This window comes from Apium graveolens, chromosome 8 (genome assembly GCF_009905375.1).
Source record: "Apium graveolens cultivar Ventura chromosome 8, ASM990537v1, whole genome shotgun sequence".
NCBI lineage: Eukaryota > Viridiplantae > Streptophyta > Magnoliopsida > Apiales > Apiaceae > Apium > Apium graveolens.
This window is the reverse complement of record NC_133654.1, coordinates 123,637,339-123,709,427: the sequence shown is the minus strand read 5'-3', so window position 1 is coordinate 123,709,427 and position 72,089 is coordinate 123,637,339. Positions and strand designations below refer to the sequence as shown.

The 72,089-nt window shown below is 37.9% G+C and overlaps 3 protein-coding genes across 3 annotated transcripts; 2 read left to right on the top strand and 1 right to left on the bottom strand.

The window, feature by feature from the left end:
- Positions 1-25,324: 25,324 nt before the first annotated feature.
- LOC141679960 (uncharacterized) lies at positions 25,325-25,708 on the top strand. Its single transcript, XM_074486313.1, has one exon. The coding sequence runs from the start codon at positions 25,325-25,327 to the stop codon at positions 25,706-25,708; it is 384 nt and encodes a 127-aa protein (XP_074342414.1).
- A 20,822-nt stretch (positions 25,709-46,530) lies between these two features.
- Positions 46,531-49,934, bottom strand: LOC141678468 (uncharacterized). The gene is made up of 3 exons (XM_074484796.1): positions 47,856-49,934; positions 47,271-47,764; positions 46,531-47,197 (listed from the first exon to the last, which is right to left on the bottom strand). The coding sequence occupies exons 1-3, from the start codon at positions 48,907-48,909 to the stop codon at positions 46,598-46,600; spliced, it is 2,148 nt and encodes a 715-aa protein (XP_074340897.1). The 5' UTR covers positions 48,910-49,934; the 3' UTR covers positions 46,531-46,597.
- A 997-nt stretch (positions 49,935-50,931) lies between these two features.
- LOC141678304 (abscisic acid receptor PYR1) lies at positions 50,932-51,625 on the top strand. Its single transcript, XM_074484584.1, has one exon. The coding sequence runs from the start codon at positions 50,935-50,937 to the stop codon at positions 51,532-51,534; it is 600 nt and encodes a 199-aa protein (XP_074340685.1). The 5' UTR covers positions 50,932-50,934; the 3' UTR covers positions 51,535-51,625.
- Positions 51,626-72,089: the final 20,464 nt, after the last annotated feature.

Below are 72,089 nucleotides of genomic sequence, written 5' to 3'. Positions count from 1 at the left end.
AAAAAAGCAGTTTTGACATCCATTTGCCAAATCTCATAGTCAAAGTAAGCAACTATTGCTAACAAAATCCTGATGGACTTGACAATAGTAACCGGTGAAAAAGTCTCAACATAGTCTATACCATGAATTTGTTTGAAACTTTTTGCCACTAGTCGCGTCTTATAGGTCTGTACTTTACCATCCATGTCAGTTTTCTTCTTGAAAACTCACTTGCACCCTATAGGTTTTACCCCTTCGAGTGGATCAACTAAAGTCAATACTTTATTTTGATACATGGATTCCATCTCGGATTTCATGGCCTCTAGCCATCTCTCGGAGTCTAAACTATTCATAGCATCTTGGTAGGTGAGCGACTTATCATTGTCCGTAAGCATCACATCACCATCTTGAGTTAAAAGAAATTCATAATTTCTCCAGGGCTCATGGTGAATTCTACTAGATCTACGAATAACCTGTGTTTCTTGGACATGATTACTTTCAACATTTTGATGTACATCCTGATCTTATTCCAACTCTGGTTCAATATTATCATGTGGTTCTCGATCTTCATTGAGATGTATTATCCTCCCACTGATTTTCTTAGAAAGTAGTTCTCCCTCAAGAAATACAGCGGCCCGAGCAACAAACACTTTGTTCTTGAAAGGATTATAAAACTATACCCTAGTCTCACTTGGATATCCCATAAAATAACATCTATCTAATTTTGGTCCAAGCTTGTCAGAGGCTAAACTTTTTACAAACGCTTCACGTCCCCAAATTTTCATAAATGACATGCTATGACATTCATCACTCTACATCTCATACGGAGTATTTTGAACCGCTTTAGTCAGAACTTGGTTAAGTGTATATGCAGCTGTTTCTAGAGCATAACCCTAGAAACTGAATGGAAGATCCGCTTGACTCATCATCGATCGCACTATGTCCAACAAGGTACAATTTTTTCTCTCAGGATCTCTATTCCATTGAGGTGTTCCAGAAGGAGTAAGTTATGATACACTATCACACTCCTTCAAGAAACTCTTGAAATTGAGGTTTAAGTATTCTCCTCCATGATCTGACCGTAAAACTTTTATACTTTTCCCTTGTTATCTTTTCAACTTCGGCCTTATATTCTTTGAACATTTCAAAAGAATCGGATTTGTTCTTCATAAGAACCACATATCCATATCTACTGAAATCATCAGTAAATTTTATGAAGTAGTAAAAGCCCCCTTTCCATCATACGCATTCAATCACATACATTATTATGTATAAGTCATAATTGTTCAGTGGCCCTTTCACCTGATCAGGTAAAAGAAGCTTTAGTCATTTTGCCAATGAGACAAAGTTTGCATCTTCCGTATGATTCAAAATCAAACTTATCCAAGTATTCATCTATATGTAACTCAGAAATGCGTTTCTCATTAATATGGCTTAACGATAATGCTAGAGTAATGTTTGATTTGAGTCAACTTAGAACATATAAATTGTTAACTAATTGTGCAATATTATAAGTCTTGTCATTGAAATAGAATAAATAAATATTGTTTATTTAATTAAAATGAAAACCTTTCTTGTCCTGACAAGAAATTGACTTAATGTATCCGCTAAAGGCAGGCACGTAATAACAATTTATCAAGTTCTCAATCTCGCCTTATGGGCTAAATTAGGTATCGAGTTCCTTCAACTAGAGCAACAACTTTTGCTCCAATTCTAACCGGATACCTGAAGCTTGACCATTTCTAGTCTTCTTCTTTAGATCTTCCAAACAAGCTTGACAATTTAACTTCCAATCATCCAGTTATTTCCACAGAAATGACAGTCATCTTTTTAGCAACACCACTATTAGGCTTCAAAAGCCCTTTGGGATTGGACTTTGGTTTAGCACCGAATAAGATCAAATATTCACCTTGCCTGTCCACTTTCCTTTCCCATTTGCATTCCATGTGTACATTATCAATATGGACGTAATTCATGCCTTTACCGTGTTATTTTCAGCAGTTCTAAACATGCTTAACAACTCAGTGAGTGTTCTGTCTATCTCATTCCTTTTGTTCTTAACAAACTAAGAATATAAGTTGTTCAAAGATGTTTGATAAAATCAATCTGAGTCTCTAGACTATTCTTAAAACCCAAAATATCAAGGTACATATACCTACCATCTTTAGAACATGTGGTATAACCGGATATCATTCTCCCATTAATGTGCCTTATTATTGTCAAATCTTTCTGACGAGCCTATCCTTCAAACATCCTTTGAAGGTGCTCAATCATATCATAAGCATCATTATGCTCTTGTTGCTTCTAAAGCTTAGTACTCATAATTACAAGCATGATACATGAACCATTAGTTGCATAATCAATTTGCTTCTGGTAAGTATTTTGTTCAGCACAAGTTTCATTCTCAGTTAGAAGAAATAGGGGGGGTTTGAGTGACATCCTTGAACCTGAGGACAATCCTCAAGTTCTCATGTCAATTGAGGAAATTATTTCATGTCAGCTTGTCCTTCTCAAGGATTATTACATAGAGAAGTTATTTGTGTTATTTGTCATTTAATATCTACAATATTAAAGTGCATAAAATGACTTAGTCTACAGATGATCACTAAATTATGTTCAAGTGATTATTCATATATATATATATATATATATACATAATATATATTTCCCACTATTTTTATCAAATCAATAGCCCTAGCTATTAATTCAGAAAGAATATCTTCTATATCCTTTCTAGTGAGCCAAGATCCATATTTCACCATGTGTTAGGTCAGCTTTGGCTTTTCTCCTAAAACATGATTATTTAGGTAGACAATATTTGTCAATTATATCAACTATATAACTCTTGGATAGCTTGGTGGAACAATATTTGTTCATATTTATCTAATAAATCTCGCCAAACTCTATGCCTCTAAGTTCACAATCCTATTGTGATAACTTAGTTAAGTCAAACCCAATAGTCAAAAAGTATCAATATACTTCAATACATCTCCCACGATAGATAGGAGTACTTCACTTTGGCGAACCCACTCCTGGTCGATCTAGGGGTTAACGCATTGGACTCATTGGAAGGCATCTGATCAACTTAATATTAATTTAGGGTTTTGTTAATTTTAAAACGATCATGATCCCATCGTAAAGAGATTCCCAATTATGTAATAACCCCAATTTTTGAGAAATTTTGAAACCCTTATGAATAGTGTTTTTGCTGAACGAGAAAACTTTTCATGCCACGCTATGTAGGGGTTCTGTTATTGATCTTATGGGATATTATTAGTACTCTATGTGGTATATAAGTGTATGTAAAGATCGTCAGAATCCAATTCCGAACACTTTGATTTTTCCCGGAAATCCACAAGATACGGAGAGAATTGAGTATAAGGTAACAGGATAAAAAGGATTTAAATTAAAGGATTATAGGAGAGGATCATAGAAGGAATACAATATATTGAGAAAGGTTAAGGGAACCTAAATAATAAGATCCCGGGTATGATCCCTCAAACGATAAACGAAAACGAAAGTTAAGCGAACCGTATAACAGATCAGCGGTCATTAGGCAAACGATTAGGAAGTTAATCAAAGGGATTAGTGGGAATGATGTCATCCAACCAATAGAAAGAGAACAAGGAAGGGAGGATGACATCATGAGGATGACATAGGTATGACAAGAAAGGAAGGAGATGTGGTGACTTTTTAACCACACAAAACCAAGGGCAACTAGGTAATTCACTAAAGCAAACAACAAAAATCAACCAACCAAAAGCAAATCAAGCCAAAACACAAAAATCTCTCTTCTTCTTCCTCATGCTCTCGGGTTTTTTCTTAAGAAATGGGAAGTCCAAGCTCCTCCACTTACTATTTAGCAAGGTAATTATCTAAGCTTCCCCATGGATAGTTACATACTTCCTATAAGTTTAAGCTTCTAATTCCAAGCCAATCTTTTTCTATAAATCATGAAAGAAGATGGTGAATAGTGTTTTCAAGAACTAAAATTTGTGTTCTTGAAGTTTTGTTTAGATTAAGCTTGGATAAGGGCTTTAAAGGTGATTCCAAGCCATTCTCTTGATTCTCCACTCTCCAAGGAAGGTATAAACTACAAACCCTAGCTTTAGTTTTGAGTAATTAGGATTGAATGTGTTTGATATAGCATATGTGAAGCATGATGCTTGATTGGTTGAGGTTTGGTTGAGTTTGTAGAGATTAGTTGGTTTTATTGCATTGTTGGAGTTGTAAATCTTGGTAATTAGTTAAAGAACCTAAGTAAAGCCTTTAGTTCATGTGAGTAATAAGTATAAATGGTTAATGTGGATTTGTTGGGGCTGTTATGATGTGGTTTGGAGGGATATTTGTTGTATGATTGATTTGTGGTTGATTTGTGGTTGGTATTGAATGGTTTAAAGTTTGGGAAATCGCGTAAACATAGCCGTCGTAACGTCCGATTTCCTGTAGACTGTTTTTGTGCATAACATTAGGAACCGAGAACCCCCTGCTAGATTATGACCACTGCCATGTTTAGATAGCTCATGTTACGAGCTTCGTTTTGATATGTAGTTCGTTCGATTCCGATGCACGGTTTAGGAGAAACGACCGTTTCAAGTAACGGCGTTTCACGAACGAAACTTTTCCCCTCGCCTTACTTTGAAACATAGATTAAAGACCAAAAAGGGTTAATTAATGTATGAAACATTTATGGTAAGTGTGTTAGGCAGTTGGTAAGACACTCGCGAAGGAATCGCTTTAAAAACTTGTAAAGGTTAAATTATTAAAAATGGTGGAGCCGAGGGTACCCGAGTGGCTTAAGCGAATCAGTGAGCGCAAAACAAGCGTTAGAGTCTAAGTTAGTTAAAGTATAGATTTACAAGTGACTTTGGTTTAATTCCAACTTACTTGTTGTTTATAGGTTACCAGACTCGTCCCGAGCCATTCGTAACCCCAGTCGCTCAGGCAAGTTTTCTACCCGTTATACTGTTGTTGTGATGTAAATATATGTATATGTATTATCTTGTGATATTGCATGATTGTTATTAGCAAACTTTGCGATATATTGGAGCATGCTAATATGGTATATATGCATGTCTGTTTCGTAATCTGGTTATCTATCTGTTGATTTCAATGCTTATAGTTGCATAATACCTATGCTAGAAATAAGCAAGTAGTTGCGTATACCCTTAGTATAGGGGATAAAAGGTGAACATATTTCTAAACCGGGAGTCGATGTTCCCGAGTATATATATATATATATATTTATTTATATATATATATATATGGATATAGTTTTTAAAACTATTAATCGAATAAGGTTTATTCGATAACTTTAACTTTATTTTATTATTGAATATTATTTGAATATTCATTTGAGGATGTATGACTCCTTTATTTTATTTAATGAATATTATTTATAATATTCATTCGAGGTATTATGACTCAGCTTATTTTATTTATTGAATATTATTTGAATATTCATTTGAGGATCTATGACTCCGATTATTTGCTGAGATATATTCTTTATTTTATTAAAGAATAAGGTGTCGATAATCAAACTTATTTTTGATTATTCAAATAAAGATATTACTTTCGTATAAGTATATCCTTGATTATTTGCTATTCATTTCAAGTATAAGTTTTACTACTTCTACTTCAATTATTTTATAAAGATTATTTTTTATGGGAATATTATTTAAATAATAATATTCAGACATTTTCTAAATATTCTGGGGACTGATTTACTTCATTAAATCAGTTTTACTCCAAACACTCTTTAAAGTGTTTTCGAGTCTTTAAAATGATTTTCAAAAGTTAGAGCGGATCCCAAAACTATTTTTATATTTAAGATCTTCCTTTTAAAAAGGGGATTTAAATACTCGCTCAAAACCTGGGGGATCCGGCTCGGTGGTGTGTTTTATATTCGCAACAAGGTTGCTGTCTTGGTAAAAGAGTTTTTGATTACTTACCCAATATTCGGGAAGTAAAATTCTTGGAACAAGTTAATCCATTAACAGGCATCGCCTGGGAAATATCGGTGAGTTTTCCTTTCCAACTAGGTACGACTTCTTGGTGGAGCCGTATCAACAAGTTTCTACTTGGGGAAAGGGGGAAATGAGCTTTACGTTTCAGAGTCATGGATTTCATCTGAACTAGGAGTGGCGTAAGTGGTCGAGTAGCGCCGGCCCAGCCTTATTATATTGGCCCAAATGGCCTGGAAGTTCCGCTAAGGCGGTCCATTCCTTAGGAGTTCAGTGTTCGGTTGACAAGTAAATCCGACAGGTTCTCCTCTACATGTAGAAAATGGTGGGGTTGTACTACTACGACTGATCATCGTAAGTGGTCTTCCTGGCGCGGCAAACTCCCGTAATGAGTTCATCATCCAATTGGATAATTTCTGCAACACTACCTAGAGCACTTCGATAGAAAGGCTACGGTTGGGCGATTGTTGAGTGTTGGCAGGGTCAAGTTTTCAAAATGATGTTTACATCAAATGAAGTATCTCATAACTTCATTTTATTTTGATGATATTTAATCTATTCAAGTATTATCTTGTAGTCTCATCTATTTGATGAACTTTTGAACTAATTATAACTTGAACGGTGGTAGTTCAAGTAGTATTTGGAAAAGATATAAGTATATTGGAGTATCTGGTAACTTCATCTTTTAAACTTATATCTAGTAAATGATTATCTTATGCATGATAAAGATTTTCAGAATAATGTTGAGACAAGGTTAGATATATGAGATCACCTTGCAACGATATTTTTATACAGTTATACACTGGAACTCTGTGTGTATTATGCATGGAAGAGGACTTCCAATATTTTGAAAAGTATATATGAATATATATATATACACTGAATATTTTGCGACTTCATCGCATTAAGATATCAACTTGGTTCATTTCTTTTGACCAAGACTTTCATGAGTACTATGAGAAGACTCATATATTGTTAATCATTATACATATTATTTTGGTGGGCTTGCTGCTCACCCTTGCTTTATTTCTTCATCACACAACAACAGTTAGGAAAGATGGCCAGACTCCAGCAGACCCAGCGCAAGCGCGCGGGAAGCGTCCTGCGTCTTCCCGTTGATGTTGTAGCTGCTATAGCTGCAGAGGTAGATCTATTGTAGATCAGATCATCTACTTTTGAGAATCAATTATGTATAATTATAACTTGTGGCAGATAATGGCAATTAACTGTAAATTTATTAAGTAATCATTTTGGGTTGTAATAACTTTTAAATTGTGGATTCAAAGACTTGTACTTATTTAAATTTCATCTCTGAGACTATAACGGGTTGTGGTGTGTGTTAGTGTGGGGTCACAGCATAAGGTTATTTATTAATTAAGTGAAGTGATATTGTGGAAAGAAAGACCGTGACGACCCGGATCCCCGACCCCGGATCTGGGGGTGTTACAGAAATGGTATCAGAGCTAAGCGTTATAAACCTCAGAGATGATGGGACGTTAAGATAATAAGTTAACTAAGATAATAAGAACTCTTGCCAAGTTCATAGTCGGGCTACCTAACGTAGAACTGACAGTTAAAACCCTTATGGGAACCCTTATAAATATCGTGATAGGAGCGTAGTTCGTTATCGTATATGGTAGCGGGACTCCGAACCCTGAAGTTGAGGAACATCAACGCGATGATGTTTTATTAGTTATTGGAGATCAGATTGTGGATCCGATAGAGTGTCCTAATGCAGGACCGGATGATGTTGATATTAAGAATGTTGTCCTAGTAGGGATAGTTGTTGAGAAGGACCCCATGGAGGATCCTGATAGGATTGGATAAAGGACCACTGATGAATTGATGATCATGGTTTGGTCGACTACCAGAGGTAGGATTGGCCGGTCACTACCGGAGGTTCGTTCAAGTTGTAAAGATAGTAGCCCCTTTAACGCGGCTTACTCGTAAGACTGAGAAGTTCGAATGGACAGAGAAATGCGAGAACAGCTTTCAAGAACTGAAGCAGAGGTTGGTGATGGCCCCTATGCTGGCATTGCCGGATGGAAAAAGGAGATTTTATGATTTGTAAGTGACGCTTCGCATAAGGAATTAGGGTGCTTCTTAGCACAGCAAGATAATCGCGTCTGCGTCAAGACAATTAAGGTAATATGAAATTTGATATCACCGCCCATGAGCTTAGGCTCGTGGCAATAGTTTTACCCTAAAAGATTGGAGGCACTACTTGTATGGAGAGAAGTGCGAGAATTACCTAAGCCATAAGTGCTCTAGTACATTCTTACGTAGAAAGAGCTCAACATACGCCAGAGGAGGCGGTTAGAGCTAATCAAGAATTATGATTGGCAAATTCTTTATCATTCGGGGAAAGCCAATGTGGTGGCTGATGCCCTTAGTAAAAAGGAGAGACTCAAGATGATAATGTCTTTGGGAGAGTTTATAAGAGATTTTGGAAATAGTAGTGAAGGTAACCGGAGCCGGTACCGAAAAGCTGTTTGAGATTGCAATACAACCCGAATTATTGGAAAAGATCATATTGTGCCAGAAAAAGTTATGAATAAAGGCAGAGAGCCAACAATTAGATAAAAGATTAATATCGAGAAAGATGATAAGGGAATAATGAGGTATTCCTATAGAATTTGGGTTCCGAAAGTTCAAGAGCGTAAGGATGAGAACTTAGATGAGAGCCATGGTTTGAGGAATAAGATTTAGAGCAAACCCTGAACGTGATAATCAGGGAGGTCGCCATCAAGATAGAAGGAACCCATGACATAATGGAGTGGAAAATGAGGATTTTAAATTAAAAGATGACCCCAATTATGGGGAGTAGGATGAAACATTTCATACTAAGGAAACAGAAAGTCGAGTAAGGAAAGGGGACCCGAGACGGTACTCCTATACGGCAATTCATGGACCTGTATAAAAAGAACTTAGACTATTATCCCCAACCACCACCCTGAGGAGACAGTGCGGTGAGAAATTCTTTCATGACCTTTAAGTCGCTAAGCTCTCAGAGTTCCAAGGAACAAGCTGACCCAGTCGAGGCAAGAGCCTGGCTAAAGGAAATAGATGAATCATTTGAGATTCTAAATGATTGACGAACCACAAAAGACTGTTTTGTCACTTACCCTCCTAAGAGAGAGACCACCCGCTGGTGAAAGGCCAAGGAAGGCACGGAGCAAGAGATTATAATAAACTGATTTAAGTTCAGTCAATTGTTTTCAGGAAAGTACTTCCCAAGGTTATGGAGATAGTGTAAAAGCTTAAGAGCCAGAACAAAGGCAGACGAGTATGATGAATTATGAATCTAAGTTGTAAAAGTTATCAAGATTCGTTCTGAAGACACGAATCCAGAATGACGGGATGTTTGAAATCAATGCTTATGTTGTGTTGGTTCATGAAATAACGATAAGAGAAAGGAATATAAAGGCAAGAGAGTTGAGGAATGATAAGGGAGTTGGGTATGAGGAAACCCTAAAGACTCGTAGAAATAGAAATAGAAAAGTATGTAATCGTCCGGATGAGAGTGATTGACCATGAGTTAAATTGATGGTTGAAGGTATAAGAGATACATATATTTTATCCCCTGTAAGTTGGGAAGATTCGAGGAAACCTTGAGATAATTCGAAGGATAAATAATGAGACGCGGATAGACTGAGGAGACAAGGAAGTAAGAAATTAGGAAAATTGGATGAAGGAAGTGACCTTCAAGAATGTGAAGTGTAAGACCGGTGGCTCGATACCCAGAAAGGGAGACGCCAGGTATGAGAGATATCCCAACATTGAGATGACTGTTGAGATAAACAGCAAAAGTAAATAAGGAATTATTAAAAAGAAGTTCACGTTGAACATGACCAATATCTTCCAGAACATCCATGTTATCATTACCAAATCAGGAAAGAAAAGCAGATGACCATTGTTATCTTTTGGAGGCCATATGGATTGACCTCAATTTGAATAAGGATGCTATTATGAAGTTAGGTATAGACTATCGAGGTGGGAATGATGAATAAGATAATCTATCAAGGATATATGACTTGATTTATCCATGGAAGGATGCAGGTACCTTTTAAAGGTGGAATTAAGGATAGAACATTGGTAACTTAAAATGAATCCTAGGGGAATGCATACAGGTTGGCATTTCACCCTTAATAGGGATAGTATGAGTTTTGACAGTATGAATTGGAAAATATTAAGGTAATGATGACCTTTAAGGATCAGTGGAGAAATTTTTCAGAAGTATATAGACAATGGTTCTAGTAATAGTGAATGGTATTTTGATATGCCCTGTATCTAGGGAATACAGGAGGAACGATTTAAGGATAACCTTAGAGGTTTTGCAATGAGAAAGGTAATATTCAAAATTCTCAAGAATGGAAATGTTGATAAAGGAAATATGACGTAATTATAATGATGCCAAGTGAGGCACGTGTTAAACCACGAGAAGGTATGGATCGAACCAATAATGGTCGAAATTGTTCAGGGCAATTAGGACTTAAGATAAAAGATGTTCTAATTATGATTGAGATTCAGTCATGACAGTGATTAACCTCTAAAGACTGAGGCAATAACTTATGGAAAAATGGTGATTTTTTTTTTACTCATCAGATTTTAAGGAAAACATCTTCACATAAGCTGTGATTGAAATAAGGTGGAAAAATTTATTTGGAGGTGGTTAAAATGACATTGACTGTAAGGAAATTTTACTATCAGGAAAGGCCAAAGAGGTGGCCGACACTTTAAAGGTAAGAGGATAATTATAGGCGCTTGTGCCAAAGGAATACAATGATGATGGTTAAAGCTATGCAGATTGTATTATGGTTTGGAAGATTGACATTCCTTCTGATGACTGTGCAATACCCAACCGTAATAGTAGTTGGCAAAGGTTTAATTCATGTAATCGCCATGAACGGGCTATCTATCTTAGGAGGTACTATCTTGAGAATAAGCCAGGACCATGTTTCCAAAAAGGACTAGACGAACCTTTGAGTTAAGTCTTCTATCTAAGGCATATGATTAAAAATGGTATTAACCTGCTATCATTGCTTTGATTGAAACTCTTCTGCAATTTTATCTGCTTCATGTCATGAAAGTACGTCAGAGTTTGGAGTGTTCTTCATGAATTGTGATTGGTGGTTATGTTAACTCCTTAGAAGGATTTGATACGACATGTATAGACTCCGTATGGTTAGATATTAAGATTTTATGGAAAAATGAATGACGACAGTAGGTCAGTGGTGGACCATAGTAAGGCAGCAATGATTGTGCGAGTATTGAGCTGATTATAACCGTGAGAGTTGTATTGGAATGGGTGTTGAGATTGAGTACCACTAATCGGGTCGTGGTAGTGTATAAGTTATCATTGATAGACTAATTAAGTAGAGTATCTACCTAGTGAATAATTATTCTTTCTTATCAATAGAGAGTCGTATTATTATACGAGGAAGGTTGCGGTGCAAGCATAGAATTCTAGTAACGATGAGGTATAGAATGAGATCCCAGATTCGATTTTCGATGTCGAGGGAGTTTCAAAGGTGATTATGTATAAGCTCGAGGAAGAGCATGGGTCCATAGAATGATGGACGGGATAGCAAAAATATTTAGGCACGTGAAATGCGATGCTATAATACTTGATGTTGATATAAATACGTATATGTTTTGTTCTCCTATGACAAACCTCTATAGTTCAGAGGTAGGTTCCAAGCCAGATATTTTGTGACAGTATATTTTTTTTCATATATACAATTCTCTTCAGTTCGTTCTTTTCTCTTCTTTTCATTTCATGTAAGCTGAGAAGAACAACCCTTCCAGAAGGGGTGGTATTGCCGAATGACTATCTATCTTTGTGATAGAAGCCTAGTAGGATACCACATGTTGTTTAATTGCTTGTCAAGTACTAAAGGCTGGCCACCTTCTGTACTAACTATGCGATATAACAAGTGTTCATGATCATAGTGATCTCTCAACAAATTCCTTTACTTCTATATGATTAATCAAACTTTGGAAAATAGAAATAACTGAAAAAGGAGTAATAAAGTGGTGGTAGTATGCGGAATGGAAACACATTCGTGATACTAAGGTTGACGTGGTTATTAAAAGGTTATAGAACGCTAACGAGCAAAAGTATAACCCGTATAATATTAGGAACGGAAGGTAGTAGCGATTACGAACTGGAAAAGAATGGGTATTGAGAAGCAAAAGTTCTAATGATAAAAGCTATAATGAGAGTCTGTGCAATAGACTTGAAAGAATTTGGAATGATCACTTAATTCAGATTGAGTTATCTTACGACAATAGATCATATGTCATTATCGAGATGTCGCCTTATGAGATCCTTGAGGGAAGATAATGTCGATCTCCCTTATGTTAGGATGAAGTTGTAGAGCGCAAGATGCTCAGACCCGCAGTAGTCCAAAGGACCAAGGATATGATAGATCTAATCAGAGGACGGCTGGTAGTAGCCCAAGATGGACATGATAAGTATGTTGATTTGACACGAAAGGATAAAGAGTATGAAATAGGGGACCTAGTAATGTTATAGGTATCCCTTGGAAAGGATTGATGAGGTTCGGAAAGAAAGGAAAGCTAAGTCTACAATTTGTTGGACCCTTGGATATATTAAGACGTTTGGGAAGTTAGCATATGAGCTAGCCTAACCCCGAACATGTAGCAGGTCGTAACGTGTTTCACGTATCAATGTTAAGGAAGTGTAATTCAGATGCCAGATAAATAGAGGCATATGAGCACATAGATATGCAACCCGACGTAACCTATATGGAGCAACCAGGAAGGGTTATAGAGTGGAAAGGAACAAGTGCTTAGGAGAAGGATTATCAAACTAGGCAGAGTTTGGTGGTAGAACCACAATGTAGAAAATTGACTCGAGAGTTAGAAAGTGTAATGCTAAGAAAGTATCCCCATTTGTTTTCTATCTGATTCCGGGACGGAATCCTTTTAAGGAGGGGAGACTGTAATAACCCCAATTTTTGAGAAATTTTGAAACCCTTATGAATAGAGTTTTTGCTGAACGAGAAAACTTTTCATGCCACGCTATGTAGGGGTTCTGTTATTGATCTTATGGGATATTATTAGTACTCTATGTGGTATATAAGTGTATGTAAAGATCGTCAGAATCCAATTCCGAACACTTTGATTTTTCCCGGAAATCCACAAGATACGGAGAGAATTGAGTATAAGGTAACAGGATAAAAAGGATTTAAATTAAAGGATTATAGGAGAGGATCATAGAAGGAATACAATATATTGAGAAAGGTTAAGGGAACCTAAATAATAAGATCCCGGGTATGATCCCTCAAACGATAAATGAAAACGAAAGTTAAGCGAACCGTATAACAGATCAGCGGTCATTAGGCAAACGATTAGGAAGTTAATCAAAGGGATTAGTGGGAATGATGTCATCCAACCAATAGAAAGAGAACAAGGAAGGGAGGATGACATCATGAGGATGACATAGGTATGACAAGAAAGGAAGGAGATGTGGTGACTTTTTAACCACACAAAACCAAGGGCAACTAGGTAATTCACTAAAGCAAACAACAAAAATCAACCAACCAAAAGCAAATCAAGCCAAAACACAAAAATCTCTCTTCTTCTTCCTCATGCTCTCGGGTTTTTTCTTAAGAAATGGGAAGTCCAAGCTCCTCCACTTACTATTTAGCAAGGTAATTATCTAAGCTTCCCCATGGATAGTTACATACTTCCTATAAGTTTAAGCTTCTAATTCCAAGCCAATCTTTTTCTATAAATCATGAAAGAAGATGGTGAATAGTGTTTTCAAGAACTAAAATTTGTGTTCTTGAAGTTTTGTTTAGATTAAGCTTGGATAAGGGCTTTAAAGGTGATTCCAAGCCATTCTCTTGATTCTCCACTCTCCAAGGAAGGTATAAACTACAAACCCTAGCTTTAGTTTTGAGTAATTAGGATTGAATGTGTTTGATATAGCATATGTGAAGCATGATGCTTGATTGGTTGAGGTTTGGTTGAGTTTGTAGAGATTAGTTGGTTTTATTGCATTGTTGGAGTTGTAAATCTTGGTAATTAGTTAAAGAACCTAAGTAAAGCCTTTAGTTCATGTGAGGAATAAGTATAAATGGTTAATGTGGATTTGTTGGGGCTGTTATGATGTGGTTTGGAGGGATATTTGTTGTATGATTGATTTGTGGTTGATTTGTGGTTGGTATTGAATGGTTTAAAGTTTGGGAAATCGCGTAAACATAGCCGTCGTAACATCCGATTTCCTGTAGACTGTTTTTGTGCATAACATTAGGACCCGAGAACCCCCTGCTAGATTATGACCACTGCCATGTTTAGATAGCTCATGTTACGAGCTTCGTTTTGATATGTAGTTCGTTCGATTCCGATGCACGGTTTAGGAGAAACGACCGTTTCAAGTAACGGCGTTTCACGAACGAAACTTTTCCCCTCGCCTTACTTTGAAACATAGATTAAAGACCAAAAAGGGTTAATTAATGTATGAAACATTTATGGTAAGTGTGTTAGGCAGTTGGTAAGACACTCGCGAAGGAATCGCTTTAAAAACTTGTAAAGGTTAAATTATTAAAAATGGTGGAGCCGAGGGTACCCGAGTGGCTTAAGCGAATCAGTGAGCGCAAAACAAGCGTTAGAGTCTAAGTTAGTTAAAGTATAGATTTACAAGTGACTTTGGTTTAATTCCAACTTACTTGTTGTTTATAGGTTACCAGACTCGTCCCGAGCCATTCGTAACCCCAGTCGCTCAGGCAAGTTTTCTACCCGTTATACTGTTGTTGTGATGTAAATATATGTATATGTATTATCTTGTGATATTGCATGATTGTTATTAGCAAACTTTGCGATATATTGGAGCATGCTAATATGGTATATATGCATGTCTGTTTCGTAATCTGGTTATCTATCTGTTGATTTCAATGCTTATAGTTGCATAATACCTATGCTAGAAATAAGCAAGTAGTTGCGTATACCCTTAGTATAGGGGATAAAAGGTGAACATATTTCTAAACCGGGAGTCGATGTTCCCGAGTATATATATATATATATATATTTATTTATATATATATATATGGATATAGTTTTTAAAACTATTAATCGAATAAGGTTTATTCGATAACTTTAACTTTATTTTATTATTGAATATTATTTGAATATTCATTTGAGGATGTATGACTCCTTTATTTTATTTAATGAATATTATTTATAATATTCATTCGAGGTATTATGACTCAGCTTATTTTATTTATTGAATATTATTTGAATATTCATTTGAGGATCTATGACTCCGATTATTTGCTGAGATATATTCTTTATTTTATTAAAGAATAAGGTGTCGATAATCAAACTTATTTTTGATTATTCAAATAAAGATATTACTTTCGTATAAGTATATCCTTGATTATTTGCTATTCATTTCAAGTATAAGTTTTACTACTTCTACTTCAATTATTTTATAAAGATTATTTTTTTATGGGAATATTATTTAAATAATAATATTCAGACATTTTCTAAATATTCTGGGGACTGATTTACTTCATTAAATCAGTTTTACTCCAAACACTCTTTAAAGTGTTTTCGAGTCTTTAAAATGATTTTCAAAAGTTAGAGCGGATCCCAAAACTATATTATATTTAAGATCTTCCTTTTAAAAAGGGGATTTAAATACTCGCTCAAAACCTGGGGGATCCGGCTCGGTGGTGTGTTTTATATTCGCAACAAGGTTGCTGTCTTGGTAAAAGAGTTTTTGATTACTTACCCAATATTCGGGAAGTAAAATTCTTGGAACAAGTTAATCCATTAACAGGCATCGCCTGGGAAATATGGTTAGTTTTCCTTTCCAACTAGGTACGACTTCTTGGTGGAGCCGTATCAACAAGTTTCTACTTGGGGAAAGGGGGAAACGAGCTTTACATTTCAGAGTCATGGATTTCATCTGAACTAGGAGTGGCGTAAGTGGTCGAGTAGCGCCGGCCCAGCCTTATTATATTGGCCCAAATGGCCTGGAAGTTCCGCTAAGGCGGTCCATTCCTTAGGAGTTCAGTGTTCGGTTGACAAGTAAATCCGACAGGTTCTCCTCTACATGTAGAAAATGGTGGGGTTGTACTACTACGACTGATCATCGTAAGTGGTCTTCCTGGCGCGGCAAACTCCCGTAATGAGTTCATCATCCAATTGGATAATTTCTGTAACACTACCTAGAGCACTTCGATAGAAAGGCTACGGTTGGGCGATTGTTGAGTGTTGGCAGGGTCAAGTTTTCAAAATGATGTTTACATCAAATGAAGTATCTCATAACTTCATTTTATTTTGATGATATTTTAAAGGTTGAATCTATTCAAGTATTATCTTGTAGTCTCATCTATTTGATGAACTTTTGAACTAATTATAACTTGAACGGTGGTAGTTCAAGTAGTATTTGGAAAAGATATAAGTATATTGGAGTATCTGGTAACTTCATCTTTTAAACTTATATCTAGTAAATGATTATCTTATGCATGATAAAGATTTTCAGAATAATGTTGAGACAAGGTTAGATATATGAGATCACCTTGCAACGATATTTTTATACAGTTATACACTGGAACTCTGTGTGTATTATGCATGGAAGAGGACTTCCAATATTTTGAAAAGTATATATGAATATATATATATACACTGAATATTTTGCGACTTCATCGCATTAAGATATCAACTTGGTTCATTTCTTTTGACCAAGACTTTCATGAGTACTATGAGAAGACTCATATATTGTTAATCATTATACATATTATTTTGGTGGGCTTGCTGCTCACCCTTGCTTTATTTCTTCATCACACAACAACAGTTAGGAAAGATGGCCAGACTCCAGCAGACCCAGCGCAAGCGCGCAGGAAGCGTCCTGCGTCTTCCCGTTGATGTTGTAGCTGCTATAGCTGCAGAGGTAGATCTATTGTAGATCAGATCATCTACTTTCGAGAATCAATTATGTATAATTATAACTTGTGGCAGATAATGGCAATTAACTGTAAATTTATTAAGTAATCATTTTGGGTTGTAATAACTTTTAAATTATGGATTCAAAGACTTGTACTTATTTAAATTTCATCTCTGAGACTATAACGGGTTGTGGTGTGTGTTAGTGTGGGGTCACAGCATAAGGTTATTTATTAATTAAGTGAAGTGATATTGTGGAAAGAAAGACCGTGACGACCCGGATCCCCGACCCCGGATCTGGGGGTGTTACAAATTATTTCTTGAATAAAATACTTCAAATCAATATTCGTCAATGGTTTGATTTCCAGGTAGTGAGGGAGTCACAACGGTCTCGCTTAAAACCCACAACCTTACAAGTTCAATGAACTCGCTTTTGACAAAATCGCCCCATGTTAGAAATAAAGAAAATTTATATTTTATTCCGTGTTTCATAAACACGAGAATCTCATAATCGTTTGTTCTTTTTAAAATCTTGAGTCGTTACAGATTTTATCTTGTTTAGCAAGCATGGCATGGGTGTCGTATCTAATACATACATCCTTAATCTAATTAAGCATGCATCTTTATAAACTACTCTACATATACATACATTATATGCGCATATATATGGAAAGTGCAATAAATAAACGTGGTTGGTTATGGCTTCATCCTATGTGATCTTCATCAAGCTAATAACAAAGATCTAGGTCAATCTAAGGTGAAAAATAAATACAAACTAATTATTACATATATTCTTTATTGTATTGCTTCCTTGGATGGCCTCCATGTGAGATTACCCTTCCTTGATCTTTAAATCTTCATGTCTTCATGTCTTCATATACATTACACGAATGAAAAATAAAAACTAATCTAATGTACTTACAAGAAGAACTCGAGTTACATTCGAAATTTAATAATTACAAGATTAGACGACATGCAAGCCGTATTTGAAAAACCAAAACCATTTTACCTAAGGTCATAAGCCATAACCATCCACCATGCTCAATTAACACAAAATAACATGTTAAAACACATAATCTAATCTTAACATATCATGCCCATCATGATCTAATCATAAAAACCAAATATTGAAAAAAATCAGAAAATTCGAAATTAAATCTAATAACATTAAATCGCAGATTACAGGGTCTAAACGACGTCAAACGCCTTACAGATCAGTCGTCGATAGCTTCTGCTATCAGTTTTATTCAGACGCTTGATTCCATATGAAATAGCATATTCTTTCACCAAAATCGGATACCAGACCCAGATTTCAGCAAATCCGCTGCATCCGATTCAGAATCGTATCAAATACGATTCATATAATAAGAACAAACACAAAACATGTATATATCAGTATATATACAGATTATATAATCATCATATAATTATACAACTCTCATGAATATCATATATTCAAAATATATATATATATAGGGGGCTACTCCAATAGAAACCAATTTAGAATAGAAACTAGAAACCAAATTTTTTCTTAAAAAAACTAATTCAAAATATAACACATATGGTACGCAAATCGATCGTTGAGAGATGTAGAAAAATATAGTGAAATCGGATTTTAAAAAAAACATACGGTTTGACGGGAAAAATCAAATTAAAAACGGAGGGGAAAAGCTGAAATTGGGTGTGGGAGGGTGCAGGGTAGTTGAGTGGTGTGATTTAGGGGGACCATTAGATTGGGTAGATCTAATGGCTTAGATTGGTTCCTAGTTTCTATTTTAATTTTAGTTTGTATTTGATCATTCCCCTATATATATATACGCATATATAAACATAACAACATGTAACACATACAAAATCGCATACATAACAGTAATGGAATATTGTATACATGTTATCATCATAAAACCAGTAAACACATAAACAAATTAAATACTTTTCGCAAGTAGCTCTGATGCCATTGTTGGATTTCGAGCACATAAACGCAATGGAAACAGTAATTAAAAATGTGAAAAATTAGAATTTTCGAAACCCACTCCAGGATCTATGCGAAAAATAGATATTTAATTCGTAGATCAGATTGTTTACCTTAAGAAGCTTTACAAATTGGTTGACTAACGTAGATCCAAAGCTTGTTCAATCATCACGCATCTCGCTCTCGCGATCTACGCTCTATCGGCATCCACACGAATTCTTGAACTCAAGGATTGAATGTGTACTAGCACAAAGTCGTTTTTTTTTTGCTCTCTCCATCTTCTCTCCTGGTGGCTAGGGTTTTAGTAAAAGTCTTTTTAGACACAAAAAATCAGCCACACAAGAGATATTATATAGAGAGTAGAAAAACGAATTATAACTCGTAACTAATTAGGAGTTATTATTAATTCGAAATTCCTATTTGTATTATAATTAAGTCTCACTTAATTATTTAACAAATAAAATTCATAATTAATATTAGTAAATTCGAATATCATTATTTATCTAATTAATTAAGTCAAACTTAATTAATATTATAAATAATTCAAATTACTTTAATTTAATTTTAAATCCAATTTAAATTAAATAATTCTTTAAGAATTTTTTGTGTGTGACCCTATAGGTTCTTATTACGTTGGCAACAGATTTTAAATCTGATTTAAAATCGTAAACAACGAGCGGCATCTAGTAATACATCATTGCTACCCAAGTAATAATAATTAAATCGGTGATCGATTAAACCTTTCGTGAATAATGTACAATGTAATATAATCCCTTTAACCAAATATTATAGATTAAACTAGAGGCATGTAATGTGTCATCCTCATCATAGTTTAATCCAAGTTTCCTTGATCAATGAGTAGACTATCATATCAAATCAATATTTGAGCGTGGCCACGCATTTCATAGTCTAGCTCACACAAGAGGCCAATAATATCACTCCTAAAATAGGAGGGTTAAATCCAATCTAGATCATTTATATTTCTCATACGATTCATAATATACCCAATGTCCACTTTTATCATTATCCGGTCAAGGATAACTTTTAATGGAATCAATGTATATTAATTCTCGTATAGAAATATAATGACTTCAGGTCTAAGGACCATTACATCATTATCACTGTGAGAATTACTTATGACACAACAGACATGTAGAATCTCACATTGGGTCTGTCCAGCACCATGTACATATACATCTGCCTGTGTTTTTGACTTTAGTATCATCATACCTATGATCAATAAGATTTGATCATCAGGAAACAAACACACCAGTCTTAATGCATTATTATTGTCCCTTAATAATAATACTCGACTAGGGACCTTAGGAATATTGATACTATTCTCAAAATCTCATTTCTAAGTCACGTACTTAGAGATATAGAATTGCATATCATATTCCAAGGACATTTATTAATCTAACATTTATATCGCAGTAAATTAAGAATTAATAAATTATAAAAGGAATAATTGATAGAACATAAAAATTAATAATCATAATGTCTTAAACTAAAACATCATAGTGTTATCTCTAGGGCGCAAACACTAACATTCTATACATCAATCTAGCAGACATCATGGCTTACGAAATCCTACAGAATCTACTAGAGTAAAACAATGTTGTCTGCAGAAATGTGCTACAATACTTATTGTTTCATAAGCTACACTCTCGATGGATATTCAGTTATCATCCGTCGGGACTGTAAAGATCATCCGTCGGGACTATAATAAAACATCCGTCGAGAGCTACAAAAACACTAAGTTAAATCTACTAAGGTGTTTTGTTTAACTTATCATCAAGTCCACAACATATTCCTAACATACTTTGAGCAGATTACGCAGATATACTACTACAATGATTTGACAAAGTCCAGGTTCTTCGCATCAACTCTCAAGGGGGGGCCAATAGATGGTTCAGCAGGATCCCCTCCTGAAGCATCCATAGCTGGAAGGAGTTCCGCGCAACCTTCCTTAGAAGGTTTCGAGCAAACAAGACACATGATTTGCATATGCGTCACCTGGAAACCATCCGGTAGTATGACAATGAGTCCCTCTCAGCTTATATGCGGCGGTTCTAAGAAGCAATCAACAAGATCTCGAATTTGGACGAGCACGAGGCTCTGAGCATCTTCAGGAGAAACTTAGACTCAGAGCACAATGAAAAATACATAGTAGAACTGATCAACAAGGAGCATCAGAGTATGGCAGCAACCTACTCCATGGCTGCCAGATTCGTAAAGGAAACTGATGTGCTCCAAGCTATGACGATGACCCAGAATGGGGGATCTAGGAACAAGAATTCTGATGACCGACCGAAAGGAGGTTACCATCAGGACAAAAAATTCAAGAAAAGCTAGCAAAACCAAGAGAGACAAACTACTCCAATCTTCCAAAGGCTCGGTCCTAAGTCGGAGTCCAAAAGTGATCCAAGACCGACCAAGCAGTCCCGCGAGCCAAAGCAGGAACCGGACTGGACTCCTCTCAACATGTCCCGGGAAGAAATCTTGAAGGAGATAAAAGACAAGCCATTTTATTACCCCCGAAACCAATGCAGACTCCTCCGGAGAGCAAGCCTTACAATAGGCAGTGTGACTATCATGAGACACAAGGCCACAAGACTGAGAACTGCTTATCACTTAAGTACTTCATCGATGAGCAAGTAAAGAAAGGAAACCTGAACAAGTACTTGGTCTGGGACAACAACCACAGAGGAGAGGGTAGAAGAAAGGAAAAATATAGTTAATGTGGTCATATGAGGCTCCCACTCCCCATAATGAAGCCCGGACTTTGGAGAAGAAGTGCTCTCAATCCAATTACTCCCAGATATGGTGATATCCTTCAGAAGTAAGGACTATAAAGGAGTCAACCCCAACCAAAATGCAGCCTTAGTTGTCACCTTGGATATTTTTGACAATGAAGTAAGGAGAATGCTGATAGACAACGGCTCCTCAGTAAATATTCTCTTCAATCATACAGTGGATCAAATTTAGTTAGGAAGTGTCTTCTCAAATGATTGTCGGGAAGACCCACTATATGGGTTCGAACAAAATCTAGTCCCAATCTAAGGGACCCTGTACCTACCTGGTCATTTTTGGAACTGCTCCCCACTAAGTAACTCATGTCATCAAGTTTTATGTCATCAATACTATTTCGTCCTACAACGGAATAATTGGCAGGTCAGCTTTAACTATGATACAATCGATAACTTCAATCTCCCATCTCAAGATCAAGTTACCAACACCGACCGGAGTCGGAGAAATAAAAGAAGAATATGGAGTTGCTGAAACATGCTACAGTCAGGGCTTAGTCATGGAAGAAACTCACCAGGATAACAAAAAAAAGGTCACATTCCTTCGCAAATAGCAAAACATCAAGAAGCACCACCCCCGCTCAAGGGAAGAAACAACAAAAGAAGTGTAATTCATTGAATCAAGTCCGGATCCAGAAGCAACCAAACTAGGTCCGGAAGAACTAATAAGCAACCAAGTCATGGTAGTCGCCATGGCAAATCCGGTCCTAGACCAAGCCAGTCCTACTACGCAAGCAATAAAAGACAAAGAATCAGCATAAGTTAGCACCTACTTGAAAAAGAACTCCAAAGCCCGAATTCATCAAATGGTCTCAACCAAAGACCAAGTAAAAATCGAGGCCGCAGTTGATACGGCGGAAATTCAGACTAATGAAAATAGTCCTACAAAAAAGGTAAAAGTTGGGTCAGGACTCGAAGAGTTCTTTAGAGAAGAACTGGTGTCCTTGCTCCGGGAGTACAAAGATTTGTTTGCCTGGAGTTCAAGAGACATGCCTGGACTGCATGAGTTCATATCAATGCATAGTTTGGACGTTAACCTCAACAGGAAGTCATCAAGCAGAAGAGAATGAACTTTGCCCTGGAGAGGCAAAAATCAATAGATGAAAAAGTAGAGAAGTTGCTCAAAGTAGGGATTATCAAAGAAATCAAATACCCGGATTGGTTAGCAAATGTTGTCATGGTGAAGAAGTCAAGTGGTAAATGGAGAATGCGTGTGGATTGCACAAATTTGAATGATGCATGCCCAAAAGACCCATACCTATTGCCAAATATCGATTAGCTGATAGATGCCACATCCAGACACATCATGCTAAGTTTCCTGGACTTCTTCTTCGGGTACAACCATATCAAGATGAACCCGAAAGACATACCTAAGACAATATTTATAACTCACAGAGCAGTCTGCGCTTATGTGATGTTGCCATTCGGACTGACAAACACAGGATCCACTTACCAAAGAGCCATGAACAAGATATTCAAGTCCCAAATCAGGAGGAACTTGGAGTCCTATGTCGATGACATGATTGCTAAATCAACAACCATCCCAGGACACATAGAAGATCTGAGAGAATGTTTTAACAACCTGAGGAAGCATGAACTCAAACTGAATCCGGAGAAATGCACCTTCAGAGTTAGAGCGGGCCAGTTCTTGGGGTTCATGATCAGAAACCGAGGAATTGAAGCTAATCCGGAGAAAATAAAAGCAATCCAGGAGATGAGAGCTCCCAGGACCCAGAAAGACGTGCAGAAGCTAGCAGGATCACTAGCAGCACTTAGAAGATTTGTTTCAAAGCTAGCTGAGAGGTGCTTACCATTCTTTGATCTACTCAAAGGAGCAAATAACAAGAAAGAAGTCAATTGGACCTCGGAGTGCCAAAGAGCATACGAAGAAATAAAGGAGTACCTCTCACAGCCACGAGTCCTAACTAAGGTTCAACCATGAGAGCCTCTCTACCTATACTTATCAGTGGGAGCACTAGCAGTCGGGGCTGCCTTAATCTGAAAAGGGAATGGAAGACAACAACCGGTTTACTATGTGAGCCAAGTACTCAAGGATGCGGAGACCAGATAGCCAAGTTTAGAAAAGTTTGCCTTCGCCCTGGTCACGACATCAAGGAAGCTTAGACACTACCTTAAAGGAAGAGAAATCAAAGTAGTCATAAATCATCCCCTAAGAAAAATAATTAACAAGCCATATGTCTCGGGAAGGCTAGTCAATTGGGTTGTGGAGTTAAGCCAGTTCAATTTAAGCTTTATTCCCAGGACTGCCATTAAAGCTCAAGCACTTGTTGATTTCATAATTGAATGCAACTTCCCGGAGGGAAAACCAATGCCAATTAGCATAGACCCAGAGAGAAATCAAACTACGAGCCCGGAAGCCTGGACCTTGAAAGGAGATGGATCATCAACAAGCGAAAGGTCGGAGCCGGACTAATCCTAAAAAGTCCTGAGGGATTCATGATACAGACTGCTATATCCTTCGGCTTCCCGACAACAAATAACTAGGCACAGTATGAGGCATTGGTTGTAGGACTGAAGCTTTCCAGGACTCTCAGAGTATAGGACTTAAACATCTACAGTGACTCCCAGATAGTGGTCAAGCAAATACGCGGAGAATACATAGCAAAGGACCCTATCCTAGCAAAGTATCAAGCACTGGTTGAAAGCTCCCTAGCATTAATTCCAAAGCATCAAGTCCTGCAGATATGTCGAGAAGAAAATGAAGAAGCGGATACTCTGTCCAAACTGGTCCGGAACTCATCAGATCTAGACTTCTCATTTAACTTTGAAGAATTGTAAAAACCATCCATTGGAGTTAAAGAAGTCTTGGAAATCAAAAACAAGAAGAACTGGATGACTTCTTTCATCAACTACTTGGAAAAAGGAGAGCTCCTAGAAGATAAAGTAAAGGTTCAACGATTGAAAGCCAAAGTAGCCAAGTTCTTTCTTGAAGAAGGACTACTATACCGCAGGACCTTCTCATCCCCAATTTTGAAATGTGTTGGCCCAGAAGAAGCTAATTATTGTTTAATAGAAGTCCATGAAGGGATATGCAGATATCACATGTCCGCAAGGGCCCTAGCTCACAAGATCATAAGGCAAGGCTACTACTGGCCAACTATTCACCATGATGCAATAGAGATCGTGAAAAAATGCAAGGAATGCCAACTCTTCAAAAATGTGTCCCGGATAAGCCCATTCCTACCTTCCTCAGTCTTGTCGCCAAAACCTTTTGCTGTTTGGGGTATTGATATCATGGGGCCCTTTCCCCGGGCTAAAGGAGATCTCATGTCCTTGTTAGTTTCAATTGATTACATGACCAAATTGGTTGAAGCAAAAGCAATGAGGACCATAAACCAATATGACTGCATGAAGTTTACGGACAACATTTGATAAGGTTCGGGATCCCAAGAGTCCTAGTATCAGATAATGGGCCACAATTCGTCGGATCAGAATTCGAGTCCTACCTCCAAGAACGCGGGATTAAGCACAAAAAGTCATCAGTAGCATATCCCCAAGGAAATGGTCAAGTAGAAGTCATAAACAGAATCCTGCTCCAAGGTATTGAGAAGAGACTTAAAGAAAGCAAGAGAAAATGGCCAGAAGAACTGCCAAGTATATTATGGTCCAACAAGACAAGCACAGGAGAAACTCCATTCAAACTAGCTTATGGCACATAAGCAATGCTACCTATTGAGGTGGGATCTCCTTCTCACGGAGCAATAAACTTTGATGAAACAGCTAATGAAGAAGGTCTCAGAACAAATATGGAGCTAATTGATGAAGTCCGGGACCAAGATGTAGCAAGGATGGAGAAATATAAGGAAAAGAAAAGAGAGCACTTCAGTAAGAAATCCAGAGTAAAAAAATTTCAAGTTGGAGACCTGGTTCTTCGAGACACAGAAGCCTCGGATCCTACAAACACTGAAAAGCTAATGCCAAAATGGAAAGGACCATATAAGGTCAAGGAAGTCCTAAGGGCAGGAACCTACAAACTCATGAACATGGATGACTCTGAAGTTCCTAATACCTGGCATGGACTCCGGCTAAGAAAATACTACCAGTAGCAAGGATAAAAAGTAGCCTCAGCAACCAAAAACTTGTAGCCTATGGCAAGCAAACTCTTCATTACTCTACATTTTGTATTAAGCAAATTTCAAATTAATGAAAACTGTTTTTTGTTCTAGTTACCAATCTTATAAAAGCAACCTTAGTCCTGGTCAATATTGAATCTGGACTAGCCACCTATTTTACTTAAAATTATTTTTCTAAGTAAAAGCAACCTTAGTCCCGGTCAATATTGAATACGTACTAGCAACCTATTTTACTTAGAATCATTTTTCTAAGTAAAAGCAACCTTAGTCCTGGTCAATATCGAATCCGGACTAGCCACCTATTTTACTTAAAATTATTTTTCTAAGTAAAAGCCACCTTAGTCCCGATCAATATTGAATCCGAACTAGCAACCTATTTTACTTAGAATCAATTCCTAAGTAAAAGCAACATTAGTCCTGGTCAATATCGAATCCGGACTACCCACCTATTTCACTTAGAATTATTTTTCTAAGTAAAAGCAACCTTAGTCCAGGTCAATATCGAATCCATACTAGCAACCTATTTTACTTGGAATTATTTTTCTAAGTAAAAGTAACCTCAGTCCTGGTCAATATTGAATCCGGACTAGCCATATTTACTTAGAATAATTTTTCTATGATAAAAGCATCCACTAGTCCGAACCAATTATGAACCTGGACTGAAGCAAACATATTTACTTAGAATAATTTTTCTAAGGCAAAAACATCCCCTAGTCCGAACCAATTATAAATCTGGAGTAGAGCAAACACATTTACTTAAAATTATTTTTCTAAGGCAAAAATAGACTATCAAGGCAAACATAAAAGCAAACAAAAAAAATATTAGCTAACCGGACCAAACCGGCCCTAACAAAAGACAACAATAGTATTATGGTTACAAATAAAGCAGAAATCCAAACAACGAAACAAGTTCAGAATACAAGGAAAAAGTTAAGCATCCGGAGCAGTTGGAGGGAGGAAACTGGGGCAAGGGCCATCGTAGGGCTCTGGTTCCCCAAGTCCGGCTTCAATATCTTGTTTAGCCTTGATAAACTCCTGGACGAAGTTATCCTAATCAGCTTCTGGACCAGTCTTGATGTGACTCTCTGCAACTGTCCAACAACGAGCATTGGAAATGGCCCGGTCATACTCCGCAGACTTCTTAAAAGCTTCAATAAACTCAGACTCCGGCCTTACAGCTAAAATCTGCCTCCGGAGCTCAGCAAGTTCAGACTTAAGGTGAGCAACTTCCTTTTCAGCATTTTCAGCCTGGACTGTCACATCATTAAGATGATTGTTCAATCCGGAAAAAGACGTGTCCTTCACAGAAATCTGCTCCTTCAAGTCAGCAAGCTCTTTATTCTTCTCAGCAATAGTGTCCTGGGCATGCTTCGGCCATATAACCACCAAGCTATAGTAAAAGGAGAGATGTAACTCGGAAAAATTCTAAGGCAAAAATAGAGAAAAGGGAAGAAGTAAGAAAATACAAAATACCTGGCCCCATAGTCGGGTACACTCTTTCATAGTGGCATCAAATCTGGATTCATTCATATATGTCCACTCAGCTTGAGATGGGATTTTGGCCATAAAGCAGGCAACCCACTCATCCAGACCCGGACCACCACCACCCATACTCTCCTCTTCCAAACCCTTCCCCTTGTCCTTCCCGGGCTCAGCACCAAAAACCTGATACTTCTCTATCCGGGGAGGCTTTGCTGCAGAATTTCGGAGCCTCTTCCTCCTCCGGACAACATCAACTTCAGGCACATCCCCTAAAGGTTCAATCTCTTCGAGATTCTCAAAATCATCACCAGCTTCAACGTCAACATCCTTCTCCGGACCCCTATCCTGCTCCATTGACTCCGATCTCGATACAGCATTGCTCTAAGAACCTTCCTCCAGGGGAGGATTGGATCCGGACCCAGCAACTAATGCCTTCTTTTTTAGCTTGAAGGCAGTTTCTAGACCTTTCAAAGCATCACTGTAAGCCGAAGAAGACATGTCCGAATTGTAGTAAGGCAAACCTGTCAAAACAAAAACAAACACAAGAATTAGCCATAGTACTCTGAAAAAACAAACAAAAACAAAGTACCAACAACAAAAACAAAGTCCGGGTACCATATAATCTGGACTACAAAGTAAACACTTACATCCTAGCCTGTTCATAGTCTTATGAATCATAAACGTATCCCGGGTCAGCTAAACCCGAGACACTCACAAAATGAAAAAACGAGCCGAATAGCATCACCCCGGAGAACGGAACGAGGAAACATAGTCCGGACTCCATCAACTTCTATATGGGGAAGATACTACAAGTCCAGACCCCTCAGCAAGATAAGTTCTCTGTTCCAATGCTTAAGAGATGACTGTTGGATAACTGGTCTATAGAAAGAACCATATCTGCACTCAACAGCCCGGAATCGCAACTCGTACAACGGAGCCTGGATGGACTTAACTAAACTAAAAATATTGTGACAGAGCCTAAATATGGGCTGAACCTTAAGCTGATTGCAACAAGCAATAAACCAGCTCATCCACTTAATCCCGTAAGGGGTTATCTGCATAAAAAAGAGCTTATATTCATATTTACACAAGTGCTTAAGAAAGAGGTGCCAGTACGGATTCCACCCAGACCTAAGATGCTCCAGCCAGACCGGAACAAATCCATCAGCCGGTCTATGATAGATCCTCTCTCTGGGATGGGGCCATCTCCATTCAATCCTGGGATTTAACTGAAAGGCAGCCCAAATAGACGGATCTTGAGCTGCATGTTCCAAAGCAGCATACTCGTCTTTCAGTTGATACGGCTCCGTAACAACTATGCTACCAACAAATTTCTGATCGAACTCAGCTTCGTCATAAGGCCCCGGACCAGCATTCGGCTGTCTAGCATATCCGGACCTAATACTTTTATAATACCAACTATTCTTAACCTCCTCACTTTTGGTGAAAAAGTAGTTCGGGATGTCTACCCAGAGCCCCTCCTGAGTACAGGGAACCTTCCTAGGGGATATCTTACTTATGGTCAACTTGGTAATGGCGTTGGAGTCCGAAGTACTAGCTTTCTTACCCATATCGGTCTGGTCAGATTCAAAAGAAGAATCAGAGTCAGAAGACCCCGGATAGCAGGAAATGTAAAGTCTGGCACGAGCTTTAGTCCGGACCATATACCTAAAACAAATGAGATTGGTTAGTCTAAATCCCTATAAATTCTTTATCTTGTATCCTAGAATGGTCCGGACTACCCTATGCCCAATTTTATTAACTTAGAAGCAACCAGTTCGGGAATGCATACACCTATGAACAAACTACTCCCAACCCCCAATAAACACAAGTCAGCTAAACCTACAGCTAAAGAGTCCGGACTACGATTACCATATGAACTCAGAAAATAAAACCAACAACTAAAACTAATCTGGACTCAATTTGAAGAACACAAAAACAAAGAAAAGCCAAACACAAAACTATAAGACCGGACTAAGTACTACAGTCCAGACTCAGCTACAAAACCTTAATCCTAGAAACAACATAGAGTCGAAATCAAACAACCAAAATCACAACAAAAATAATATATACACGTATATTTATACATACAAACATCAGGAACATAAACAACTACAAGAAAAACCAAGAGAACTACAGCCACAAAAACAAGAATGGAATAGAGAATAAAATAGTAAGAGAAGCAATATAAGTGAAATGAAATAGAGGAAACAAACTTACAGAGAAGGAAGAAGAAGCGGCGGAGAAAACTCGGAGAACAACAAACACAGTGGCAGCAACAACGGCGACGAGAACAGCAAAAAACAAGAAGAAGAAAGTAGAGCCGAGAGAAAGAGTAAAAAACAAAAATAACACAGGACGAGGCCTTTTATAGGCAAGGTGAATTTCTAAGGACAGGGACACGTGGACGCATCATGGCCGTTAATCAACATCCACCTATACACGGTAATTAACATCTATCATTATTACGTCACGTCTTTTGATAAACAACAACTATAAAAAATCAAATCATTAGGGGGGAAATCCCAAAACTGTTTCAACTTCTAGTCCGGACCCCATACCACATAACAACCCGGACTGGGGGGCAAGGAAAGCTCAATTTCCTCTCAACACATCAATCCTTAGTCCTGATTGGTTGAACTCAATACAATCTGGACTGGGGGCCCAGGAAAGCTCAAATTCTTCTAAAGACAAGCAATTTAGTCCTGACTGGCTGTACTCAACACAATCCGGACTAGGGGTAAACAAATTTCAAATTCTTCTAAAGACACACAACTTAGTCCTGTTCGGCTGAACTCAACACAATCTGGACTAGGGGCAAGAAAAGTTCAAATTCTTCTAAAGACACGCAACTTAGTCCTGATTGGCTGAACTCAACACAATCCAGACTAGGGGGCAAGCAAAGCCTAAATTCCTCTAAAGACAACCAACCTTAGTCCTGATTGGCTGAACTTAACACAATCCGGACTGGGGGCAAGGAAAGCTCAAATTCTTTTAAAGATGCGCAACTTAGTTCTGATCGGCTGAACTCAACACAATTCGGACTGAGGAAAAGGAAAGCTTAAATTCTTCTAAAGATAACCAACATTAGTCCTGATTGGCTGAACTCAACACAATCCGGACTGGGGGGCAAGGAAAGCTCAAATTCTTCTAAAAACACATAACTTAGTCCTGATTTGCTGAACTCAATACAATCCGGACTGGGGGCAAGAAAAGCTCAAATTCTCCTTATAAGAAACATCTTACAAAAAATATCAGCCTAACTCCCCCATCCATAAAATCTGCATATGAGAGTGGGGGGCACATGCTCTTAGAAGGACTAGGTCCGGACTCCCAGCTCCAGCCAGTCCCGCACACCACTAGTCCAGACTAATCTAGTCCTGGAATCCCAACCTTGGGAAGTCCCAGCACATGAGGCATAATCCTAAGCGCGTGATAAAGACAACTATCATTCATCAATCATGAGCACAATCAGCGCACGTGCCAGGAGATCCTTAGAACATTCCTCGACCCCTCCCATCCTGACACGTGTAAGGCATCCACCCCATCTAGGTGTCCTCCGCTCCTGGAACCAGTGACTACGATTCAAAGGTACCAACCCCAAAACCCTATCCTTGGGCTATAAATAACCCAAAAAGGTAAGGTTGTTGGGTAAACACTCATACACACACACAGCCACCTTATATTTCTATCTATCTTCACCTTCCCCAAAAGCGAGTTCTTACTCTCACACCGGAGGTGCCGAGGGACCCAAACCCTCATTCCGGTGTTGTTTTGTAAGAACCCCCGACAACTACACCTCCACAGCGACGAAAGATCCAGGCATGGCGTCGAAGGAGCGGCCCCGCCACCAGGAGTTATCAATATGGAGTTAAAGTTTTCTCACAGACCAATAAGTGATATAAGAGCCCTTGGTTCAGTTTAGGATCTTGGAAGGAGTAACGGGCTGCGGTGTTTCGATGTAGGAGGTTCCTTTCGGCGTCGATTAGAGATTTATCGGGGTGCCTTGTGTCAAAAGTTTTTTTTGATGATGTTGAAGCGGAGGGTTTTGTGAGATGAATCGTGGCGAATGTAGACAAATAATCTCCGGTGTAAGACCTCTGGATTTGTGGTTCTTAATTTGAGGGGAAGATTGTTGGATAGTGTCGTTCTAAGTAACACGTTGAGGAAAATAGAGATAAATCTCTTGTATATTGAGCAGCTAATTAATTTTAGAGAGAATTGCATTTTGCACCCATATATTTGGCCAAAAATCAATTTTGTATACCTATTTTCATAAATTACAGTTTGCATCCCCATACTTTGAAATCCGCTTCAAGTTGCACCCTTTTTGCCAAATTTTGCCAAATTTTTTTGCCCAAATTATTGTCTTCAATAACATATATAATCTATTATTGAAGAAAAAAGATGAGATATATTGTCGGAGACAACAATTTAGGCTAAAAAATTAGGCAAAAAGGGTGCATGTTGAAAAGTATTTCAAAATAGGGGGATGTGAACTACAATTTATAAAAATAGCTATACAAAATTGAGTTTTGACCAAATATAAGGGGTGCAAAATGCAATTCTCTCTTAATTTTATTAATATAAAATCTTTTAAAATGTGCTCAAAAATAAATCTATGCGAGCCTGTCCAAAAATCAACAATATTATACTAATATGAAGTTAAGACTCATTTTTGAAATAGAAAAATTTGAAATATATATATGATGTTATAATATTTATAACAATCAATAATATTATACTAACACATGAAGTTAGGACTCAGCGGCCGTATCCCAACATTCTCTAATAGATTTTACGTACTACCGTTGTTGTTTCAAGATATTATATCAAGTTTCAAGTATCACCTTAATAATTTGGTGTTGTATGAACTCTTCAATCGGTAACCCCGGGTCTCAATAGACCACAAATTTTGGGGACATCAAAACCGTTGTATACAAGTAGGTTTTTTGGAGGGAGTTTGGTTGTACAAGCAGGTCTTGTGTACTTGATGGATCAGTTCTTATCATCTACATTAAATTTAATAAAAGTAGTATATATATATGTTAGTAAATCATAATTATATATGTGGACACACTTTAACTTTATATAATTAAATGACCTGTCTTACGATTATCAAGATTTATATTAACAAAAGGACAAGGCATATCCCATTGACCAAAATATTATTGAGAAAATGGTTTTTAATTAAGCAAGATAAAGAAACACAAGTTGCACATAACCGATCATTGTTTGGGCGGCTCCCGGACTTTTTAAGCACAGTTGAATGGAGTTTTCATTTTTTTGGCACAGGCGTTCAAATTGATCCAAAAGTGGCACAGAACGCCACTTCCTCCGGGGTTCAGCCCCAAAGGCCCAGAAGAAGTGGCGTTCTGGGGTAATTCCTTTTTTTTTTCTCCTGATTGACTTGCAGTTGGTGTAAACGGTTGTAAACTTTGTAAGAGTGAAATCAACATTGGAGATCTATTTTTGGGCATTAATATTAAATTGTTAAAAAATTGTTTTGGTGAATTTTTTTTTTCTTGGATAGTCATGAAACCTATTTTTCACACGTATTTTTTGTTCTTAAAAAATATAGTTTATATATGATTTTTTTGGCTTTGAAAAGGGTGCCAAGGTACTCGAGTGTGCAATTGTTACGTGCGGCCATGTTTAGCAAATCCCATAATTAATTCGTAAAAAAATATTTTGGTTTAATTTTTTTTCTGTTGACTAGTGATGTAAACCTATTTGTAGTACGTAAATTATACTTTAATTTTAAATTTTGTTTTATAATGTTTTAGTTTCATGGAATAGTGTATCATGGGGGAATATTTGTTGTTGACGAGGCTTTATATTTGATATGAACTAATTTACTGATAATGAATATTTGACTTGAAACAATAATTCTATTACATAACATCAGTTACATAATAAAACACAGTTGAAAAATTGTGCGTAGTTCGATACAAAATAATAAGATGGTATATAAATAAAAATGAGTACGATGCAATAATACAAATATTAAGAGCCAATAATATATGAACCGGATCAGTCATCTGCATCATCAGAGTCATCATCATCGGAGTCATAATTATCTTCATTGATGTTCCAGGTATGGGACTCGATGAACGCCATCATTCTCTGCAATTCCCTCATTCACTCCTCAAGTTCACGCTGCAACTCGCGGATTTCTGCAGAGTGGGCTACATTCTCTGTGGTAATTTCTTCCCTAAGAATTTTAATGAGAAATGTTGCACGGGGTTCAAGCGGCTCTTCGATCCAACATTCGTAAATGCAAGCACCGTTGGGACATTTGATAAATCGCCTTCCTGCGTCACTACCCTTCCAGTAGTGCGCTACAACAGCTAATTTTTCACAGAAAAATAATCCAAATTTGGGAGTGAAGACATAATTACTTTTGATGAGTGTGACTTCATGAGGTTGTAACTCTCTATTTATAAGTGATTTGGTAAAGAAAATATGAGGTACTTTGAAGGACAGTTCACGTGCTAAACATACTATACAATTATAGTTCATATTCAAAACTTGAGTGTGACTTGTCATTGTTGCTCTCACCTGCATTATTTTGAAAATTATGGAATCATTATCTGCTGTAAAGTGACAGGGAAACTCTGTACATGCAACGACTTTACATACAAATCCTTATCTTTTCCTCTTTATGTCATGTATAGGATTTGACGTGTCATGTACTGTTTGAAAGTGTCATTCCACTTTAACTTTTTCACTGTTTATCTCAAATTATTGAAAATGCTTGCATGTGGTTTCAACTCTTTACTAATACGAAACAGTAATTCCAAAATAAACTGAAATGAGCACCCAACGGAGATGATAATAATATTACAACAAAGAAAGATATGACTAATATAGAGCTAGAAAGCATAAATCCAAAAAGGAAAATAAGGCCACTCAAATCAGAACATAATAATTCTTGTCAAGTTTGTTCATCAGACATGTAATCATCGGAAATGTAATCCTCATTCTGTAATAGTCTGTGTTATTCTGCTTCCGTATGCTCTCTACCAGAAGCACGAACTGAATCTTGTGCTAGTTCGAACATATAATAACGACTCTTACGCAATAACATTATGTTATTTTCCCGTCGAATAAGGGTCACGGCTTTAACCACTTTTCGCCTAAATTCAGACCAAGGAAGATTTTCATGAGGCCGAGGATATATGGATAGAGAACGATGAAGCGGAACCCTTACACTCATCGTAATAAGATCATGTGTAAGGCTTTCAGATTCTTCACGTCGAAATGCCCATTCTCGGCGTACACCAGCAAAGTACTCCACTGGATCGTTTACCCTAAGACTACGGTAATCGTCATCTCTTTCACTTAGCAACCACTTCTTATTTGTGGACGATGACATCGTAGTACTGCTTGGATGTAATATGTGTGAGGGTGTATAATTTATATAGTGTAAGTAGTCGGGTGATAAAGAAAAGTTAATAAGACTAACAGTTGTGGAACATAAAAGTAATGAAGATATACAGGCTGTTAGCGTTGTTGATATACGTGTCATTACTGCCACCCATTTAAATATGATAATAATTTATAGACCCTTTCCCGTGAGTACATAGTAGAAAGCACATGCAAGCAAATTAAATAATTGTGCAGTAGGAATACTGAAAAGGGCCATGTGGATGTCAAATCATATTAATGGAAAATGGGCGACGCATCACATGATGTGCTCTCATGCAATAGATGGTTGTATAAGACATGGACTGAGTTGGGATCATTTCATTGAAAATTTCCATAAAAACTAGACAATGGAGAACTTGTACCGGCCAATTATTTATCCCTTGCAACCAACCGAATACTGGAACTATGAATTACCCCCACTTTGGCAGGGGTATGGAAAGTTAGTAGCGGATGAATCATTGAAGAAACCTAAGCAAAAATATGGAGATAAAGGGCAATCAGTATGGATCCGAACGGAGATTGATGGTCCGCGGTCAAGAAAGAAATGTAGTGTATGCAACCAAGAAGGTCACATCAAGCGTAGCAAGAAATGCCCAGGACGTCCACACTTAACAACGTGAACTTCTACTTGCTCATTTCTTAGCTTCATTGCATTTTCTTAGCTTCATTTCAAATGTTGTACTACCATTGTCATTTGTATAATCTAAGTTTTCTATCTTGCTATTTCAAACTTTACATGCAAAAGTTGGTTATTGTGTTGTCCATTCGAGCTTTAAAATGTGGAACTACTATCAGGTTTATCCCATTCAAAACAAAAATTCCAATTAGGCGTTCAAATTGTTAGTAAAATTATACAACAAACATCCAAAAGAACTTAAAAATCTGCAAGGTTTACAACATATTGATCCTTATCAGTTCCTGCACTCTCCACAACTTCACCCTCTTCTTCATCCGCATCTTCTCCAACGTCACGCCAGGCCTGATGACCTTCAACATACCATGCAATTTCACTATCTTCTCTTTCAATCAGGTTGATTTCCATTTTGTCATATTTTTTATATACTTCATCGATCTGACGAATGCGTTCGTCCTCCGGCAGGGACCGATCATTGTAAACCTTTCGGAGCTTTTCTTTATCAGCTTTTATCTTGCCCAAAATGTTTTGATTCACGCACTTCTTCTTCTTTCTACCACTCTCATCTTCTTTCATTTTCTTTCCGCGACCGATATATTCCGCGATACTAAGCTGACGCCAAATGGACTTAGATGTGCTTGACGATGATCTTTTTTACCCTTATCCATTTTATGCTTTAAAATTGAAATGACCAAGACATTTATAGAGCATGCTAACAACTACGTCACGTTACATTTATACAGTAATTCATACTAAATTTATCATAAACACTCACACACTATCTGAGTAGTCAAATCATTCAGAAATATAAAATAATAATTTTAAAAGCTCAAAATAATAAAGTACACTATCAAAATACAATATTCAGAAATATTACTCATCATCGGACAAGTAGCAATCGGAAATATAGTCGGGACTCGTAGCGAAATGATGATACATTCTTGCGCTGTGATGGTCACCATCTTCAGCAAACTCCCTACATTTTGTTTGTAGATCCATCTGGTTTAAACGCATTCTCATTCGATTCTCTTCCTCTCATGCACGGAATAAAGCTAGTTCCAGTTGTTGAGCGTTGTCTCGCTGCATGTGTATGGCGCATTGTTTAGTTACTCGCACTCCATGTTCTTGACATTGGGCTACACATATTTGCAAACACCCTACACGTCATTCCCACTCCCTATGTATCTTGATTACTGAACCTCTTGAGTAACGTAAATTTGGATCCATTAAATATCTAAAATCGTCATCACAAAACCATTTCCTTCCAGTAGCTCGAATAATATCACCAGGAGTGTAGCGCATTGCTCTTCTATTAGTATACAACATTAACTTCCGAACAACTTCATATTTACATAATAAACAAGGACGAAAGGACACACAAATTAAGTAGACATGCATGTAACATTCACGTGCTACTTACGTCTCATACTGCTTCGAAACAGTTAACATTCATTTGTCACATCATACAGCTTTTACAACTTCTACTGCATTTGACAAGACTACTCAATTACTTTCTTGCAGTCTGCATGTGGCTACCTATCTGTGGAGGACCCTTCCAACTTTGTAGTTGCAGACTGGCATTCGTAAAAGTAACTTTTTTAACTTTCATCTCTAAAAAGTGAAAACTTTAGTCAAACTGTTGCATATGCTTTCTATTGTGTATTCACGGGATACTTAACTCATTTTCTTGTCATTTTCCTTATCATCATTTTATACTTCCATTTCTGAGTAGTCAAAACTCATAAATTTATCAACAAGTAATAATACATGCCTATAAGATTCACGTGCTACTTACTTTTCCAAAAATACTAATACGTGGAACAAACTTTTTTCAAAAATAAATTTACAACCACTTCTGAAAAAGTCATCAACTTTGGAAATATTATCAGAATTAGTACAAATATTTCTGTAAAGTAGTAAACAAAAATGCAATAATGAGTGCATTTTCCATTCATCTTGGGAACAAATTACATTACAAGGGAATATTGATTATGTAAACATATAATAAGAGAAATACATTACAACTGAAAATTGGAAAATGAATGAAGCTCTCAATTTTTTTAGTCATCCGCAAGATTAACTACGTACTGATCAAACTCAACATCAACGTCCTCATCCTCTTGTATGTAAGGGGATGTATGCATATGACCTCCCTCCCCATATCCGTGGGTCGAGGCGTACGTACTCGACCGAGTATCACGCGATGGCAATGCGTGGGGCCCCTCATTTCCATGACATATAGTTGTAGCCATACCAGCATCATCGTGTTCTTGAGAAAAATCCCCAAGTTTGACGATATATTTCGCATATTTTTCATCTCACTCCTTGTGCTCTTCACGTAACCTTTCAGCCCTACGCTTTGCGTATGCATCCTCATACTCCTTTTTCCTCATCTCAAGCTCATCCTCCATGAAGTGGTAATGTCGAGACATTTCATTTAACTCGTACTCATGTTCCTCCTTTGAAATGTGACCAGAGTCGATATTCTTATTAATGTTTTCTTCATACTCGATCGATGATTTCATAAACTTCAAGTGCATTTCCCCATAGCCAATGAACTGTTCATTATCACGTACGGCATGCCCTTGTGCGGCCCATATACCTCGCATTCTTCTCACAAATTATTTGACCTGCCAAATTTCTGCTTGTTGAACTTCATCCCGTGCATGAGATTCGGTCCATTTATACCAATTAACTTCCCCGTAATCATGAATATCAGAACTAGCGTGTCCATTGCCCTTATCCATGACCTGACTGTAGCAGCCTCAAAATTTAGAAACTAATATACTACAAAGGGGGAAATTTAGTTGATGGCTTATAGTTTTGCAGCTATTTATAGGCATAATTATATATGGTCAATATGTAATATTAGGTTATGCAGTTACGAATGTGGAAATAATTGATATTATTGACCCTATAAATTTTAAAATGAAATTATTCACCTGTGTCATTCAGTTCAAAACAAAAGTTGACTTGTCAAATCATTTCAAAAATTTGTATGTGCCTACTCCCGTAAATTTAGGAAATCTGCATTTCCTTTACGTACACACAGTACTTCTTTTAACTTTTCATATTTGTCTGAAGATTCGGACTTATAAAAGTTGACAAGTCGATTTCATCTTGTTACTTTTACTAAAAGATGTTATTGTTTTCTATTACGGCAAAAAAAAATCAAACTACCCTTTCATAAAAACATTTCTTTGCCGACTCGCAAGGTACCCTTTTTTGAAGCCACAAAAGGTCATATATACTTTTTAAAAAAAACAAAAATTACGTACTATAAATAGGGTTGCATGACTCCTCAATAAAAAATAAATTACACCAAAATGCTTTTTTCAATTTAATATTAGGACTCAAAACTAGGTCTTCATTGAATATTTTCGTTGCCGACTACCAATGTACCCTTTTTGAGGGCACAAAAACTCATATATACACTTTTTTTAAAAAAAACAAAAATTACGTACTACAAATAGGCTTGCATGACTACCCAACAAAAAAAAAATTACACCAAAATAATTTTTTCCTAATTTAATATGAAGACTCAAAATTAGGTCTCCATTACATATTTCCCACTTTACAAACAATTCAACTTTACAAACAATTCAACCCAACTGCAATTTAATTCGGAAGGAAAGAAAAAAAGCGAAAAAAAAGGAAAAAACCCCAGAATGCCACTTCCGCTGTGCCACTTTTGGAACAATTTGAACCCCTGTGCCAAAAAAAATGAAAACTCTATTTAACTGTGCTAAAAAGGTACGGGAGCCTTGTTTGGGCTCGCCTGACGCATACATTCAGGTAACAGAAGAAGGTGGGTGTGACATGATTGCAATAACTAATATACCACAACTTGCAACTCCAAATAATCATATAAAAAAATTAAAAAGTCAGATGAGTCTCATCTCATCCATGTAAAAATCTGAAAACAAAATAATTACAGGTTATCTGACCATCACTCAACCAGCTTGTCATATACATATATTTTATATATCCCCATTTTTAGCAACAGCTTCCTCCTCATCATCAAACAAAGAAGAATCTCACTCACTCTCCCCCATATATATTGATAGCCCATAATAAGTTAGGCCCAATTGAAGAGGCCCAGGGCCCAAACATAAGACCCCAGGACACGTGGCGGCATCACCACCGTCCAGGTTCCCGGGATCCAGAACGTTCCTACGCTCTGGATCTGATAGTACTCTGACGGATTCAGCGTTGACCTTGGGGAGCCCAGGACACGTGGCAACATCACCACCTTCCAGGCACCCGGAATCCAGGCCGTTCTTACGGTCCAGATCTGATAGTACTCTGACGCATCCCAGGCGTCCAGATGCCCTACAGTCCAAAAGGCCAACCTACGGTCCAGATGAAAAGGGACAAACCCCTAAACCCTAGTAGGAGGCCTATAAAAGGTAGAACAGAAGGAAGGTTACACAGGACAAGGATATACTCTCTCTCTCCCTCTCTCACATATATTTACATGCACATACATACTCCTCACAAATATATCTGCATAATCCCAACTTTGCCCTTCTTCTCCTCAAAACCCTTTCTCATCCTCACGCCGGAGGTGCCGCGGGGACGCCACCCCCCTCCGGTTCTGTTTTGTAGGTTCCCACCCTACAGCTACACCGCACACGGCCATCGTCACAGCCTAGAAGGAGTTTGAGTTCGGACCCTGCAAGGAGAAGGTCCCGGGGTGATCTGGGATTATCATTAGCGCTAGAAGGAGGGGTCGAACCTCCGAGAAACACGAAACACCATCTCCCAGTAAGAACCCTAATACCCATCTCTCAGACCCGTTTCTACAAGGTTTATTATTGTAAATTCATAGCATTTCCAAGTAACCATGACTACAAGAAAAAGCAAAGCAGCAGTTTCCACCTCTTTCCTACCGCCTCCTCCCCAACCCAGGGATGGAGACATGGAAGACCTGGACGAAGGGTTCCCCATAACCCGGACTCCCTCTCAAAATCTCCAACCAGGAGATCAGAGAATAGTCATTGAAAAAGCTGCCCACAAACACACAGGGATCACCACAAGCCCATGGGGAAGCATGACCCCGGAACAGATACAGGCGGCTATGGACTTGTGGAAGGAAAAGCAGAACGCCGAGCCGGAGACCCGCCCAGGGGATCAGCGAGAGCGGTCTAAAGAACAGTCCGGAGAATCTCGGGGATCCGTCTTTGACCGGATTGCGAAGAATTTAAAAAAGCCACCAGAGGACGCCATAGATGAAATAAGAAAAGCTGCCCTCCGGGAGAGAATCCGGAAAGAAGAAGAGGCTAAAGCCCAAAAATCTATAGAAAGGAGGATCCGGGAGGAGGAGGCCAAACTAAAGAGAAGGGCCCACCGGATTCACGTTTCCTCAGACTCAGAACCGGAGAAGGAGTCCAAGCAAGAACAAATGGCCCGGGCCCTTCGAGACCTTAAAAGGAAAGTGGAGGGCGACATGGAAGTAGGGGCAGCAGCGACCCCGTTCACAAAGAGTCTGGAAGCCACCCCTAGAGAGTCAGGGCTGAAGCATTTCAATTTCGACTCTTTTGACGGGCTGGCTGACCCTGAAGAGCATCTGAACTATTTTGAGCAAATATCCAATATTTATTATTACAGCGACCTGACTAGATGCCGATTCTTCGCATCAACACTGAAGGGGGGCGCTCAGAAATGGTTCAGCCGCATACCATCCCGGAGTGTGGACTCCTGGAGAGACTTCCGCGAGATATTTTTGAAAAGATTTAGGGCCAACCGAATGAACGAGCTGCAGATGTGTCACCTAGAAACAATCCAACAAAGAAGCAAGGAACCCCTTCCGGAATTCATCAAAAGATTCCAGGAAGCAATCAACCAACTCTCCAACTTAGAAGAAAAGGAGGAAGTAAACATCTTTCGAAGAAACTTGCACCCGATATCTTGTGAAGGCTATGTCAAAGACCTGATTCACAGGGAGCCCCAAAGCCTGGCGTCAGCATACGCGTTGGCATCAAAGTTCATAAAGGAAAATGATTTCCTCAAATCAATGAAGATGAACAGAAGAATACAAGACGATGACGAGTCTCCGGAGTGACGCTCGTCGTCCCGGAGAGACAAGAGATACAAGCTTGACAGACAAGCCAACTACATTCAGCAGTCCCGGGGAACCCCACCCCGGGAAATGTCCCCCGAATTAAGAAAAAACGAAAGGAAACAAAAGGCCAAGAAGGAACCCAAGCTGGAACCAGAGTGGACACCCCTCAACCGGCCCCGGGCCGACGTTTTGCGTGAAGTCAAGGGCAAACCATTTTATTATCCGCCAAAACCCTTGCCAGCGCCGCCCGAAAACAGGGCCCGGGACAAGCATTGTGGCTATCACGAAGATCATGGCCATACTACTGAAAACTGTTTCTCCCTCAAGATGTTCATAGAAGACCAAATAAAGAAAGGAAACATGAACCAGTATCTTCAAAGGGGCTCGAATGACAAAGACAGAGCCACGGGAAGAGGGAAAAATGTGGTGAATGTTATTTTCGGTGGCACAGTCTCTCCACCGCGGAGCCCGGATCGGGAAAATGATGTGATGATGATCCAGACTCAGGAGGACGAACCGATTTGCTTCTCTTATTCTGATTATGAGGGCCTCGATCCGGATCACAACTTGGCATTAGTGGTGACCCTCGACATCGCAAACAACGAGGTAAAAAGAATCCTAGTTGATAATGGTTCATCTGCTAATATCGTATTCGAGCACACGCTTAACAGGATGGAGCTCGGACACCTCAGAATGGATCCCTGTCTTGGAGACCCTTTATACGGATTCGGGAACACCATGATTCCAATCCGGGGTATCATCTATCTTCCCATCATATTTGGAACCGCACCCCGAGTGGTCTCCCATATGATGAAATTCTATGTGATAAGCGCAACCTCCTCATACAATATGATCCTGGGTAGGCCCACTATCACCAAGCTCAGGGCGATCCCCTCAACTATCCACTTGAAACTCAAGTTCCCCACCCCAGGAGGCACTGGAGAACTGAAAGGAGATAGGGAAATGGCTGGTAGATGCTATGGTCAAGCACTCGTCATGGCAGAAACGGAACCGGAAAACCGGAAGAGAATAATGTCCCTGCCCAAGGGACAAAGCAGAAAGAAGCATCGAGAACACCTTAGTAAAAGGCCCCGTTTGGATGTGAACATGATCGAAGACTCCGGATACAGCGTAACCAACGCTGACGCCCGGATTCAAAAGTTTGTAGAGAGCAAGGAGAAGACGAAGGTAGAACCGGCCCAACAGACAATCGAGGTAGATTTGGAACCCGGGAACCCCACCCGAAAAATCAAAATCGGAAAAGGATTGGAAACCACATTCCAAAAGGAGCTTATCGGCCTACTAAAAGAACACGCTGACGTATTCGCCTGGTCCCCGGAAGACATGCCAGGAATCGATGAATCCGTGGCCATGCACAGTCTGGATGTAGATCCAAAGCAAAAACCAATCAAACAAAAGCGAAGGAACTTCGCCCCGGAAAGGCAACAGGCAATCGACCAAGAAGTCGAGAAGTTGTTAAAGGCAGACATAATCTGTGAAATTAAGTATCCGGACTGGCTAGCAAACGTTGTGCTGGTCAAAAAACCCAACGGCAAGTGGCGAATGTGCGTGGATTATACAAACCTCAATTCAGCATGTCCTAAAGACTCTTACCCCTGCCCAATATCGACCAGCTGATAGACGCGACCTCGGGCCATGTCATGTTAAGTTTTATGGATGCCTTCTCAGGTTACAACCAGGTCAAGATGAATCCGGCAGACATTGCAAAAACGGCATTCATCACACACCGGGCCGTCTACGCTTTTGTTATGATGCCGTTTGGGTTAATCAACGCCGGGGCAACATACCAAAAAATGATGAATACCATCTTTAAAGAGCAACTGGGCAGGAACATGGAATCTTACGTTGATGACATGATCGTCAAGTCGGTCACAACCTCAGAACACATCCAGGACCTTCGGGAGTGTTTCGAAAACTTGAGAAAGTACAACATGAAGCTGAATCCGGAAAAATGCACGTTCGGGGTCCCTTCCGGGAAGTTTTTAGGCTTTCTGGTCAGCGAAAGAGGAATAGAGGCCAACCCGGAGAAGATCAAAGCTATAATGGAAATGAAAGTTCCCCGAACTCAAAAAGACATCCAAAAGCTCTCAGGATGCCTAGCGGCACTTCGAAGATTTATTCCAAAGTTGGCAGAAAAATGCCTACCATTCTTCGAACTGTTGAAAGGGGCCCAAAACAAAAAGCTAATAGAGTGGACCCCGGACTGTCAAACAACGTTCGAAGAAGTAAAGCGACATTTGATGAACCCGCCTATTTTATCAAAAGCAAAGCCCGGGGAGCCCCTTTACCTATACATCGCAGCCGGGGAGAGAGCAGTATCCTCCGCACTCATCCGGGAGGAGAATGGCACACAGACCCCGGTATATTATGCGAGCCAAGTCCTGAAAGATGCCGAAACCCGGTACCCCAACCTGGAAAAATTCACACTGGCCCTCGTACACTCGAGCAGAAAGCTAAGACAATACTTCCAAGGCAGGGAAATCAGAGTAATCACCAATCAACCACTTCGCAAAATCATCCACAAACCGGACGCCTCCGGGAGATTAGTCAATTGGGCAATTGAATTGAGCCAATTTAACATCAAATTCATCCCGAGGACAACCATAAAAGCCCAGGCGTTGGCCGAGTTTGTCATGGAATGTACTTTTCCAGAAACCCCCGAAACGCCTGAAACCAGTTCCAAAGGAAAAAAAGAGTCTAACAACCGGGATCTTTGGACGCTATATGTTGATGGCTCGGCCACAGCCGAAAGGAGCGGAGCCGGTCTGATCCTCTCTAGCCCGGATGGATTCGTAATTCAGCAGGCCATCACCTTCGCCTTCAAAGCAACAAACAACCAGGCTGAATATGAAGCCCTACTCTCCGGGCTTAGGCTAGCCAAATCCCTTGGAGTAAGGAGGTTAATAATCTACAGCGATTCTCAGATCGTGGTAAGACAAACCAATGGTGAATATGTCACAAAAGATCCTAAATTGGCCCGATATCAGGAAATGGTTAGAGCAATCCTGGAAACCATCCCGGACTCGACCATCTTGCAGATAAACAGAGAGGAAAATGCGAAAGCAGACGAGCTGTCCAAGCTCGTCCAGAATACTTCAGATTTAAGCAGTTCGGTTTACTTCGAGGAACTCGGAGCCCCCAGCACCGATAGACAAGAAGTATTTTGTGTTAGCAGCCCGGAGAACTGGATGACGCCCTACATAGCCTACCTCGAGGACGGTACCCTGCCGGAAGATCAGAACAAAGCCCGGTACCTCAAGTATAAGGCTGCACGCTTCTTTCTAGAAAACAATCAGTTATACCGGAGAACTTTCTCTGCACCAACTCTAAAGTGCGTTGATCCGGAGGAAGCGCATTACTGCCTCCGGGAGGTTCATGAAGGGATCTGCGGGGATCACCTAGCGGCTAAAGCTCTAGCCTACAAAGTCATCAGACAAGGCTATTACTGGCCAACAATCCACGCTGATTCATTCGCCTATGTCAAAAAATGCAGTAAGTACCAGAAGTTCAGCAACGTACCAAAACAGGGGTCAAGCCTCCCGGGATCCGTTCTCTCACCGATCCCATTCACCGTCTGGGGAATTGACATCATGGGTCCTTTCCCTCGAGCGAAAGGGGATCTCCGTTATGTCCTGGTAGCAATAGATTATATGACTAAGTGGGCGGAGGCCAAGGCTATGAGAACCATTAACCAACAAGACTGCATCAAGTTTGTAGACACGATTGTAATGAGGTTCGGGATCCCGATGGTCTTAATCTCGGACAATGGTCCGCAGTTCGTGGGTTCAGATTTTGAAACCTATCTAAAAGAACTCGGGATCAGACACAAAAAAGCATCTGTTGCCCATCCACAAGGGAATGGACAAGTTGAGGTCACAAACAGAATTATACTCCGAGGCCTGGAAAAGAGACTGGAAGACTCTAAAAAGAACTGGCCGGATGAACTCCCGAAGGTTTTATGGTCATACAGAACTACCCCCCGGACGGGAACCGGGGAGACTCCATTCAAGCTCGCCTACGGTACTGAAGCCCGGTTACCGATAGAGACCGGATCCCCTTCTCACAGAGTGACCAACTTTGACGAGGTCTCCAACATAGAAGGCCTCAGGACCAACCTCGAATTCCTGGACGAAGTAAGAGATCGGGCCGTAGAAAAAATGGAAAGCTACAAGGAAAAAACAAAGCTTTACTTTGCGAAGAAAGCCAGAATACGGGAATATGTGGCAGGAGATCTAGTACTCCGGGACACTGAAGCCTCGGACCCAACTAACCAGGGAAAACTACAGCCAAACTGGGAAGGCCCTTATATAGTCAAAGAAGTGATTCGTCCAGGAACTTACAAGCTAAGCTACCTCAGCGGAACCGAGGTCCCCAACACCTGGCATGGAACCCGCCTAAGGAAATTCTACCAATAAGGAAAAGGTACACACCCTGGAAACACATCTACATCTATATTATGATATTTTGATGTAAGCACTGTCCTCATTCACCCCAGAATGTAATTTTTGCTCTTAATATGAATGAAAAACTCTACTTTAAGTGTTCCATAGTTTGAATCACTTTCATTATGTCGCTTATTTATTTACCATAAAAAAAAACACAGCCTATGTGTACTTGGAAAATTTCTATCAAATGGAGGTTTACCCTGCCCTGGGTCCTATAAAAACTCAACCCATGAGTACTTATACAATTTCTCAAAGATAAATATTTTTACCCCAACCCGGGGTCTGCAAAAACACAGCCCATGTGTACTTTGAATTTTTTCATCAAATGGAGATTTACCCCTGCCCGGGGTCCTATAAAAACTCAACCCATGAGTACTTATACAATTTCTCAAAGTTAAATATTTTTACCCCAACCCGGGGTCTATAAAAACACAGCCCATGTGTACTTTGAATTTTTTCATCAAATGGAGATTTACCCCTGCCCGGGGTCCTATAAAAACTCAACCCATGAGTACTTATAAAATTTCTCAAAGTCAAATATTTTTACCCCAACCCAGGGTCCGCAGAAACACAGCCCATGTGTACTCCAAAGAATTTCCTAACAAATCAATAAGGAAAGAAAGAAAAGCACAATCATGTTAAACTACCCCAGGGAACCACACCCCGGGGGGAAAACCGAAATCATTCAGATTACAGACAAGTTAACAAAACCAAAAGGCTCAGTTCGAAATTGCTCAAACTAAAAATAAGGAAATAAAATTACATGCCAAGACATGGCAGAATCTTTAAGCTTCAGCGGCAGAGTCGGCGGGAGGCGAAAGAGGCTGCTCCGGATTGCCCTCTGGTAGGGGAGGCTGCTCAGCAAGTGGCGACCCGGAGAAGAAGGGAACATTGCTGGACGTCCCAACACCAGACTCCATTGCCCGGACAGCTTCCTTTTCCTGCTCCAATCGGGTCTCCTCTTCTATATACTTCTCCAGGAAGACGTCTATTGTACCTTGAGGCTCCTCGCCGAGATACTTCGAAGCAACATTCCAGCAGATCTGGATCTTCTCCAGCGCTTTATCATTCAGCTCTTCGAAATACGCGGGAGTCCCCCGGAACCCTGCCAGAACCTCCTCGGGGGTGGGCCGGGCGGCAAGATCATCTTTCAACTTCTGATTTTCAGCCCTCATCTCCTGGACAGAAGCCTCAGCCCGGTCCTGCCTCTCCCGGATCTCATCTATAATCTTCTTATGAGCAGCAGCCTCCCTTGCACTGGCCTCTTTCAACTCCTGGATCTCCCGGGATAGCCTCTCAGATTCAACTTGATAGACTTCGGCAGCATCAGCCTTCGCCTGAAGGCTCCGGGTTATGCAAACCAGTCCAGCAACCCGGGAGTTAGCCTGAAAACATTAAAAGTCATGATTAGGCAACACAAAAACAAGAGTACAAGAAGAAAACAAGAAAAATACTTACAGCAGTGATGTCCTCCTGAAGCTCGACCAGGAAGTCATCAAGGGGCTCCTTCCTGTATTTCTTCCTCTCCGCCGTGCTGGCATAATTCTCGAACAACTCCCTCCGGCGAGCCTCCGGGGTAAAACTAGCAAGCAAGGCCTTCAGAGTCTCCGGAGTGTCCGGAGCCAGATCAATAGCAGCCTTCTTCGAAACCGGGCCCTCAGAAACATCGCCACTTTTATCCCCGGAACTCGCAGGGACACCCTTCCTCTTTCGAGGCATTGGAACTCTTATCACATCCCCCTGTTGCACGTCTTCGGACCGGGGCTCATCGATCACGATTGTCGTCCTCCCCGGGCGAGACGGCGCCGCCTTCCGGGCCGCATCATCACCCTCTCCAACCTTCTTCTTCCCAACATCCACGCTAGTCATTCCCCCAATCCTTCGCAGCTTGGCCGACAGATCTTTAAGTTGGGCAGACATATTTGGGGGATAGGGAATCAACTTCGGAATACCTGAAAAGGAAAACAGCAAGAAATCAGTCCCGGATACAAGCAATCAATAAACAGATACAGTATCAAAATAAAGCAAAGGCAATAGACTTACATCCGGCAGCATGCATGTTCTCATTGCTAGTAAAATAGTCCCGGGTCCACTGCGTCCCAAGTGCCCCACAGAAGGCATAAACCATCGCGAGAGCTGCTTGCCCGAGTCGCTGGACCGGAAACCTATCTGTTTTAATCTCAAGTTTATGGAGTGGCATGAACTCCAGATCCCCACCCCGGACAAAAATGAACTCCCGGTGCCATCCCTTAAGCGACGTCAACATACTAACCGGGAGCACCATCTTATCAGAGGGATACCCACAATCCTCTATCATAAACATGAACTCGTAAATCGGCCGAGCGGTGGATCTCTTAATTTTAAAAATATGATGAAAAAGTTTGAAGGTGGGGAGGTAATTTTTGGCATGACAGCAAGCTAAAAACCAGCTGATCCATTTCACCGAGTTCGGGGCCAGCTGAGTAAAAGGGATACCATAAACATCCCGGCATAGGGATTTGGTGAACTGATGTAGTCCGAGGCGCATGCCCCGGAGATGCTCAAGTGGAATTCCAACCCATCCCCCCTCCGGTCGGTGGTATACCCTTTCATGCTCCTCAGGCCATCTCCACTGGTAGGTGTCATCAAGGTTAAAGGCAAGCCTAAGGGCACCATCTACCTCGGCGTCTGTGTATTTCTCCTGAACCTCTCTATGAACTGCCCCACACTCATACCTAGTACCCGGGGCGGTGAAGAACTTCCTATCCATCTCATCCTCATTATAAGGCTCCCGGCCTCCCAAACCATCCGGGCCCCCATATGCCTCGGATAAATCTCTGTAATAAAAGCTCATGGGCTTGGGGTTCACTCGGCACTGGACAAAACATTCATCTACATCCTCCCACGACCCATCCAGATTCGATAAGGTACCCCCGGGACCTAATACTAGGGTCTGAGCTAAAACTTGTTGAGGCGGGTCAACCCGGGGAGGCATTTCTACTGAACTGTAGCTGGAAGAGGAAGAGGGGTAGAAGGAGTTAAGTTCACCTAACCCGACAGGACGCTCGGGATACCGATTCCTAAGAGTAGCAATACGCTTAAAACGACTACCTGGCATATACTACACGTGTCTATGTAAACGCACCCCGGAGTCAATGCCAAACCCGAACCCAACAACAAAACAAGACAAAAAAACAGAACAAGTTTAGAAACAAATCATGTACGTATCTTACCCCAAAAAACAAGATCTGCAGCATATACATACATATACAACAGAAAGCATATACCAAGAACACGCCCCGGGCTCTACAACTATTTACACTACAAAAACCCACTTATTCGCACACAATACTACCAAAATCCGTGTTAAATACGCAAATCAAGCACAAAACCATTGCAAAGGCCATGCAAAATCTACAAACTACAGAGATTAAAGGTCGAATGAACAAGACAATCATGAAATTCGAACAAGGAATACGAAAGAGCGAAGCAAAACTCTCACAAAATGGTTACATGCATGGCGATAACGAATGAAGAAGAAGTAAAGGAGAGAGGTGAGAAATCAATATGCTTACAAAGTAGCAGGAGAAGGAAATGCGGCTTCAACAGCGAATGCTCCAAAAATCTCTGTAAAATGCTCTTATCTCTCTATGCAGAAGTGTTTGCGTAAATGAAAAAAGAAAAGGAGAGGGTGGTATTTATAGAAGGAAGAATGATGTAAGCGGTTTTTGGGTTAAAGAAACCGTCGGGGCTACGTGGCACCAATTGATTGGCGACAAATTAATAACCGCAGCAGTTATTACCACCACTGCAATCATGTCACGGCGCGTCTTTTTAGGCAACAAAGGGGGGAAACAAAAAACTGTACACTCAAAAGATACGCATAACAGGTGTATATCTCTGACCCCGGCTGGAATCCCAACAGCCGCCTGGCATCCCGGGTTTGCAGCGACAGCTTTTCAGAGTCCAGTTAAATCAAATGTCAGGAGCGTACTTGCCCACCAAACCGTGCCCAAAATTCGAACTTAAAATCAAATAACCAAGTCAACCCCGGAGTCTCATCCCCATGTGACCCCGGGCTTAGGGGGCAATAAATCAAACCCCCAAAATTTTCCAAAGTATTTCAAGGACTCTCACCTTGAACTCAAGTCAAATGACTAGCCAAGTCAACCCCGGAGTCTCATCCCCATGTGACCCCGGGCTTAGGGGGCAATAAATCAAACCCCCAAAATTTTCCAAAGTATTTCAAGGAACCCCACCTTGAACTAAAATCAAATGACTAACCAAGCTAACCCCGGAGTCTCATCCCCATTTGACCCCGGGGTTTGGGGGCAGCAAATCAAACAACCCCCAAAATTTTACAAAGGCGCCGCGGCACAAGGGCAATTACTCTACTCCCCCATCCGGGTAAACCCGCATAAGGGAGTGGGGGGCAAATGATAGCCCATAATAAGTTAGGCCCAATTGAAGAGGCCCAGGGCCCAAACATAAGACCCCAGGACACGTGGCGGCATCACCACCGTCCAGGTTCCCGGGATCCAGAACGTTCCTACGCTCTGGATCTGATAGTACTCTGACGGATTCAGCGTTGACCTTGGGGAGCCCAGGACACGTGGCAACATCACCACCTTCCAGGCACCCGGAATCCAGGCCGTTCTTACGGTCCAGATCTGATAGTACTCTGACGCATCCCAGGCGTCCAGATGCCCTACAGTCCAAAAGGCCAACCTACGGTCCAGATGAAAAGGGACAAACCCCTAAACCCTAGTAGGAGGCCTATAAAAGGTAGAACAGAAGTAAGGTTACACAGGACAAGGATATACTCACTCTCTCCCTCTCTCACATATATTTACATGCACATACATACTCCTCACAAATATATCTGCATAATCCCAACTTTGCCCTTCTTCTCCTCAAAACCCTTTCTCATCCTCACGCCGGAGGTGCCGCGGGGACGGCACCCCCCTCCGGTTCTGTTTTGTAGGTTCCCACCCTACAGCTACAGCGCATACGGCCATCATCATAGCCTAGAAGGAGTTTGAGTTCGGACTCTGCAAGGAGAAGGTCCCGGGGTGATCTGGGATTATCACATATATATATATATATACCCAAAGACTTTGCAAGTATAGTTGATAAAAGGGGGATGGAGAGAGATGATCCTTCAAAAGCCACCACAGAAACAGTCCCACCAGGCCTAACTCTGGACGAGTTGAACCGTTTACATCCCTCGATAACCGAGTTCCACACCTACCAACTCAGCCCCTCCCAATGTTCTTCCCTACTAAGCCAAGTGATCCACGCGCCACCTCAAACAGTGTGGTCAGTGGTTCGGCGTTTCGACAACCCTCAAATATACAAACACTTGATCAAAAACTGCAGTGTGAAACCAGGGTTTACAATGACAATGGGGGACACGCGTGATGTCCATGTTATTTCAGGGTTACCGGCTGCTACAAGTACAGAAAGGCTGGATATACTAGATGATGACCGACATGTCACCGGGTTTAGTATAATAGGAGGTGAACATAGGTTGACGAATTATAAGTCGGTGACAACAGTGCATGGAATAGAGCGTCAAGGGACAATCTTGACCGTTGTTTTGGAATCGTACGTTGTGGATGTTCCCGAGGGTAACACGGAGGAAGATACGCGTATGTTTGCTGATACGGTTAAGTTGAATCTACAGAAGCTGGCTTCTCTCACCCAACCAATGTCCCGTAACCCTACCACGTCTTCTACCTAGAATATTCTACGGCGATCTTTTGTTTTTGTCATTTCTCTATTTCTATCCAACTACTTCAAGGATAATAAATTTATTTCAGCCTTTTGTGTTACCGTAATACTCCATATGTCTCTCCAGTTTGTTTACACTTTCTCCCTTCCAATTGTTTACATTTCAAAATTTTCCAAAAATGGTAAGATTTTTATAATTTTTAAAATAACTACATCCACTACTTCTCTCCACTATATCCACTTTATATATATAATATTAATCGGCCCCACTACTTTACTCACTTTTTTAATTTTTCTCCACTATTTTATCATTTTTCTTAAATTTCGCGCCCCACCCAAATGTAAATATTTGGGAGGGACGAGGGAGTATTTCATTTATGGCCTTTTTCATAAGTCATGCATTCTGAAAAATATAATTAAATTCACATACTAATTTCTTTTTAATTTCTTTGTTTTACAGATCTATTTATTTTGCATCAATGTATATCTCACTCGACGTCATTTTCAGAATTTACGGGGGGTTTTAAAACAATAAATTTATACTTTTCTATTTATTGGCGTAGAATGGAGTAACAATCAGGTGTGGCCCTAAATGTCAGTTTGTGATAAAAAAAATGGGGTAAATTGTCATTTCTAAAAATAATGACTCAAAAGATAACTTCATCTCACGTTATGGCATTTATGCTTTATTTTATTACTTTTTCTTTTAAGGTGCAAAACCGGAGATGGTATAGTTTTTGACATTAAAACACTACATCATATAACATTTTTACCCCAAAATACTATTTCATATAACATTTTACATATATTTCTTAATTTAAATAAAAAATTGTTAAAATATAAAATAATAAAAATTATTTTAAATTATTTCTAAATTCCAAACGAGAATTGAAAAACTGTGAAATGTTACCCAAAACCCTAAATTAGTGTAACATTTTTTTAATATTTCTAAAACCTAAAAGGGGATTGTTAAATCTTAAAATATTAAAAATTGTTAAATTATGATATACTTTTAAATTTTAAAAATATTAAATAAAAAAATATAAAAAAATGTAATATTAAGTGATGTTTCCGGGCATCTAAACAATTTCACCAAAACAAGCTCAAAATAAAGAAAAAAACATAAATGATCATAAGGTTGCATGATGCAACAATTATTTTTTTATTAAAAAAAGAAGAAGAAGCAAAACGCACCACCGTATAGCAATTTCGATTGTTTTCCAAACTGATAGGGAGTAAAATAAACCTTATTTGCGTAGTTAATATCGAATTAATTATGCTCAGATTGGGCTGACAATAAAGCCCATTTTAAAGGGCTCAAAACCCTGAATATTAATTAACTTTCGTAATTAATTAATATGGATAAAATCAGCTGATAAGTGGAATTCCAATAGGGATGTAACTCCTTGGTGATTGACCTCCAAGAAACCCCATGGAATAAGGAATCAATTTCCTGCATTATAGGACTCCAAATTTCACTCTAAATCTGAGACTTGACCACCAAATCTCTTAACCCGAATTCAATTCAAAGGCATCACATGCCTATATAAGGGGTCACACCCCACAAATCAGAACTACGCTTTTTGACTTAATCCTTTACAAACAGCAAGGTACGTAGGCATCTTGTGAAGGCAGATCGAGTCACGAAGCACAAGAGTAGTCAAATCGAGTCTCGAAACTCACGAATGCTAGCATTAAATACACCCCTAGAGGGTATCTGGTTTCCAGTGGCATGTAGATCACCACCGTCAACAGGAGTTATTCTAAGGAAAGGACGAACATTATAAGTTGTGTTAAGCTTGTTAATATCAGCTACATTATACCATTTGTTACAATAATCAAAAGAATCTAAATGAGTTGTAGATGGATATTCGTCTCCCCTAGAGTTGATCATCTCTATCAAAGACATATAAGAAGAACGAATATGAATTTCTTTACCTCTCTTCAAAGTTGAGGCAATTTTAGCCGCCCTTTCTGTGCTCTTGTCAGCCATTGATGGAGAGAAGAAGAAAGCTTGAGACTGGAAGCTGGAGGAAGAAGATGAAGATTCAAGTGATCTTCAAACACAAACCCAGAAAATGAGGCCGGAGAATAGGATGATCACCCGAAAGTGTGAAGGGATATGGGAAGATGAGGGAGGGAGAAATGAGGTTGAGTATTTAGAAATTTAAGAATGAAATGTGTGAGGTAAACTCACTTCACCCCCACACATATATAGTACTCCCCAACCGGTCATTGGGCCGGTAAAAGGGAATTTCAACGGGTTATAACCGGTCAAAAGCCCAGCTCAAAAATTATGGGCCCAATTCTAGAAGTTTCTAGGATTTTTTGAGAAGTATAAAGATAAAAAAAAATTAAAATAAGGAAAATTCCAAAATATTCTGGAAGAATGGAGAAAAAAGCCCCGACAACAGCTCAACAAAAGGGGCCCAATGGAGAACCTAATATTAGGGGCCCAACTTAACAGGCTCAGATACAAAACTTGGCATGAAAAGCCCAAATAAAACGGGACAATATAAGGCCCACAAATGAGCCAGCCATATAAGGCCACAAATGAGTTCAATTAGGTGTGATCTTTAATGTTGAATTCCAGTTACATAAATCCTGACCTAATTTCGGTCAGGATTTCTGGTCGAAAAATCCTGGTCGAAAATCTCAAGATCAGGAAATATTGGACCTTAATTCGGTCAAAAATCAGGTCAAAGGCTAAATCTTAACCTAAATTCGGTTAGGATTCCTGATCGAAAGACACCCAGGTCGAAAAACCGATGATCAGAGTTTTTGAGACCTTAATTTGGTCAGCAATCAAGTCTAGGGGAAATCCTGACTGAATTTCGATCAAGATCCTGGTCGAAACATTCCTGAACGAAAAAACCCAAGAGCAGGACATTTGGGAGCTTAATTCGGTCAAGAAAACCCTAAGAAAAATCATGACTGAATTTCGGTCAGGATTCTGGTCGAATTTTCCTTCCCCAAGGACTCCACGATCAGGATTAATAGGAGCTTAATTTGGTAAAGAAAACCATAAAAAAAATCTTGACCGAAAATTCTGGTCGAAAGCTCCACGAGTAGAGCTTATGGAGGCGTAATTCGACCAGGATCCTGGTCGAATAAGGAGTCCTGGGTGAAATTGTTAAAAAAAAAAGAAAAAAAAAGATGAAAAAAAGATGAAGGGGAAAATTGTATTTTCAGAAAATAATTTCTAGAAAAATCCTAGAAATTAAGGGCAATTTCCTGAAAATTAGGGAAAGTTTCTAGAAATTAGGGGAAATTTCCTAGAAATTAAGGAAATTTTTTAGAAATTAAGGAAAAAATCCTGGAAAATGCCAGAAAATTCCTAAAAAATAGGAATAAGGTAAGAAAATTAATAAGGAAATTCCAAAAAATATCATGAAGCCTCGTATAAGGCAAATAATTATAAATGTGTAGGTCGCTCCACACTTTACGCTGAAAACGATACCCTGTAAGGGAACAAATGAACTTAACTCCTGCAAAATCTTATTCGATTTCTCAGATGTTGGGGGGGTAAATGATATAGAGTAAAATAAACCCTGGTTGTGTAGTTAATATCGCATTAATTATGCCCGGATTGGGTTGACAATTTAGCCCATTTTAAAGGCCCCAAAACCCTGAATATGAATCAATTTCGAAATTAATTAAAATGGGTAAAGTCAGCTGATAAGTGAAATCCAAATAGGGATGTAACTTCTTGGAGATTGACCTCCAAAAAACCCCATGAAACAAGGAATCAATTTCCTACATTATAGGACTTTAAAGTCCACTCTAAATCTGAGACTTGTCTACCAAGTCTCCTAACCCTAATCCAATTCAAAGGCAACACATGCCTATATAAGGGGTCATACCCCACAAATCAGAACTATGTTTTTTGACTTGTTCCTTGGCAAACAGCAAGGTACGTAGACATCTTGTGAAGGAAGATTGAGTCACGAAGCACAAGAGTAGTCAAATCGTGCCTCGAAGCTCACGAACCCTAGCATTAAATACACCCTAATTTCTTACACACAACACAAACGCTGCATGATATAACGTAATGAAGTGACATTTAGGGTCATAATTTTCAGAAGTGATATTTTAGATCATTTTTCAATCCAAAATGATATTTTGATCCATTTCTCGAATAATCAATAACATGTACGTACCGGGTTTCAGTGGGGTTTCACTATCATATACATGATTATTCGGTGTGGCAGAGATACATTAGTCGAATTATCGGTGAGTAATTGGAATGATTAATCAGAATTTTAGTTAGATATATTTTTAAAAAATATAATAATATTAAATTTATTAAATTTTATATATTAAATTAAAAAATAGGTACTGACTAATTAATAAAATCAGTAATTTTTAGAACCACTAATATGGTGCATTATTATTCCTATTTCGAAACACTACATCATATAACATTTTGGCCCAAAATACTATTTCATCTAACATTTTATACATAATTTTAAATTCAAATAAAAATATTTCTAAATTCCAAACGGAAATTGATACACTGTGAAATGTTACCCAAAACTCTAAATCAGTATAATTTTTTTTAATATTTCTAAAACCCAAAAGGGGATTGTTGAACTCTAAAATATTAAAAAAATTAAATTGTGATATACATTTAAATTTTAAAAATATTAAATATAAAAGAAATATAAAAAACGTAATATTAAGTGATGTTTCCGGACATCTAAACAATTTCAACAAAACAAGCTCAAACTAAAGAAAAAAAATAAAAATGATCATAAGGTTGCATGATGCAACAATTTTTTTTTTAAAAAAAGAAGCAAAATGCAACATCGTGTAGGATTTTCGATTATTTTCCAAACAGTGCATGATATAACGTAATGAAGTGACATTTAGGGTCATAATTTTCAGGAGTGATATTTTAGACCATTTTTCAGTCCAAAATGATATTTTGATCTATTAATACTTGTTTCGGGATCAGTGCCCAAATACCTACATGATAAGGGATCTCGGACGACGTATTCCAGAATCTGTGAAAATATATAAAAAGGTAAGATACTTGAACATAATCACATATACATTTGCTCTACTGAATATATGTATAATATATAATATACGTACTACAGGGGTGCATGACATCTCATATTTTAGCTGACTGATATAATAACGAATACTCCATATATGGGTGAACAAAAATCCGACCAACCCGCTAAGCCGACCCAATCCGTCCCTCGTTTTTGCCGAACATGCCGACCTATTCAAAACTGAAGTTCAATTGATTTCATTTTTTAAAATCCCGAATATATTGAGTCGGGTCAGGTTTTAACAAATTTTATCCCTCATCCAACCCAACCCAACCCAACCCAAACCGTTCTATATATCTTCTATATAATAAGAGAACATGGTGATAATATTCATGAGATTAAAAAGTCTCATTGAAATGACTAATTTACAAATGTACTTTAAATTCATATAAAAGATTATGTTGGGAGAAACTGAACCCGAGTCTTTACATTCACAAGCACATCACCTTACCACTACACCACGTTGTTACTTAAGTTTTTTTATCATACATATAATATGTGAGTGTCGTAAATAGCGACAATTTATTTATATTTAAATATAATTACTAAAATATTTGTAGAGTTAGTTTGAATAATTGAATTTGAGATATAAAGTTAAGCATAGTACATAAATGGATCATTCTCTTATTTATTAAACAATTTTTAATTTGAAAAATATGTCTCATACATTTTTAATATATATTTTTTAATAAAAAATAAATTGTACATAAAATTATTATTTTTATATGTTGAAAAGAGATACACTTATATAAATAATATATATATGTGTACTACATATTTAGATAAGTTATAATCAGCGTATTTCGATTTATTTCAAATTTAAAATTAGAATTTGACCCATTTTTCAAAAAATACTCGAAATTTGACTAAATGACATGCCCGTAAATATCACGTCACTACCTATGTTTAATTTAAATTACGAGTTCGACTAGAAAATCTTACCAACAAAGAAAAGTTTTGTGATTACTAAAATAATTGTAGAGTTAGTTTGAACAATTGAATTTGAGATATAAAGTTAATGGGTAAAATGGCTATTTGGTCACTGTAGTCAGTAGTAACTTGTAACTGAGTCACCAAGTTAAAAAAGCTTTCAGTCAAATCATGAAGTATTTTTAAACTTACAAATTCATCATCGATGTTAGTTCCGTTAAATTCCCTAACGGAAAAATGATGTGGCATACTCTCAAGTTCATCTTAATTTTCAATTAGGTCATTAACTTTATCTCAATTTTCAATTATATCATTAAATTTATCTCAATTTTCAATTAGTTTATCAACTAAATTTGGTTTTAAAATATATTAAATTTAAGGTTTTTTTATTATTAAGTCCCATTTTAAAAACTCATTTACAAATTTATCCCATTTATAATATAATTTATAAACATATCCCATTTTCAATTTTTTTTGACATTTTTAACTTAATCATATATATGTATATTATTGGGGACATTTTAGTCCATTCAAGTAGACAAAAAATATGTATATTGATTAATTATATATATATATATTAGTTATATAAGAGTTAAAATTTAACTGTGTGACATATTTATAATTGCTAACTAAGATGCGTGACACATTTATAAAGTAACCTATTAATATGGGATATATTATACAAATTCCCTAAGTTTAAAACAGAAACTCATTTATTTCATATACTTAGAAAAATTTCACAATTTTCAGTTTAATTAATTTTTCTATGAATAGTTGCATTACACTTTAATTAAATTTAAATTTGCATAATCATTTAATCTATACTTAAATTTTTTAGTTTTTTCTAAAATGTTACCCTTTAATTAAATTTAAATTCGCCTATACCATTTCAATCCATATACTTATAATCGATACAAGTGAACAAATATTTAAATAACATATTTTTCCCAATAATTTTGTTTCCTCCATTAATAGTGTTGATGTTTTCTGTGTAATTAAAATATAAATAAATTTCAAATTGATAAAACATTTAAAATATCTTATTTCTAAATTCAATTTTTCTAATAGTTATAATTGATATTAGTGATGAATTTGAAAAAATTCATTTTTTATATTTCAATATTCAATTTTTTTCCCAGTAAGTGACTAAATCGAAAATTAAGACATAGTTCAATGATGAATTTGAAAATTTAAAGATGATGTTACACAATTTAACGGTCTCCGTTAAAAGTCAACACATTTTTAACGACGGTGCAAGTATTCTGAACTTCTGTGATATGATTGCAAGTTAATTACAAGTTCATGATGCGATTGAGAGTTTTTTTAACTTGGTGACTCACTTGCAAGTTACTAGTGACTACAGTGACCAAATAGCCATTTTACCCTAAAGTTAATCATAGTACATAAACGGACCATTCCCTTATTTATTAAAATTATTTAAATTTGAAAAGTATGTCTCATACATTTTTAATATATATTTTTAATAAATAATAAATTCTATATATAATTAATTTTTTATATATTGAAAAGAGATACACTTATATGAATAATACATATGTGTACTACATATTTAGATAAGTTATAATTAGCATATTTCAATTTATTTCGAATTCAAAATTAGAACTTGACTCATTCTTCAAAAAATACTCGAAATCTGACTAAATGACATACCCGTAAATACCACGTCACTACCTATGTTTAATTTAAATTACGAGTTAGAATAAAAAGTCTTACCAACAAAGAAAAGTTTTGTGATTACTAAAATATTTGTAGAGTTAGTTTGAACAATTAAATTTGAGATATAAAGTTAAGCATAGTACATAAACGGATCATTCCCTTATTTATTAAAAAAAATAATTTGAAAAGTATGTCTCACATATTTTTAATATATTTTTTAATAAAAAATAAATTGTACATATAATTAAATTTTTTATATGTTGAAAAGAGATACACTTATATAAATAATATATTTGTGTACTACACATTTAGATAAGTTATAATTAGCGTATTTCGATTTATTTCGAATTCAGAATTGTAACCTGACCCATTTTTCAAAAAATACTCGAAATTTGACTAAATGACATGCCCATAAATACTACGTCACTACCTATGTTTAATTTAAATTACAAGTTCGAATAGAAAATTTTATAAACAAGGATATATTTTATAATATCTTATATTAATAAAAATTAATATTTTTGAGATATTTATATGATCAAGTCAATTAATATTATATATCAAAATTACTAACTGACTGATTTTCATTATTACATCTCGAACTTGACACAATATTTAAATTTATTCAAAATTTGACATGAGATGTCACAAACTTTGTAAAAACTCCGAAAATATACTAAATCAATTTATTTATTAATATTTCACTTTAAAAAAATTAGGTTTAAAATTTTATTCAATGATGGTGAATTTATAAGAGGTTCTCCTTGTTGTGCAAGACATGCCTATACTTTAACAAGACTAAGTCAAATTGACAATCCTAAGTAAGTTGTATTGTAATCTTAGTTTGCATTTTGTATTTGTAACATTTAAAGTATATAAAAATCTCAAAGATCAGACTGGAGTCTTTTTCTGTAAACAGTATCAAGCCTAAGAATTCTATCTGGAAGAAGATCAAGAAGATCATGCCTCAGAAGAATTATGAAGAAGCTTGGAGTTGAATAAATCTGTTTTGAGAAAAATGTTCTAAGTCAGGATCTCTACAAGTCACAGATTTAGTGTTATAGAGAAGTCATTCGAGAACTCCAGAATGACTTATAGAGAACTCAGGAAAGCTACTAGAGAACTCAGAGATATCGACAAGCCAAATTGAAGACATGGAGATTGGAGATATCGACAAGTCAAAGTTTACTAGAGAACTCTGAGTTATCGACAAGTCAAATTTCACTAGAGAACTCAGAGATATCGACAAGTCAAATTTCACAAGAGAACTCAGAGATATCGACAAGTCAAAATTACTAGAGAACTCTGAGTTATCGACACGTCAAATTTCACTAAAGAACTCTGAGTTATCGACAAGTCAACAAGTCACTAGAGAACTCAGAGATGTCGATAAGTCAAAGTGAAGATATGAAGATGAGAGATCTCGACAAGCTAAATTCTCTTATAGAGAACTCAGAGACCTCTACAAGTCAAATTTACTATGGAGTATTAGAGATCTCGATAAGTCAATATACTTATCGAGATTTCAGGATCTCTATATGCCTAACTGGAGATCTCGAGGTAAAATCTCAAAGTACAAATTGCAGACCAGTTCAATATCCAAGATTAACAATCAACAAACAATCCAACCAGTTTGATTGACAAATCTATAAAAAGCAGCTTCAAGAGTGTGCAAGATCAAGGGTAAAGATTAACTGAAAAAGGAGGATCAAAGTTAACTCAGTATGCAAAGATTTGCTAAGCCAAAAATGGAAGATATACATTTCCTAAAATAGAATGATTAGTGGCAATTTACTAAAGTGAATAGCATCTCTTATTGTACACTGTGTAAACCAGTGGTTAACTATCATATAAAGTTAACACTGGTCCTTTGTTAGTTGTAACAAATTAGATCAGAAAATTATTGTATTCTCTCAAGGAAGAAGCTAAGTTATTTATCAACAAAGGGCCTAGAAATTTTGTAGCAAAACATTCTTAATTTTAATATAAAATTAAGTGAGTTTTGAAAGATCTGTGTTATTCATTGTTGCATGTTTAATTTCTGTGTTAACACATCTTACTACAAGATTTGATTTACTTTGTTCACAATCATAAAAGATTCAAAAAAGGCATAAAAACACAAAAACACATTCACCCCCCTCTGTGTGATTTATTACCTAACAAGTGGTATCAGAGCAAAATTTGAAAGTAAACAGATTCAAAATTCCTACTTTTGACAAAGCTAACTACACTCTTTGGAAAAAGAAAATGTTGTTGTTTATCAGGATGGCCAATCCACTATATATTCAGATCCTCAAAAATGGGCCCTTCACTCCTATGGTTAGAGTTGAGGAATCTACAGATGGTGATATGGTCATTCCAGCTCATTATTCTCCATAAGATCCTTTGAGTACATTGAGCCTGAGAAAGAAAAAGTATCCCTGGATAGTGGCTTGCAGCTGATATTGATAGAGTCACTTGACAATGTAATGTACAACAACATTGTCAACTGTGACACTGCCAAATAGATCTGGGAAAAGATTAAAATACTCTGTGAAGGAACTGAGGAAGTTAGGTCAAATCAAAGAAGGATATTGATCTCACAGTATGAGGGTTTCATGGTTAAGCCAAAAGAAAGTATCACTGATGTGTTTGAAAGGTTTAACAAGCTGATAAATGACTTACAGCTTCATGATAAATATTATATAGCTGAAGAGGTGAACTTGAAGTTTATGCTCACACTTTCTGACCATTTGGAACATAAAATTTCAGCAATCAGAGAAGGGAGAGATCTAAGCAGGATAACATGGGAAGTTCTTTATGAAATCTTAAAAATATGTGAATTAGAAATGATTTAAAGGAAATCATTAAGAGCTGGTCAAGGGCATGTTGTAGATGGTTCAAGTGCTCTGATTGTCAATGAAAGCCAGGCCTCAAATGATGAGCCAAGATCCCAGATTCCAGTTGTCTCAACAAGTGAGCAAAGAAATAATGATTCACAGGAACAAGTCATTCTGGAATTGGAAGAAGATGAGTTCTACACCCTAGATGAACTTGATGAGCTTGATCAGTGAATGGCCTATCTGGAAAGAAAGTTCTCTAACATTAGAGTAAAGAAGCCAAGATTCTTCAAGGGTAAAGGACAATCTTTTTACAAAGAGATCAGCTGGAAAGGAAAAGGGAAGTACACATCTGATAGCAAAAATGGTTACAAAATTGTATCTGTTGATAAATCAAAGATAAGGTGCTTCAATTATGATGAACTAGGGCATTTTGCTACAAAATACAGGAAACCTAAGAAAGCAAAGAATGATAAAGCTTATCTTGAACCAGAATTAAAGTATGAAGCTCTTCTGAAGAAACAGCAAAGCAAAGCTTATATTGTAGAGGGAAAAAGTTGGGATGACTCCGATAATAATGAAGATGAGGAATTTAGAAATTATGCACTAATGGCCTTGGAGCAAGGAGAATCATCCTCATCTAAATCAAAGGTACAAACTCTTACCACCATTGATTTAAATGTGAGTCAATATAAGGAAACTTGAGAGATAATGAGCACAAAAATGTTTCCCATTCACACAAGTATGGTTGTTGCTAATGAAGAAGTTAGCACACTGACAAAGATAAATGAGAAGCTTGAAAATGAGAAACAAAAAGCTGAATTGTTGTTGGTAGAGCTTGAAGTTGTAAGACAAGAGAATGCATATCTGAAGAATAAGCTCAAGTGTGCAAGTGAAATTGAAGCAGTGTTAAGGAAGAAGCTGAAAAAGAATGAGGTCAAGTTGAAGTCCTTCAAGAATGCATCTGAGTTGGTTGGACAATACCATGAGAAAAATAAGCCATGTACAAATATTGCTATTGGTCTTAATTATGATGCCTTGAACAGCAAGAAGAAAGATATAGGTGATAAAGGAAAATTAACAGAAAATGAAAATGTTCCACCAATGCTGAAGAAGGTTGTATCACCTATGTTTAAGGCATGTGAAGTTAGCTTCAGTGAAGAAGAGTTGATTATCAAGCAAGAAATTGTTGATGAAGATAATGAGAAGAAAAATGAAGAAGCAATTCAATCCCAAAGCTGAAGAGAAGCTCATGGACAAACAAAGTTCCAAGACACCTGTCAATGAAACCATGACTGGAGATGTAAGAAAGAAGAAGAAAAACAGAAAAGGGAAAATTTGAATAAATAAAAGCAACAACTTTGCTTATTTTACAGATGCTCCAAGAAAGAAATGTGAAAAATATGGCTCTGTGAATCACCTAACTCACCTTTGTAAAAAGGCTGTTAGCAAGCCAGTTGAAGGAGCCTGCAAATATAATGAAGCAGATGCAAAATATCCCTACTTATTCTGTGACAAGTTTGATTACATCCCTTACAACTTGAAAGTGATGAGAAATTGCCACAAACTGAGAGTAGACCTCAAAGAAATAAAAATTGGGTCTGCAACAGATAAGGAAAATGCACAGCAGTTAATGAATTCTATTTTATCTGAAACTACTCATTCTACTTTTGCTAAATCAGTTAACAAGAAGAAAGTGCCCAACACTGCTTGGGTTGCTAAACACACTTAAAACTCTTTGTTTGTAGGGCAAAATAAAGAAGGTCATATGGATCATAGACAGTGGATGTTCCAGACATATGACACATTATAAGGCCCTACTTTCACAGTTTGAGGAGAAGGCTGGCCCTTTGGTGACCTTTGGAGACAACAACAAAGGATTCACAATGAGATATGGCAAGATTGTTTCTAGAAATGTTATCATTGATGATGTAGCACTAGTAGTTGGTCTTGAAGTGAATCTTCTCAATGTTAGCCAGTTTGCAGACAAAGGCTTTGAAGTTTTATTCAACAAAGAAGAATGCACTTTTATCGACAAGAAAATCGGTGAGGTTGCTCTGAAAGGAGCAAGGAAAGGAAGCTTATTTGTTGCAGACTTGGACTCAATAAATAAGGATAAAATTTGTTGCTTCTACACCAAGGCATCAGAAGAACAAAGCAAGCTATGGCATAAGAAGTTGTTTCACTTGAATTTCAAGGGAATCAATACCTTGGTCAAAAAGGAGTTGGTAAGAGACATGCCTAATCTGAAGTTTGCTCAAGTTGAAGTCTGTGAAGCTTGTCAGAAAGGAAAAATGAAAAGATCAAGTCACAAGTCAAAAACTGTGAATTCCATAAGTGCACCATTGCAACTTATTCACATGGACTTGTTTGGGCCAGTAAATGTCCTATCTATTTCAAGAAACAATTATGCACGTGTGATGGTGGATGATTTCTCAAGATACACTTGGGTAGAATTCATGCACTCTAAAGATGAAACACCACACATCATAATTGAGCACATCAAGAAGATAGAAAAACAGGCTGAAGATCATAATTGTGTAAAGAGATTGAGAAGTGATAATGGAACAAAATTCAGAAATGCAACATTTAGTGAATTTTGCAAAAGCAAAGGCGTTGTTCAAGAATTTTCAGCTGCTAGAACACCTCAACAAAATGGAGTAGTTAAAAGAAAGAACAGAACATTAGTTGAAGCTGCTAGAACAATGCTACAAGATGCCAAGTTGCCAACAAGTTTCTGGGAGGAAGCTAATAACACTGCATGCTATACTCAAAACAGATATCTTATTAACAAGGTTCATGGAAAATTACTTTACTCAATCATGTCTAAGAGAAATCCTATTTTAAAGCATCTTCATGTGTTTGGTAGCAAGTGTTACATTTTAAAAGACAACTATAAATATATGGGAAAATTTGACTCAAAGGTTTCTGAAGTAATTTTTCTGGGATATTCATTAGAAAGAACTGCTTACAAGGTCCATATAATTGATCAAAAGAAGATTATGGAAAGCACATATGTGACTTTTGATGATGACAAATGTCCAGGTTTGGAATGCCTTGATGATCATGAAGTTGAAGCCCTTACATTTGAAAATCTCAATATTGATAGTGATTTTGATGAAGAAGATGAAGTTAATGCACAATAAATGATGAATGAAGAGACTACTGAACAGAAAATCATGGGAATGGAAGCTCATCTCAAACACCTGAATTTGAAAGCACAAACTTAGGGGGAGAAAGAGAAGAAGGATCTACAAGCCATACCAATGATGAAGAAAATGATGAAGGCTCAAGTCAACAAATTCACACAAGGAAGTGGGATAGAAGTCACACTAGAGAAGCAATTATTGGTGATCCTACTGCTGGTGTGAGAACTAGAAGTGCAACTGCTAATGAGTGCCTACATGCATGCTTTTTGTCTCAAGTAGAGCCTAAGAAAACTGAAGAAGCTCTAATGAGTGCCTACATGCATACAAATGCAGGAAGAGCTGAATCAGTTTGAAAGGAACAAAGTTTGGGAGTTAGTTCCTGCACCAAAGAACAGAAGTATAATTGGAACAAAATGGATTTTCAGGAACAAGATGGATGAAAATGGTATAGTTACCAGAAACAAGGTAAAGTTGGTTGCTAAAGGCTACTCACAGGAAGTAGAAATTGATTATGATGAAACTTTTGCTCCAGTTGCAAGACATGAAGCAATAAGGATTTTTCTAGCATTTGCTGCATATTCAAATTTCAAAGTGTATCAAATGGATGTCAAGAGTGCATTCCTAAATGGTGAGCTAGAAGAAGAGGTTTACGTGCAACAACCACCTGGCTTTGAAGATCCAGAATTTCCAGATTTTGTGTATAAGTTACTAAAGGCTCTATATGGACTAAAGCAGGCACCTAGAGCTTGGTATTATACATTGTCAGAATTCCTACTTAAACATGGTTTTACTAGAGGTAGTATAGACAAGACTCTCTTCTACAAGAAACATGTTGAAGTTATGATCCTAGTTCAGATCTAAGTGGATGATATCATTTTTGGTTCTACAAATGAAAAGCTTTGCCAAAGATTCTCCAGGATTATGTAGAGTGAATATGAAATGAGTATAATGGGGAATTAAGTTATTTTTTTGGACTTCAAGTCAGTCAAGGAAGTGATGGAATTTTCATCGGCCAAACTAAATATTTTAAAGATTTATTGAAGAAGTTTGGCATTGTTGATTGTTTACCTGCATCTACATCTATATCTACTGCAATAAAGTTGGATGAAGATAAAAAGGGCAAAAATGTAGATATTTCAAGCTATAGAGGGATGATCGAATCATTGCTTTATTTAACTGCAAGTAGACCCGACATCATGTTTGCTACATGTTTGTGTGCAAGATTTCAAGCCAATCCAAAAGAATCACATTTGATGGTTGTGAAGAAGATTTTCAGATACTTGAAGGGGACTCCAAAATTGGGATTGTGGTATCCTAAGGGAACTGGTTTTGAAGCTGTTGGTTACACAGATGCAGATTTTGCTGGATGCAGGATTGACAGAAAGAGTACTAGTGGAAGCTGTCAATTTCTAGGACAAAGACTTGTATCCTGGTAAAGCAAGAAATAACAATCTGCATCAACTTATATAGTAGAGGCTGAATACATAGCTGCAGGAAGTTGTTGTGCTCAAGTGCTTTGGATCAGAAATAAGCTAATGGATTATGGCCTAGTGTTACACAAAATTCCTATCATGTGTGACAATACTAGTGCTATATCTATAGTGGCTAATCCAGTTAATCATTCTAGAACAAAGCACATTGATGTAAGGTACCATTTTATTAGAGAACATGCTATAAATGGTACCACTGAGCTTATTTTTGTTCCAACAGAAAAATAATTAGCTGACATTTTTACTAAACCTTTTGATGAAGCTACTTTCACTAGACTTGTAGGTAAAATTGGAATGCTTAATTCTTCATCCTAAGGCAAGAACTCAGTAAATGTTTTGCAACAAATTAATTTCTAATAAATTAACATTTATTCGATTTAATTGGAAATTAACTGAAATATGAATTATAAATATATCATAAATCTCTACATATGTATTTTTCAAAATTTAAAATTTAACTTGGAATATTTCAAATACTAATTAAACTGCTCAGTTGTTAATTTACATCTTTAATATGTAAAATTAACACAAGGCAGAATTAAATATGATCAAAAGTATATAAAGAACTGAGTTCTCGATAAGTCTAACTAACATATCGACAAGTCATTTGAAGACTTCTCGAGTGAGTTCTCGATAATTCAATTTACTGACTTCTCGAGTGACTTCTCGATAAGCTTTCTTATGACTTATCGATAAGTCCTTGTAGAGTTCTCTAGCAGTGTTAACTCATAGAGTTCTCTACAAGTATAATTTTTAGACTTATCAATAACTCAGTAGTGAAATAATTTAATTTAATGAATTATTTTGGTAAAATACTTTTGGCAAATTTATTCTAATTTTATTTTGATTTATTCAAATAAAAGTTGGAATTAATTCAGTCCATTCTGGACAAACTGGGTATTTATTTGACATCTTGATAAGTTAATTTTTAGTTCTCTACAAGAATTAATAAAATTACTTATCGATATGTTTTTCACTTCTTAAATTGACTTCTCGATAAGTATACTCCAAACGTTTATTTTTGACTTCTCGACAAGTCATTTGCTTTTACTATAAATACCCAGACATCTCGATACATGTACATACTTACAACTTTCGAGATCTCAAGTGACCTAGCTTTTCAATCCAAAACCGATTTCTCTCTCGTTTTCACTCCTTTCTCACTAAATTTTCTTACCCATTCACTCTTACTAAACAACAATGGCACTCAATATTGTTAGAGCAGCTATCCCAGAGAAAGGAACAAACTACCTAGCTTTTACTGATGCACAACCAAGCCCTTGAAAGTTTCAAGGGGTTTGTAAAATTCTTGTCTGAATCCTACCTTGCAGGAGCTTTAACTGCTAACCCAGTGTTGTACTTGGATGTTCTACATGAGTTTTGGACAACAACTGCGGTAAGGACTGTTATGAATGACAACTCAGTATCTCTGGTGGTACCTTGCTCAGTTGGATGCCAACAGATAGAGTTTAATGAGCAAGATGTGAACATAGCCTTGGATCTTCCAACTACAAACTTAGTGGAGGTGCCAACTCTGGATGAATTGACTGAGTTTATGGACTTCATCAACTATGGTGGGAGAATCAACTTGTCAAGCTTGAACAGGACAAACTTAAGGAAAGAATGGTCCTTTGTGTTTGATTTTGTAGTGAGGGCCTTCACATGCAGAAAGACAGGGTATGACAACATTTCAAGTGTGGTGCAGAAACCGGTGTACTCAATAGCCCACAACAGACACTTGAATGTTGGTCTACTGATCCTGGAAGAACTTGCAACCAGGATGACCATGCCCCAATCTGCTAGAGGTAAGGAAATTTTCTTTCCTAGATTAATTATGTCTACTATAAATTATAAAGTAACTGATAGACATTTGTTGAATGGTATAGATAATACCAAATTAGGTAATTGTAAGCATGTGTCCAAAATAATATTTGGTTCACTTACTACAAAGAATAAGGTAAATGTGAGTCTAGAAATCACTCCATTTATGATGGAGAGATTTAGGACTTACCCTTACCCAATGCCTGACATGAGATCCAATGCACAATCTAGCACAACTATGGTTCCTGAACCTGTGGAAGTACAAACACAGGAACACCCACAGGGACCTTACCAAGATGAAACCACTTCTTCAAACCAACCAATAGCGGCTAGGAAACCAACCACCTCATCTTCCCAAAAGGATGAGTTGAGTAAAAAGAAAAGAAAAGAGATCACCTTAACTGTTTTAACTGAGAGTGGTGAGGACCAAACAGAAGCTGAGTCACCCTTGGTCAAGAGAACAAAGAAGAGTAAGAAATCTGAGCTGACCACTCAAACTACCTCTGTGTCCTCCCAAAAGGATGCAGTTATAAATATGGGGATTAAACAGACTCTAGATACATCCTCTCAATATGGTGTGTCTATTGAAAAGAGCATTCACCCCAATGCATCCTGTATAGAGTCTGCACATCCTGCACTTGATCAAATCCAAGTGTATGGTAGAAGAAATAAGGATGTCACACAAAGTGAGGGCACATCTATTGAAGCTCCCTCATCCATTCAGGGAGAGTTGCCAACACTCACTTCTGAGCAACAACTTCTAATCTCATAATTTCTTCTTTACCTACAGCACTTGAATCCATTTCTCAAGTGCAAGCTAAATCAAGTGACTTGGTTCAAGTAACCTTGTTCACCACCCAGAAACTCCAATCAGATGATGAGAGGCTACTAGTTGGGGTAGACCTTGATAACACCATCAAAACCATGAGGGATTCATCATTTTTTACTGAAGACCCCATGGATGTCACAAATGCACCTTCATGTGCAATTCATCCTTCATAGGCTGTTAGGTTTGAGGGTAGTACTCCTGAGGGGGAGCTATCTAAATCCTCTCCAATTCAATTGGAGGTTCATGTACAAGGAACAACTCCCCTCAAAACCCTAACAGAAATTGTATTAGTAGTTGATTCTAGGAGTACAATTTCCAATGACCCTGCTATGGGAGAGGCAAGTTTATCACATTTATATGACAGTGCTTTGCAAGAAGCACAAGGGTTTGAGACTGGTGCACATGACAGTAACACAGTAAAATCCCCTCCAATTCAATTGGAGGTTCCCACTACATGTGAGGAACAATAACTTGTCATAATCACAGAGCAATCTGTGAGTAAAATTGTGACTTCTGTCATAGATAGTTCTGATCAACCCTCAACCTCACAACCTCAACAACACTTAATCTCCTAGTGGCTTCAAGAAACCACACATCAACCTTCCACCATTGAAGATATTAGAGTTGATCAACTTGGAGGCCTTGCACAGATATCACAACAGCTACTCACATCCAACATGTCCAACCAGGACTACCAAGCTAACATGCTCACCTACCAGGCTGATGTTGAAGAGAACCAAGCTAAAATTGTTGATGAAGCTGGTCCAGATGCTAACTGTGATGCATGGCTGGATAAGGAATTCACCATTGAAATGGATGTTGTGATAGCCAAGTTCAGGGAGGAGTACATTACCATTCTGGGCAGCAATGCTAGATCTTTAACTCCCCGAGAGGTGTATGATGCCATCAATGATGTCTACAAAGCTCAAATTAAGGCTTTCCATAATTTTGGAAAATCTCTTCAAATCACATAGAATGGAAATCAAGACAAGATTATGAGGATGGTAAGGGAAAAGATGGATCAAATTATCCCTCTCATACTAAGATTAAAAATCAATTCAAATTTTTTTCAAAACAGATGTCAAGGTATGATCTCAGTAGGATTGACAGGAGTGTTACACAACTAAAAGACTCCTTTGTAGATTTGCACAAGGTGGTTCAAGATCACATCATCAACTCAAATGACACAAGGTGGAAGCTGGATCAAATGCATATTGCAAGATACACTCCTTCTCCTTTAGTTATGGATGAAATTCAGCAACAAGTGCAAGTTTCACTTGGACCATCTACTACTGTCTCTACTTCACACTCTTCTTCCCAAGACTTTCAAGCTCTCAAGACACAAGTGGCTTCTCTAGAAACCTCTAATGCATTTCTCACTACTCAAGTTCAAGCTTTGACTACTTTGGTCAAAAGTCAACAATCTGACATTAATACATTGGTGGACTCTCACAAGCATCTCCAAAGGCAGAACTCTATTGCTTTGGGAGCCATCATGGGCAAACTCAACATTCCACTGCCCTCACTACCTGAAGACATAAGGCTTGAACAACCATCTCCCCTACTCATGCCTGTCACCAAGACTGAGAGGGAGATTGAGGCTAGGATTCAACAATCCAGGGATACTCAAGCTAAATTCGAAGAGCCTGTTCAGGTTTTCCAAGGCTCTTCAAGTGCCCAAGTTGATGTTGGCAAAGAAAGACTTATCAAGGCTGCAGAAGGACCAAATCAAGATCAAGAATTCAGTAAACTTCTTGCAGTCTTGAGATTGTCTCTTCAAAATAACTTCATCACATACAAAAGAGCATTGGCTAGAACTATCAATCAAGTCAGGGCAGTAGTGGTGAATGTTGAAAATTATCTACAAAAGAGGATTGTGATCAATATCAATGATGGTGGTGTAGACAGATGCCTTCAAGTCTCTATCTCAAATCTCAGAACTCTAAGGGCATCTGAGCTGGATGTGATGATTGACAAGGTTCATAGGGTCATCACAGAGGACACTCAGCTTCTCAATGAACTCAAAAATGCACAAATAGCAGCTTTTCCTGAAGCCTATCTATATCCAAGCAGAGGAGTGTCCTACATATGCCCACAGACCAAGAAAAACAACATCCTAAATGTGCCCAACAATTGTGTGAGAGGGAACATGAGACTGATCATGACTATTCAATCTGACGTGAAGTATAAAAAGATCAAGAAAATTGAAGATGATGAAATGATCAGGATTCTTGAAAGGTATCTCATAAATACTGACACCATGTTACCAACCACTCAGTTTAATCTAAGAAGCACTACTAGAAATTTGTCAATAGACATCACTTATTAGCAGATGTCTATTTAAAAACCAAGTGATGTCTTTGCATGCGATGAGAAAGGTAGTTGCATTACACATCGCTTATTAGCCCATGTCTATACACAGTTTAGACATCCTTTTTCTTAACAATGTGATGTGTTTTTCTTCAATGTATACCTTCACTATGGTTTCAGTTATTCATTCATATGTCATGTATATCATTTTAAACTTATCACATATAAAGCAATATGATACATTAACATCGAAAAACTTGTTAAACTGATGTGTAACTTAACATATTACATCAGTCTTTTATCAGAAGCGATGTCGTACCTTTTTTTTTAATGAAACTGATGTCTTTGTGTGTGTTTAACATCAGTTCTTTCAAAATGTGATATCTATTATATTGTTTTACATCAGTCATTTCTTGTGAGCTGTTATATGTGCCTGCTTATGACATCAGTTTATTGTATAAAATTTCTTATTTGACTACA

What these genes read in the sequence shown, in the direction of transcription:
- LOC141679960 (XM_074486313.1), top strand. Translation starts at nt 25,325, where the DNA reads ATGCTACCTATTGAGGTGGGATCTCCTTCTCACGGAGCAATAAACTTT.
- LOC141678468 (XM_074484796.1), bottom strand. Translation starts at nt 48,909, where the DNA reads ATGCCAGGTAGTCGTTTTAAGCGTATTGCTACTCTTAGGAATCGGTAT. An exon ending in GAACATGCATGCTGCCGGAT is followed by an intron (nt 47,765 to 47,855) that starts GTAAGTCTATTG and finishes TTTCCTTTTCAG; the next exon opens with GTATTCCGAAGTTGATTCCC. An exon ending in TTCAGGAGGACATCACTGCT is followed by an intron (nt 47,198 to 47,270) that starts GTAAGTATTTTT and finishes TAATGTTTTCAG; the next exon opens with GCTAACTCCCGGGTTGCTGG.
- LOC141678304 (XM_074484584.1), top strand. Translation starts at nt 50,935, where the DNA reads ATGGAGAGAGATGATCCTTCAAAAGCCACCACAGAAACAGTCCCACCA.